This window comes from Bidens hawaiensis, unplaced genomic scaffold (genome assembly GCF_021521415.1).
Source record: "Bidens hawaiensis isolate Kalapana, Puna unplaced genomic scaffold, B.hawaiensis_p1.1 tig00037575_1, whole genome shotgun sequence".
In the NCBI taxonomy this organism is placed as follows: Eukaryota; Viridiplantae; Streptophyta; class Magnoliopsida; order Asterales; family Asteraceae; genus Bidens; species Bidens hawaiensis.
Window position 1 is genome coordinate 73,685 of NW_027496554.1, and position 71,587 is coordinate 145,271.

At 39.7% G+C, this 71,587-nt stretch overlaps 7 protein-coding genes across 7 annotated transcripts; 6 read left to right on the forward strand and 1 right to left on the reverse strand.

Annotated features, from left to right (window-relative positions):
* The first annotated feature begins 1,767 nt into the window (after nt 1-1,767).
* On the forward strand, nt 1,768-4,307 carry LOC143589467 (receptor-like protein EIX1). The gene is made up of 2 exons (XM_077070221.1): nt 1,768-2,452; nt 2,545-4,307. The coding sequence occupies exons 1-2, from the start codon at nt 1,768-1,770 to the stop codon at nt 4,305-4,307; spliced, it is 2,448 nt and encodes an 815-aa protein (XP_076926336.1).
* Nucleotides 4,308-25,533: 21,226 nt separating this feature from the next.
* Nucleotides 25,534-26,574, forward strand: LOC143589470 (receptor-like protein EIX2). The gene has a single exon (XM_077070222.1). The coding sequence runs from the start codon at nt 25,534-25,536 to the stop codon at nt 26,572-26,574; it is 1,041 nt and encodes a 346-aa protein (XP_076926337.1).
* Nucleotides 26,575-27,841: 1,267 nt separating this feature from the next.
* Nucleotides 27,842-30,598, forward strand: LOC143589475 (cold-responsive protein kinase 1-like). The gene is made up of 3 exons (XM_077070227.1): nt 27,842-28,130; nt 28,699-29,496; nt 30,042-30,598. The coding sequence occupies exons 1-3, from the start codon at nt 27,857-27,859 to the stop codon at nt 30,515-30,517; spliced, it is 1,548 nt and encodes a 515-aa protein (XP_076926342.1). The 5' UTR covers nt 27,842-27,856; the 3' UTR covers nt 30,518-30,598.
* Nucleotides 30,599-36,226: 5,628 nt separating this feature from the next.
* LOC143589471 (receptor-like protein EIX2) lies at nt 36,227-40,802 on the forward strand. The gene is made up of 2 exons (XM_077070223.1): nt 36,227-39,131; nt 40,459-40,802. The coding sequence occupies exons 1-2, from the start codon at nt 36,227-36,229 to the stop codon at nt 40,800-40,802; spliced, it is 3,249 nt and encodes a 1,082-aa protein (XP_076926338.1).
* Nucleotides 40,803-51,127: 10,325 nt separating this feature from the next.
* Nucleotides 51,128-52,759, forward strand: LOC143589476 (cold-responsive protein kinase 1-like). The gene is made up of 2 exons (XM_077070228.1): nt 51,128-51,669; nt 52,203-52,759. Exons 1-2 carry the CDS (start codon nt 51,282-51,284, stop codon nt 52,676-52,678), a joined length of 864 nt encoding a protein of 287 aa, XP_076926343.1. The 5' UTR covers nt 51,128-51,281; the 3' UTR covers nt 52,679-52,759.
* A 1,745-nt stretch (nt 52,760-54,504) lies between these two features.
* On the forward strand, nt 54,505-57,349 carry LOC143589477 (pyridoxal reductase, chloroplastic-like). Its single transcript, XM_077070229.1, has 4 exons — nt 54,505-54,596; nt 54,705-55,018; nt 56,634-56,859; nt 56,917-57,349. The coding sequence occupies exons 1-4, from the start codon at nt 54,507-54,509 to the stop codon at nt 57,346-57,348; spliced, it is 1,062 nt and encodes a 353-aa protein (XP_076926344.1). The 5' UTR covers nt 54,505-54,506; the 3' UTR covers nt 57,349.
* A 1,357-nt stretch (nt 57,350-58,706) lies between these two features.
* LOC143589472 (uncharacterized) lies at nt 58,707-59,393 on the reverse strand. Its single transcript, XM_077070224.1, has one exon. It carries the CDS (start codon nt 59,391-59,393, stop codon nt 58,707-58,709), a length of 687 nt encoding a protein of 228 aa, XP_076926339.1.
* Nucleotides 59,394-71,587: the final 12,194 nt, after the last annotated feature.

Genomic DNA, 71,587 nt, shown 5'->3' on the forward strand with positions numbered 1-71,587 from the left:
GCATGATGCCCACCCATTTTTTTCACGGAATGATCCAATTTGTATCAACACATTGATTTTCTAACGTGTCGTGAAAGTGGAGTTGGCGAGTTTGTTTTATCTGTTTACTTGAGTTTTCATAGTTTAAATATAATCGTTACGGACAAATAAAAGCTGCTGTTGAAAGAGAAAGAGAAAAATTTGGGTTTGAACTTAAACATGTGGTCATCTCGTAAGCCTACAATCCATAGAATATAGAATAAATAGATTAAATAATATTTTAACTTTAATATTGATGACAAATATAAATCATTAATAATACATTAATAAACCTATATAATTTAACATATACTGACATAGAGTTTAAATATTGGGTTTTGACAGGGTACAATTTTGACCATTTGTGGTTAGTGCTGGGCAAGTTTTCTCTTGTAATGATTAGACCATGTTTAATCAGAACCCTTCCTTTGGGGCGCTCTGCGACACGTGTCGGGGGGGTTGACAAAAAATGGTGTAATGGTATATCCATTCATTGCAACCATTACCCAATAATTAAGTCTTACAATTTAAATTATATATAAACAGCATAAACATTTTGTTGGTTGCCCTCCAAATAACACCCCGGGGTAGTGTTTGCACACGGCCAGTTCAATGTTTTTGAAAACTTAAAGCTAACTAAAATAAAATATTTAGGCCTTTTTAACAAATTATTTGTTAAAGCATCACGTTTTAGTTTTTATTTTGTCTTTTTGAATGATCATATTCCTACTTTTGAATTCGAATTGATATTGTATGAATGATTATTTCTAAATCAATTATCAATCAACAAATCAAGAACATAATACAAGTAATCACTTTATTACCTAAAGCCTAAAATATAACTCAGTTCACAAATGGACTAACTTAAGCGATAAAAGATTGAAGCAAAGTACCAACCTATGTTGTTTTAACCGAGCTCACACTAGCTTCAGAATTTGAATTTGGCTTGGGCGTTCCCCGGGAAACCATATAGCCGGTTGTCATAAGAGCCGAACTCTCTGGCGTAACACACATTGGGACAAAAACCCGGGTGGGCTCGGGATCCGAAATGACAACCTTGCCTGGTATGCCTCCCAACTTCAGAATACTTCTTTTAAATTAAAACTATTTTGTTATTGTGAATCTACAAGTAGTGCTTATATATGTAACAAATACATATCAGATGAAACACCACAAGTTGACTAATTTCATGTTATAGAACTTTTAATGACCAAAAGGATAATAACAAAGAGCTTTTATATTAATTAACAAGCATAAATTATTTTACTTATTAGGCTAGTTATCTACAGTTACTTTACAGGGATGTATTGTGAAGTTGTGTTGCATGGGAACATGGTGTCTTTTATATAGACAAGTTCTATTAAATAAAAGATTAATCGTTTGGTTGATTTATACCTCTTTAATATATACAAGTTTCTGCATCAGAAGAAAAGCAAACTGCATATTTTCTGAATTACAACAGTTTTAACTTTTAAAACGAATGTAACCACATAAAATTTGGGCCAGTGATATTGACTTGTTCATTGACTGTTTCAACGATAGAGTCTATATATTGCTAACTCTTTACTTGCTTTTTCAGAACTTGAGTTCAGTGATCAATTAAGAATACAAGTTACCATTATTGTTCTCATCAATATGAGTGCTGGTTTTTTATTTTCCATTTTCTCTTCTTCCTACTTTTGTCTACTTCTTTTTATGGCCTTGTTTCATTTCTGTTTGTCTAATACAAATTCAAATGCTATGCTATGCATGGATGATGAAAGACAAGCACTTCTCCAGTTCAAGCATGGACTCATAGATGATGCTGGTCGACTTGCATCTTGGGTCATAGAGGAGAATAGTGATTGCTGCAAATGGGCTGGAATTGCTTGTGATAACGTAACAGGTCATGTTCACAAGATTCATCTTCCAGGTAAAGATTGTTATTTTGCTGATTATTCCACTTTTGATAAAGCATATGAAGAATGCTTGAAGCAAAGAAGACTAAGAGGAGATTTAAGCCCATCTCTGCTAAATCTGAAGCAACTAAAGCATTTAGACTTGAGCCTCAATGATTTTGGTGAAAAGCAAATTCCCAGGTTTGTGGGTTCTCTTAGAAACCTGAGATATCTTAACCTCTCACTTTCTGGATTTGGTGGAACAGTCCCTCCTCAGCTGGGGAATCTGTCGGAATTGCGCACCCTCGGTCTTGGAAGCTTTTATGAAAATGATGAATCAACTAGCATAATGAATATGCAATGGCTGTCGGGTCTTCGTTTCTTGCATCATCTGGATATGAGTGGTCTAGATCTTAGCAAAGCAATTGATTGGTTTCAGGTTATCAACACCCTTCCTTCTTTGGTTGAACTTCATTTGTCTGATTGTCAACTCATGCATATACACCCACATGTTGCTAGTCTTAATCTTACATCCCTTTCCGTGCTTGACCTTTCTCGTAACTATTTTTTAGTGCCACAATGGATTTTCAGTTTGACTAGTCTAGTTTCATTAGATTTAAGTTGGAGTCAATATTCATTGATTACTCAGGAGTTTCTGGTCAAATTCCATTATCCGTTGGAGGATTATCTTCGTTGGAGGAATTAAGTGTTTCGAATAACCGGCTGAATGGCACCCTTCCAGATAGTCTCGGTCTACTTTCAAATTTGGTACATTTAGATATTTCCAATAATTTGTTGATGGGTGTTGTGACAGATGCTCCCTTCTCCAATCTAAACAATTTGAAAGTCCTAGACGGAAGAGGCAATAACTTGATCCTTAGACAGCGCCTAGCAAATTGGAATCCCCATTTCCGACTGGAAATATTGTATTTAAATTCTTGGGTTATAGGGCCTCAATTTCCATTGTGGCTATTACAACAGAGAGATTTAAGAGGGTTAGAGATAAGTAACACCAGTATATCATCAACCATGCCTCTTTCATTTTGGGGATCATTCCCCAATCTAGAATATCTAGATATGTCACAAAATCATATTCAAGGAAGGTTGCTTGGCATCCCTAGTACACTGTCTATACTCGACTTGAGTCATAACAAGTTTATTGGACAGTTACCAGAACTCTCAAATAGTTCTTTGATACATATCTTGGATTTATCATATAATTCATTTGAGGGAATGTTACATAAATTGATATGCTCTGATGGTGGAAAGCAGCTCGGACTCAGAGCTCTTAATCTTGCAAATAATCATCTATCAGGTGGCATTCCTAATCAGTGCTGGGAGAGGTACGAGTGGTTGAAATTCTTAAGCTTGGAGAACAACAATCTATCAGGTGGGATTCCAAGAACTATGGGATCTTTATATTCATTATTTTCATTGAACATGTGTAACAACAAGCTTTCTGGAAGATTGCCATCTTCATTGAAGAACTTGATAAACCTACATTTCCTTCAACTTGCTGGAAACAAATTTGTTGGCAGAATTCCAACATGGCTGGGAACAAAAATCACGTTTTTGAGCATTCTCAATCTCAGATCAAACAATTTTCGCAGATTTATACCTCGTGAGCTTTGTTATCTTACAAGTATTCATATATTGGACCTTGCTCATAATAACCTATCTGGAAATATACCAAGATGCTTCAAAAATTTCACTATCCTTGCTGGAAAAGGATATATTTCAAATGATATATTTTTCTTAGTAACTAGTGGTTATGAATATGTATCTGGTAGTGCTTCATTAGTAATGAAAGGAAGAGAAGACACATATAGCACTATCCTCGGGTTTGTGCTAATTGTGGACCTTTCAAGTAACAACTTAACTGGGCACATCCCAAGTGAGCTAATGGCACTTCATTCATTACTGTCTTTGAACTTATCAAGAAATCAACTGACTGGGAGCATCCCGAAGAACATTGGAGATATGAAATCACTTGAATCATTTGATGTGTCTCTTAATCAGCTTTCTGGTGAACTTCCCGTAAGTTTATCAAGCTTGAATTTTTTGAGCAGCTTCAATGTGTCCTACAACAATTTTACTGGAAGAGTTCCAACAAGCACACAACTGCAGAGTTTCAACGAGTCCAGCTTCTGTGGCAACAAACTGTGTGGAGATCCGCTGCCTGAAAGTTGTGCAGTTGCAGTACCAGATGCCCACCATGAAGATGAAGATGAAGAGGAAAAAGGCGGAGCACACGTAGCAGATTTGGGACTAATTACCAGCACAGTTTTTGGGCTCATTGCTGGTTTTTGGGTGGTTGTAGTTCCTTTGATTGTTAGCACCAGGTGGAGAATTAAATATTTTGGTTTCTTGAGAGAATTGAAGTATATGATATGTGATGCCATTCATAAGTAGTTAAGTACTAGTGTAACATGTTTCATAAGTGATTTATAATAAAGTTACAGACTTAAATCTTTCATAAGTGAATTTTATGTTCAGTTTTTGTTTGTTTCATATTTTTTCCCCTTAGTTTATATTGATGTGCAGCGATTTTTTATAGTAAGCAGTTCTAAATTGCCAGTCTTCAAATATTTCACAATAGAATTACTTACATTTTTCATTTACAGTAATGATATTTTAAATTACTGTTATACAAAAACTAAACCTATTTTAAATTGTTTGATATTATGTTCTGGAATTGTTAACTTGATGTTCTCCAAAATGTGTGCTGACGTTATACAAATTAGAGAAAAAAAAAAGGTGTTTTTCTTTTATAAAATGAATATTTTGCTATAAAAAAGATGTCGAAAATGTAACCGATTGATTACTAAAAATAGATTAACCGATGACTTCGATTTCAGTATCGGTTTACGGTAATAACCAAAACGAACCAAAATTAACTGAAAACCCGATTATCCTTTTTTGTACCCACGATTAACCGAAATTAACCGAACCAAACCATCCATGTTTGCATACATTTCTAGTTTTTAGATCTCCATTTCATGTATTTTTAAGCAAAAACTTAACCCAATAGACAGAACCACGCAACCGAAAACTGATTGATTAATAAAATAGATTAACCGATGACTTCGATTTCAGCTTCGGTTTACCCTAACAACCGAAACCTGCACACCCCTAACCGCAACAGCAAATAAACTATCAAATCAACAACTAAATGCATTCAATTTTGAAAAAACTCCCAATTCATATTACATAAAACAACAATTAATTAACCTGCCACATTTATTAAGTAAACAAACTTCCCACCAAACTTGCATATTTATTATCTATTAATATGTAAACAAATGAAACATTCACGAACGAACAAAACATGTGTTCATGTCCGTTCCGTATAACTAACCGAACACAAATGTTCTGTTCGTTTCATCTGTTAAATAAACAAACTTCCCACTAAAGAGATAACAAACAGTTTACTAAACACTGGGTCCATTTAAATGCCTAAAATGACTTCATAAGAATAATATTAGTAATCACAACAATTCAAAATTAGATCAAAACTCAAAACGCATAATTAAACTTAAAGAGTGTATATTTAAAAAAAAATTAATCTAAAGAACTAAGCAAAACCCTTCCTCCCGTAAACCCTACCTCCCGGCCCCTGCCTCACCTCCGCCTCACCTCCGCCCGCCTCACCTCAGCCAGCCGCACCTCCGTAACCCTCCATGCGAAGAAAGTGACTCACACAATAACCCTACCTCCCGTAACCCTACCTCCCGGTCGCCCGCCTCACCTCCCGTAACCCCGCCTCTCTTCCGCCCGCCTCAGCCAGTCTCACTCCCGTAACCCTACCTCCCGGCCAGTTTCTCTCCCGTAACCCTTCCTCCCGACCGCCTCCCCTATTCCCTCTCACCGGAAATCCTCCCCTCCACCTCACCTCCCGGCCCACCACCCTCCACAGTCGCCGCCCCGACCCAGCCTCACCTCAGTCACCACCACTATTCCCTCTCTCCGCCTCACCTCAGTCACCCCAGTCCCCCACCCTGCTGCTTTGACCACGACCCTTGGCGGCATGGATTCAGAAGAATGGGAACGTCCACGTAATCGGAAAGGGAAACGGAATGGTCATCAGGCTCAAGGTAATAACAAGGTTTTATCGAAGTTTTTTGTCTCAAATCTTCCCCCAAAGTGTTCTTCGCAAGACTTAAAAGATGTTATGGGTAGCTTTGGTCGTTACGAAGGTTCCTATATTGCTAGGAAGCTGGATAAATGGGGCAAGAGGTTTGCTTTCGTATCGTTTTTCGAGGTGAAAGATGTCAAACGGTTGGAAGATGAGTTATCAGACGTATGGATCGGTTCGTATAAGTTGTTTATTGTGATTGCTCGGTTTGTGGATGGTGGGAATCTACATAGACCCGATTCTGGTAATAGGAGGAAGACGGCCTCGGTCCCTGTTTATAGGCATGCAAATCCTAGTGGTCAAACAAACCCTAGTTCCGAAGGTTCCGATAGGAATGGGGTTCCCTATGCATCAGTTGGTAATGGGCGTTCCTTTGTTGATTCCTTGTTAAATCGGAACAAAGTAGATGAGATTAAGGTGGATGATTCGGTGGAACGGTTTTCTCATTGGAAGGGATGTGCTCTTACGGGGAGGGTGGTGAATCTTCACACGTTAACGTCTCTGAAAAAGTTGGTTCGGAAGCATGGTTGGAGATCATTAGAGATTAAGTATCTGGGAGGGCTTTCAGTGGTGTTGGTATTCTACGTTAGTGGGGATAGGGATGCCTTTCTGAATAACAAAGACAAATGGTCAGATTGGTTTGAGTTTTTAGAACCTTGGTCTGATAGAAATGGAGTGGAGGAGGGTCGGATCGCCTGGCTCCAAGTTCATGGGGTTCCGGCTCAGTTGGTGTTAGACGAGGTTTTCGATTTGATTGGAAGCAGATTTGGTAAGGTGGTTCAACCGGCTTCCTTATCAGGTGAAGAGAACAACTTATCGTATACTCTCATCGGTGTGTTGAGTAAACAGTGCAAACGGATTGTGGACCGGGTGGACATTAATTGGAGGGGAAAAATTTTTAAAGTGTGGGTGGATGAAGATGTAGGGGAATGGATACCGGAATGTGTAGTAGAGTTTGAAGAGGATGATGGTCCTGTTTTACCGGAGGAGGATAAGTGTGATGATAATATCGTGCAGGATGAGCCCCATAATGTGCATCGTGAAGAGGGCGAAGGTTCTCAAGCTAACGAGTTTTCTGTCAGGGAGCATGCTGTTAATGGGTTGGATGGTTGTGTGAACGATAATTCTAACGTGATGGTCGGAGAATTTTCGAACTCCTATGATCTTTCTAATGAGGAGGCGGTTGAGAATGGTAACGTTGATAGCACTAACGTTTCTGTGTTGAAAGGCAAGGGACATAAGAAGTTTAGACGGAAGTCTTTATTTTCTAATCGAAGTGGGGGTAGTGGTTCTAGGGAGCGTCCTAAGAAGAGACCAAGGGAGGATAAAGATATGTTTGATCTTGATAGGTTTATCGGTATTATGCACGTGCCTTCGGATGTTGCTAGGGGTATCGAGACAGGTGTTGAAGGAGAGTTCTTAACACCGGATCTTAACAAAGGGATGTCTACTAATACGGAGGTGGTTCGAGACATCGAGGGAGAGTCTGAGGAGGCCTCGATGATTGGTGGAGGTATAGATCCGGTGCAACATCAAGGTCCGATTGAGGTGGAGTTGGAGAAGACCATTGAGCTGAGTAAGGCGTTAGGCGTTGAGAATTTGCAAGATTTTGTTTCTAATGTTAGAGAGGTTCTTGTTTCCGAAGGCTATCAAGATGGTGTTCAATGAATGTTTTATCTCTGAACATCCGTGGGTTAGGGAGTTCTAGCAAAGCCGATTGGATTCGAGGTCTTCGAGTCCATCACGAGATTAGTTTTATTGTCTTACAAGAGACGCAATTTGTTTCCTTGGATTCTGTGGATGTGGGTCGGTTTTGGGGTTATGGTGAGTATTCTTTTGATTGGGTTCCTTCATCTGGAAGGTCGGGTGGGTTATTATCGATCTGGGATTCTCAAGTCTTTCGTATGGAAAGGGTGGTCAAGAATAATAATTGGCTTCTTGTTTCGGGCACTGTGAAAGGAAAGAGTAGCTCATATCATATTCTCAATGTTTATTCTCCTCAAAATCTAGTTACTAAAAGAGCTCTTTGGGGGGAAATTCGTGATTTGATCGAGGAGGGTAATGGGAGGTGGATTGTGGCAGGAGATTTTAACTCGGTTCGGTGTGCTGAGGATAGGCGGAATTCTTTGTTTAATGTGGGTGAGGCCAATGAGTTTAACGACTTCATTGATGATTCGAATCTTCACGAGTACTCCTTGAAAGGGAGGCGTTTTACTTTTGTCGCAGGAAATAAATTAAGCCGTATTGACAGAATCTTCGTTAATTGGGATTTTTTTATGGAATGGCCGTGTGCGGAGTATATTGCTCTCGAGAGGAATAAGCCGGATCATAGTCCGTTGGTTTTGAAAATTGGTTCTTCCAAGAACTATGGTCCCAAACCGTTTAGGTTTTTCAATTCATGGCTTGGTAGAGAGGATTTTGGGACGTTGGTTAAGAAGACGCTTGTTGATGGCTCGTTTCATGGTTCTCCGGACGCGAGATTGCTGTATAAATTTAAAGCTTTGCGTGCTGCTATTACTAGATGGGCGATCGATTGTAAAGCAAAAGAAAAGGAGGAAAGGGTTTTATTGGAGCAAGAGTTGCGGGACTTGGACCAAACCTTGGAGGTCCGGGATTTGTTGGAAGAAGAGACATGGTCCTTAAGCGAAATTAAAAGACGGCTAGGCGAGTTGGATAATCATTATTACCGGGATTTGAAGCAAAAGGCTCGTTGTAATTGGGCGATTCATGGAGACGAAAATTCTCGATTTTTTCACGGTTTTATTAATAAACGTAAAGTTTCAAATTATTTTCCGGGTTTGGAAGTGAATGGGGCGTGGGAAACAAACCCGGTTCTCATTAAAAAGGAAGTTTTGCGATTCTTTGCTGGTAAGTTTAAAGAATCTATTACTCTCCGGCCTCGGTTGATTGGATATGGGTTTTCGGTCTTGTCTTCGGTGGAGGCGGATTTTTTGATCAGTGATTTTTCCGTGCATGAGATCAAGAAGGCGGTTTTTGATTGCGGTGGTGATAAAGCTCCTGGGCCGGATGGTTTTAATTTTAGGTTCATTCGGTTTTTTTGGGAGTTGTTCGAGAAGGATTTTGTGGATATTCTTGATCATTTTCATAAGGTTAAAAGTTTTTGCTCGGGGGTTGGTTCGTCTTTTATCACCTTAATTCCTAAGGTAAACAATCCGTCTTCTTTGGGTGATTTTAGACCGATAAGTCTCATTGGTTGTATCTTAAAGACTGTGTCGAAGGTGTTAGTGAATCGACTCAAAACGGTTATGAATAAGATTGTCTCAGAGCATCAGTCGGCTTTCTTATCCGGGAGATATATTCTTGATGGCCCTTTGGTGGCTAGTGAGGTTATTGCTTGGGCTAAAAAGAGGGAAAGAAGAATTTTTATGTTCAAGATTGACTTCGATAAAGCCTTTGATAATGTGAATTGGGAGTTCTTGTTGTCGGTTCTTTCTCAGATGGGTTTTCCTTCGGTCTGGTGCGATTGGATTAGTGGTATCTTATTGGCGAGCAGATCGTCTGTTCTTGTTAATGGATCTCCTACTTTCGAATTTGGATGTCATAAAGGCATTCGTCAAGGTGACCCGCTATCGCCTTTTCTTTTTATTATTATGATGGAGGCTTTTTCAGGTATGTTGAAACAAGCCTGTGATATAGGTGAGTTTCACGGTATTACTCTTCCTAACGAAGGTCCTACTTTATCCCATCTTTTTTATGCGGATGATGCTATGATTATGGGAGAGTGGTCTTCTTTTAATTTTGATAACTTGAAACGTATTCTTCGCATATTTTACTTGTGTTCGGGGCTAAAGATTAATCTGCATAAATCAGTGTTATTTGGAGTAGGTGTAGAAGATGGTGAGATAGATATCCAAGCCGGTTTCATGGGTTGTAAGCCGGGAAGAATCCCGTTTACTTATCTTGGGATTATGGTTGGAGCTAACATGAATAGGGTGGTTAATTGGGAACCGGTTGTGTCCAAGTTCAAGAAGAGGCTTTCTAAATGGAAAGTTAATTCGTTATCTATTGCTGGTCGGTTAACCCTTATTAAATCGGTGCTGGATAGTCTTCCCACTTATTATTTTTCGCTTTTTAAGGCACCCAAGAAGGTTACCAATGATTTAGAAGCTTTGATGAGAAGGTTCTTATGGGGAGGTTCGGATGAAGTGAGGAAGATGTCTTGGGTGGCTTGGGAGGTAGTCACCAAACCTATAAAAGAAGGGGGTTTAGGTATCGCTCGTTTAGAGGTTAATAATCAAGCGCTGATTACTAAATGGCTTGGGAGATTTCTAAATGATCAGCACGCGATGTGGAGAAGAGTAGTGTTGTCTATTCACGGGACCTCGCGCTGTTGGGGGCTTGCTCCGGTTAATAATGGGGTTCCCGGGGTTTGGAAGAATTGTGTTATGTTCTGGAACAAATTTAAGGTTGATGGTGTGGGTTTTAATAGAGTGATCCGGGCCACAGTCGGGAATGGTCGCCAAGTTAGGTTTTGGACGGATTTGTGGTTGGGCTCTGCGCCGGTTATGGACAAGTATCCGTCCTTATATGCGGTAGAAAAACATAAAAATGTCTTGTTAGCTGATCGGTTGGTGGTCACTGGATCTTCTCGTCGCTTTGTGTGGGATTGGTTTAGAGCTCCTTGCTCCCATCAGGAGGTGAGCGAGAAGCAGGAGTTGGAAGATCTCCTTCAAGGGGTGGTGATGGTTGACCGTGAAGATTCATGGTCTTGGGCGGTTGGTAGCTGCAAAGAGTTTGAGGTTTCGGCGATTAAAAGATGGATGGTGCGGTCCGTTGTGGACGCTGAGAGTTCCAGTTTCCAATGGAGCGATTGGGTCCCGAAAAAATGTAATATTTTTATGTGGAGGGCCGTTCTGGATAGCCTTCCAACCAAGCAGGCTTTAGCTAGACGTCATTTGTATTGTGATGATCATAGTTGCGCTTTATGTGAGAGTAGTGAGGAATCGCTCGAGCACTTGTTAACCGGGTGTTCCATTTCTATGGCCGTTTGGAATGCGATTGGTTCATGGTGCAACATCCCTAGACTATTTGTTTTTCATGTCAATGATTTGGTGGAAGTGCATAAGGTTTGTGGTGCGACGGGGAATAAAAGGTTGATTATTCATGGAATTGTCATCATTACTTGTTGGAGGATTTGGCGGGCTAGGAATGAAAAGATTTTTTCGGGCAAGAGCACTAACGTGGCAGAAATGGTTGCGGATATAAAATCTTTGGGTTTTCTTTGGTACAAAAATAGATCTAAGATAGGGGTGGTGGATTGGAAAAGTTGGTGTTTATTTGATGTAACGTGATTGTTGGTTTTGGTTTTTGGATTTCAGCGTCTTTCTCCGTCTTGGTGATAGTCGTTGGTTGTGTCTTTTTTTTAATGAAAGTCAATTTTCAAAAAAAAAAAATTTAAAAAAAAATTAACAAGAGATTTTTTTTAAACTCCTTGAAACGTACCATTTTATGTTGCTTGATTGGTGGATAAATGACCTCATTTCCCGCCTCTAATGATATCTCTTTTATTAAATATTATATCAATACGTCCTTTATATAAAAAAATTGTATTTTGACATATTTATTCCTCTCCTCAGTTTCTTTTTTTTTATTTGCCAGTCGTTTTGATGTCGGAATGTCGTATTTAAAAGAATTTGTTTAGCAAATTATAACATTGACCATAAGATTATCATGAAAAAAAATTTTGCACGGCAAGTCGATGGCATTGACTTGACTTGGCATTAAATTTGTTTAATTTGTTGAAATGTTTATGAACCACATATTGTGTTAACATCAATTGTTTTTCAACTTGTCATGCAAGTTAAGATATACGGACTCTTATGAGTTTATTTGACTTAAGTGGTTCTCAATTGTACTATACAGCACTCTTTTTATACAACATTATTAGACAAGGAATTTTTTTGATCAATCAATTATTGAGCATTTGAGTTTGACAATAATTACATAAAGCCCAGTCAATTTTTCACGGAATATATGATCCTATTTTGTATCCACATAAATTGATTTTCTAGCGTTTCGTGAAAGTTGATTTGAAGAGTTTGTTTTATCCGTTTACTAGCTAATTGATTTTTCAGAGTTTAAATATGGTCGTTAAAGAAAATGAAAGCTAATATTGAAAGATAAACAATTGAGTTTGAATTTAAACACCCGATCAACTTGTAAGCCTATAATCAATAATTGAGTTTGAATTTTATAAATAAAAGATTAATAGACGTACAATAAATTAAACAATTGAGTTTGAATTTTATAACCTTAATACATATAATAAACATAAATTAGAAAAAAAACCGTTAATAGACGTACAATAAATTAACATATAACAAACATAAATTGGAAAAAAAAACATTAATAGACGTATAATAAGTTATCATATACCAACATAGAGTTTAAATATAGGGTTTTGGGCACATGTGATGATTTGTGATTAGTGCTATGTAAGTTTTCTTTTATAATTATTAGGATTTTTAATGGGTTCTACTAGGCACATCTCCTATGCGTCCCGTATATAGGCCCACACATAGTCCTCTGTATAGTCATATGCGGGACGTATAGGAATCTGTATAGGATTATACGTGGCATATAGGGGGGAATGTCCTTAGAAAAGCCCTTTTCAATTAAAAAAAAGGTAACTTAACAAAATTTTCGTATGACATGATCACCGACATCACATTGTTTACATTTATCCATAAAGGAGTTTGAAGGGTATCCATGATCTAACGAAGGCTTTAGTTACGCTGGTGTAGCAATGTAACAAGTAGATGGACATTCGGATAACAAAGAGCGCAATGTGTCAGTTCATTGGCTAATCGTGAGCTACTTTGACATCTTGTAGGTTAAATTAATAAACGTAAGAAAGCAATTAATTAAATATTATTCAAAAGTTATCTTTTAAAATACCATGTTATTACTATATTCAACATAGTAAAAGTGATTTATTTTATCAAAGTATTAAAGATAGATTATATATAACACTACAAAATTGGTTTTTACGTATAACATATATAGTTAAATACATAACATAATACCAATCGAATTCTCCAAATTAAGAATAACATATATAGTTAAATACATAACATAATACCAATCGAATTCTCCAAATTAAGACCATCTGTACTCTGCAAATATTTGTTGGCATTTTGGAACACCCCCCTCCCCTTTGTTTCAGGTTGGTAGTTTGGAACCGGTTCTTTGTACAAAACGTTGGTATGGTTCGAGTTTGAGATATTGGGCTATTGGCAACGGTCAAATTAAAAAAAAACATTTTTTTATAAATATAAATACCAACTTCACAATATTCATCATCTTTCAATTTCTCTTCCACCTTCATTTTTTACCCACAAATATGAATCTGCTAAACAATTATGTACTTGGTTTCAGTCAATTCTCCTGACAACCCGACCCAAATAATCCACAACCGAACACCACCAAACCGACCCCTCGATATCCGTGCCTCCTCGGTCTTAATTACAACTCGAGCATGATGGCATGCATGCAACTGCTAGGTTTCGGTTTTCCAGCACCGAACACGATGGCCAGTTTCCAAAATCCGAGCATGATGGCCGGTTTCCAAGAGCACGATAGCCGGTTTCGAACAAGATGAAGAAGAGATGGTGTCGGAGATACAAGATCCTAAGACCTGTGCCAGGTCTAGCCAACGCAAAAAGACGGTGTGTAAGGCCCCGAACCCCGGGAACCCCACAATTGATATTCATACAAAACACTTATAAAAATATTTAAACTTGAAAATAATTCATTTCATTAAAATAACCAATTCAGAGTATAATTCAGCGGAAAACATAAATAATAAAATAAGTTCCCAAAAACCCGGGTATTATGCCCAAAACAAATTTAAATATGATTTATAAAACTTTTTAAAATAAAATGTTCAATAATTATATCTTCCATCCACGTATGCCCTTCACTGTCCAAGTAGCTTCGTGCACGTCCAAGCGATAAGGCATCCTCCTCCTAACCTGAAACTCACACTAACATGCACACAAAGTCAGCTTGAGCTGAGTGAGTTCAAGTTTTATTAAATAACATCAATAAATAATACTCATAATAGTCATTCCAAGAGTTTAAAAGTAAAAGGAGTACATTAGTTAAGCCATCATCTTCAATACATAATCATCCTTATATCTACATGTATATACATACATATAAATAAACATCATTATAAGTGCATCCCTATATAAATATATATATATATATATAACATCCAAATAATAACATCAGGGTCGAGCAAACGTACAACCCAAACACGTAACATCTCATCAACGTATGCAAACACAAAGTAGGCATACGTAACATCCGTAGTCGATAACGACTACAACATCACCAAATATTGGCCATACAATAATATATATATATATACACATACTATAACATCCCAAGGCCAACTATATACTTGCAAGCCTATATAAAATAGTTTAAACGTTTCATCAAGAAAAATCGTTTAGGTGTGCATGCTAGCCCAAAACTTAAAAGAGTTAAAAGGGGCATCATGAAATCACTTGACACGAGACACGGATTCACCACGAGCTAGAGAATCCCTAAGTAATCCCAAGATTCAAACACCTGCCGGTTTACATTCAATCAATACTAACGACATCAAGATGACTCGTTTATCCTACGAGACGTTCTAACGGGGTTCGGGTCACCTAATGCCTCGACCTCATCAAACTAAATCACAACAGCCCCCAAGGCCTCACATTCACCTAAATGACCCTTAGACACTCCCGGGAATAAAGAATTCCCAAATTACCATCGGAAGCACTAGGTGATACCAATACGCGCGTTTAAGAGTCGTTTAGGCTATTAACATCCAACTCAGCCCCGTGTGGACTGTAACACCCCAACCAAAGGCGGATTATACATCGGGGCGCCACATATTGTTTCATTACCCGTGACACTATTTGGTGTCAATATTTATTAATACACATTTATCGCGCGCGCGCAGCGCAACACAAGATAACATAATTCAACATAAATCAATATATTATAAATTATAACATTCGAACAACGATAGCTTGTCTTGATACATTTTAATCTAGGTCCAAAATAAAAGAAAACTTCCTACGTTTCCTCAAGCTCCAAAACAGCTACTGCAAACCTGAACATGTGTTAAAATAAACGTCAAACACTTGCGTGTTGGTGAGAAATCAAGTTTAATGCAATACAGTAAATCTGCGCGCAACACGTGTATGTCTAGAGTTTAACAAGGGTGTAATCAGATTGTGATCAAGCCTAAGATAGATCATAGCTCATAGTTCAATCCGTGCTCCCAATTGAGCACAAAAACGAGAAAACATCTGTGCAAGTGTAAACAAAGAAAAACCGTAAACGATAGGTCTCCCGTGTTCATCCAATGGATCCATGAAAACTTCGGAATAGGCCGAACAAAGCGGTTAATGATACACACATACAAATAAACAGCCAAGTAAACGTCCTCAACACATGGGATACTGCGCGACTAAAGTTCGTAAACAGTTTAAGATTCTAAGTTTGTATGAACACATGAACATCCCAAAACATAAAAATAAAAAGGGATTAGGTACGAGATAACTCACATGATAAACGGTGCGATGAAGATAAATGTAAGAACAACCTTTTAAACAAGCAAAGTTAACCTATAAATAAAGATTATCGGTTTAACGATTGGTTTTAAGTCTTGATTATAAGTAACCATAGATAATAAGTATCGATTTACTTAAACAAATTATTATTAACTAACCGAGATCTGGGCAGATCAAAAGAGAAACGAAGGCAAGGAGATGAGGATGACGGCTGAGGAACAAGGCAAAGCGAGGTGACGGCGACGGCGCCGCGAGGGTCTTCAGCAGGGAGAAAAGAAAGAGATTAAGTGTAGGGTGTGAAATGTTAAAGAAAATGGCTGCATATATATAGGCAAACCCTAGGGGACACAATCCCGGAAAAAGGGGAAAATATCTCACCAAATCTAAGCAAAAGATACGGCAGCAGGAAAAGGGGAAAAGCTGTCAGGTTACTGTTCACAGCACATGGGAGATGTCAGGCGAAACACTGTTCAAGATAAGGAAAAGAAGATCTCAAAAGATATTGTCAGTCACCTTTTTCTGTCAACCAATAGGATTGACGCGCGTGCTGCGCCGAAAGTAACTTTTCAGACACAAAGCAGGTTAGGTCAACAGCTCAAAAGATAAGACATCACAAAAGATAAACGGCTGGATAAAACAAGAGAAAAGACACAAGACTAGCGCGAGAAAGCTGAGTGCGCGAGCGCGAAGGCACACACAGAAGGCTGAGTGCGCAAAGGCACACAGACAAACCTTAGCGCGCCGCGGGAAGAACATAAATCCTTAGCGCGTCGCGGGAAGAACTGAAATCCTTAGCGCGTCGCGGGAAGAATTACAATTCTTAGCGCGCTGCGGGAAGAATTACAATTCTTAGCGCGCTGCGAGAAGAACTACAAATTTACAGCGCGTCGCGGGAGGACCTACAATTCTTAGCGCGTCGCGCGAAGAAGTATCATTCTTAGCGCGCCGCGGGAAGAACTATAGTTCCTAGCGCGTAGGGCAGGAACAGTCAATCTTCACGCAGGCTTCCTTGTAAGGAGTCTGGCGCGTGGAGCTGCGCAGACATCCTTAGGCGGGAAGAGCCAAAGGACAAGCAAAGAGTTAAGAGAAAAAGGGGTTCAAGGCTCAAGGGTTAAACAAAAGGGGGGGGGGGGGGGGCGGGATGGCGACAAGAGAAAAAAAGGCGGGACGGCGGAAAGAAAAGAGAAGAAGAGGAAGGAGAGGCGGAAGAAACATATTATTAAAAATATATATATATAAGATTTGTTAAATGTTAAACTTATAAAGATTATTATTTAAATTTTAAATCATAAAAAGAATCGGATCAGAAAACGGGTATCTGGGTCGGGTCAGATTCGGGCAGATGTTACAGTCTCCCCAACTTTAAGAAATTTCGTCCCGAAATTTATCTCGAAGTAGGATGCGCAAAGAAAAGGTACGGGGATGAGGTCGATCAGAAAATCGTTTTCATTAAGGTTAAGCGTGCAATCCTTAATCACAGAGTTTATTAAAATAGTTTCGCCGTTAGCCAATTCAACAGAAATTTTCGCTTAAGTTAATGCGCGGTCGCGCGAGCTTCTGCTCAAACGCGCGAGAAATAAAACTTCTATCGGCGCCAGTAACAAAAAGTATAGATGCATAATGCTCGTTAAGTAAAAATGTACCATTAACTACGTCATTATTCGCTTGCGCTTGGTGCGCGGTTATGTTAAAAGCTTGTCCGCGCGTTACTTGGTTTGCAATTTGGTTCACCGGATTCGCTTGCGTAATCTGAACTTGTAGCCTCGGGCACGCGTTCCGGAAATGACTGGGATCACCGCAGTTAAAGCACGATCTTGGTTGTGGATTCTGGTACGTTGGTTGTGGGTTCTGCGGGTAGGTTGGTGGTGTTTGCACAATTGGGTTGGAGGGATGGACTCTATAGTACTCAGCAGAGTGACCAGCGCGGCCACATCGGTTACATTGCCTACACGGGGCTTGAGTTGGGTGGTGAAATTTACAGGTTGGGCAGAAGGGCTGGTTTCCTGTGTAGGGTTTCTTAGTTGATGGGGCAGGGAGTGCAGGATTGGTTAAGGCATAGTTGTGGACTACAGGAGGTGTTGGGTAGGTAGACAGTGGGTTAGGCGCGTATACTGGAGGTTGGTAAATGGGTTGCTGGACAACGAGTGGGTTGGTAAGCGCGTAAGCTTGATGATTGGTTTTGCGTCTACGTTTATGGTTTGAGGGTTCTGGCTTGGTTTCTGTTGATTCTGGGACAGTCTTGGTGGGTTTGGTCTTTTCAGATCCGCGCAGGAACAGGGTTCCTGCTCTGACATGGTTGTCGCTGAGCACAGCGGCCAACTCGATGGCGTCAGAGAGGGTTACTGGGTTCCTCGCCCATACTGAATCTTGAATTTCCATGGGAAGACCCCCAAGAAATTTCTCGATGGCTCGGCGGGAAGGGGTGACAAGGTGAGGGACACGCAAACTTAGTTCGTGGAAGTGCGTCGCGTACTCGCGCGCTTCGCCACTGTACTGCTTCAAGTTCCAGAATTCCTCCTCAAGGCGCTTGACTTCGTTGGGAGGGCAGAATTCTCGCGTCAGAAGTTCCTTGAATTCCTCCCAGAGCATGCTAGAAGCAGCTTCTGCGCCACGCGCATGAGCTACTCCATTCCACCATGTAAGCGCCCTTGATTCCAGGACACTTGAGGCATATAAGGTTCGTTGGTTTGGAGGGCAATGGGTATGGAGAAAAGTGTTTTCAATTTTCTCGAGCCACTGGAGCATTACGGTGGCTCCTTCGAGTCCTTTGAATTTCGGAGGGTTACCCGCATTAAAAGATTTAATATTGTAACCAGAGTGGTTGGTATTGTTTTGGTTTAAGGCTTGGGCTATCGCGGCGGCCATTTCCTGGGAACGTTGCTGCCTACGTCTGCGCGCGGCTTCTCTCCTCTGATAACGAGCTGATAGCGGAGGCATTCTATAAAAGTTCTAGTTTTAGTTAATATCATATTATGAGAAACCGTTTTAGCGCAAAGTATAACCCTGTTAAAGCTTGTTTTCGCGAAGTCAAATGCTAACAAAAGTTAAGGTAAAGTAAATGACTTAATATGCAGACTTAATAAAGGTAACAAATTCGAATTGGGAATCGACAATTCATGTATCACCATGACTTTCCGAATTCTCAATTTAAAATATACGAGCAAATGAGTATTGGAGATTGACGATTTATGTATCACCATGACCTTTCAATCCTCAATATAAAATACACAAGTAAATAAGCATTGGAGATTGACAATTCATGTATCACCATGACTTTTCAATCTTCAACTTAAAAATATAAAGTAAATGGGAATTGAAAGTCAACTATTCATGTATCACCATGACTTCTCGGATTTTCAATTCCAACAAACGAACATAAACAAAAATCGAAAGATCGCGAAATAAAACATAAAATCATATACTGCGCAGGCGCGAGCATATTTATAAATAACGAGTAATTAACAATAAGCGCGCAAACATGAGATTTCTCTCATGCGCGAGAGGGGACTTAAGTTTTCTAGGTCGTTACGTCTAACCACCTATCCTAAAGCCAACGAGCTCTGATACCAATCTGTAACACCCCGACCAAAGGCGGATTATACATCGGGGCGCCATATTTTGTTTCATTACCCGTGACACTATTTGGTGTCAATATTTATTAATACACATTTATCGCGCGCGCGCAGCGCAACACAAGATAACATAATTCAACATAAATCAATATATTATAAATTATAACATTCGAACAACGATAGCTTGTCTTGATACATTTTAATCTAGGTCCAAAATAAAAGAAAACTTCCTACGTTTCCTCAAGCTCCAAAACAGCTACTGCAAACCTGAACATGTGTTAAAATAAACGTCAAACACTTGCGTGTTGGTGAGAAATCAAGTTTAATGCAATACAGTAAATCTGCGCGCAACACGTGTATGTCTAGAGTTTAACAAGGGTGTAATCAGATTGTGATCAAGCCTAAGATAGATCATAGCTCATAGTTCAATCCGTGCTCCCAATTGAGCACAAAAACGAGAAAACATCTGTGCAAGTGTAAACAAAGAAAAACCGTAAACGATAGGTCTCCCGTGTTCATCCAATGGATCCATGAAAACTTCGGAATAGGCCGAACAAAGCGGTTAATGATACACACATACAAATAAACAGCCAAGTAAACGTCCTCAACACATGGGATACTGCGCGACTAAAGTTCGTAAACAGTTTAAGATTCTAAGTTTGTATGAACACATGAACATCCCAAAACATAAAAATAAAAAGGGATTAGGTACGAGATAACTCACATGATAAACGGTGCGATGAAGATAAATGTAAGAACAACCTTTTAAACAAGCAAAGTTAACCTATAAATAAAGATTATCGGTTTAACGATTGGTTTTAAGTCTTGATTATAAGTAACCATAGATAATAAGTATCGATTTACTTAAACAAATTATTATTAACTAACCGAGATCTGGGCAGATCAAAAGAGAAACGAAGGCAAGGAGATGAGGATGACGGCTGAGGAACAAGGCAAAGCGAGGTGACGGCGACGGCGCCGCGAGGGTCTTCAGCAGGGAGAAAAGAAAGAGATTAAGTGTAGGGTGTGAAATGTTAAAGAAAATGGCTGCATATATATAGGCAAACCCTAGGGGACACAATCCCGGAAAAAGGGGAAAATATCTCACCAAATCTAAGCAAAAGATACGGCAGCAGGAAAAGGGGAAAAGCTGTCAGGTTACTGTTCACAGCACATGGGAGATGTCAGGCGAAACACTGTTCAAGATAAGGAAAAGAAGATCTCAAAAGATATTGTCAGTCACCTTTTTCTGTCAACCAATAGGATTGACGCGCGTGCTGCGCCGAAAGTAACTTTTCAGACACAAAGCAGGTTAGGTCAACAGCTCAAAAGATAAGACATCACAAAAGATAAACGGCTGGATAAAACAAGAGAAAAGACACAAGACTAGCGCGAGAAAGCTGAGTGCGCGAGCGCGAAGGCACACACAGAAGGCTGAGTGCGCGAAGGCACACAGACAAACCTTAGCGCGCCGCGGGAAGAACATAAATCCTTAGCGCGTCGCGGGAAGAACTGAAATCCTTAGCGCGTCGCGGGAAGAATTACAATTCTTAGCGCGCTGCGGGAAGAATTACAATTCTTAGCGCGCTGCGAGAAGAACTACAAATTTACAGCGCGTCGCGGGAGGACCTACAATTCTTAGCGCGTCGCGCGAAGAAGTATCATTCTTAGCGCGCCGCGGGAAGAACTATAGTTCCTAGCGCGTAGGGCAGGAACAGTCAATCTTCACGCAGGCTTCCTTGTAAGGAGTCTGGCGCGTGGAGCTGCGCAGACATCCTTAGGCGGGAAGAGCCAAAGGACAAGCAAAGAGTTAAGAGAAAAAGGGGTTCAAGGCTCAAGGGTTAAACAAAAGGGGGGGGGGGGGGGCGGGATGGCGACAAGAGAAAAGAAGGCGGGACGGCGGAAAGAAAAGAGAAGAAGAGGAAGGAGAGGCGGAAGAAACATATTATTAAAAATATATATATATATAAGATTTGTTAAATGTTAAACTTATAAAGATTATTATTTAAATTTTAAATCATAAAAAGAATCGGATCAGAAAACGGGTATCTGGGTCGGGTCGGATTCGGGCAGATGTTACATGGACCCAACATGATAAAATCACAGCCAACAAGTCCACACAACGCTACACGAGTCAAATGGGTCGGTAATTCGCAAGTACAACGCACCAACTACTTAATAAACGCAATTGCGCGTTGTACCGACCCGTTGGAGTAACCGACAACCAATTCAGCCCCATAACTTATAAAAATAATTTTTCAACAACCCGTACATCAAACCAAGTGTCCCCGAGCTGAATTGATCGTTAATCACTTCAACCCTCGCGTTAAACGCACCAAACTACAATTCTAGTCAACCGAACACAATCTTTCAAACGATAACTAGTTGACCAATCTAACGAACCCCAATGAATATGGTTTTTAAGTATGATATACTACACATACCTAGGAGGATTTTGGTGCAAAAACCTCAATCAAAACAGTCCTGGAAAAGCTCAATTGGACAGCCACCCGGTTAGCCTACAACAAGCCATTAATCGATCAATACACGTGTTATAACAACCAATTATGGTGTAAAAGACTTGGGGAATCGTAGTACTAACCTTTAATTGATGTTTTACGCTCACGACTTGGCCGAAAAAAGAAAAATCGCAGGGGGGGTGAGTTGCGCCGATCGGACAGCAAGAGTGGGGTTAGGGTTTTCTTTTTTTTTTAATGATATAAAATAATAAGTTTCGTTCTAGCCCCTCCAAATTGAAGTATATGGCATCTTGGAAGAAAAGTTAAACGATTAAACATACCAGGATGACGTAAAGGCTTCTGAGAAACGTCGGTTAATTCCCGAGAATTATACATACTCTACAAGCTTTAAATCTTTGAACCGGGAATTAACGGGTGTTACAAGGTGAGAGAAAACACACAAAGAAACCCCCAGTTTTAAACACAACGTAAGTGGGTTTAAAGATTAAATTAATTGGGTTGTAAGAGATTATATTAAGTCGGTTTTTGAGATTAAGAAGAAAAACTAAATGCCTTCCTATCCTTCTTAAAAAAATCAAACTTTTTATTTGATCTCAATCCTAGGTTTATTTGGATATCCTTTAGGGTCTGTTTGTTATAAGGTAATAGATTGAATGAATGAATGGAAAGGACGAATGAATGAAACGGATCACTACCATTACATTTTCATGTTTGGTTACCCGATGTAAAGGAAATAAACTATTATTTTGTATTGTTTGGTAAGAGGAAAAGACAAAGGAGTGGAATAATTCATTAAAAATGACAAAAATACCTAACCTAAAAAATTAATTAAATTTTACAATTTTCACAATATTACCCAATTAAAAATTATAAAGTTATATTTAAATAATAACATAATTTTTACTAATATAGAGTAAAAATCATTCAAACGCTTTAAAAATAAATAATAGATTCACATAATTAACTATACAAAAAAATTTTCAAACATAATACTGTTCGACAAAATAATAATCAAGTTTCAACAAAAATTCAGAATTGCATAGCATTTAGTTTAACTTGTTAAAGAGTAACAATTAAATTGAAAACAATATGTCTAGTTAATTGGAATTACGAGATTGGGAAAGATAATGAAGAAGGACAAGGATGGAAAAAACTATATCGTCTAGGAAAGAACGGAAAAAAAACATGGGTTAAGGGAGGAATGGATTTGAGGTTTTTAGAAGGAATGGGATTCCATAAGTAATTGATTATTCTTTTACATTTAGCAACCAAACATGTTTTAGTTCATTATCCTTGGATGACTCATTCGTTCTTCCATAATCTCTTACCAAACATTATCTTATTATCAGGCATACAAAGGTGACCTTTTGAACATCTGAGTTGAGTGGACCAGAGCCCAAGTTACATGGATCAACTGTATGGGCCTACACAACTTTATGAAAGTTGGGCTAAAACATACACAAATCCACCCAAAAAAATGAAATAAGGGCTTCTCGGTAATTTGATTTATAAAAAAGAAAGTTCTCTTTTTATGATACTTCAAGCATCTTTTGTTTTAAGAAAAAAGAAATCCAATGGGAGGTTGTTTTGAAAATTACAAAAGTTACATGTTCGTATCTCTAGCAATCAAACATACCCTTGGATGTTTGATTGATGAAAAATGATCACAAAAAGACGATTACCTTGACTTGACTTGGCTTTCAATTTGTTTAGTTTCTTCGTGAACCCAATATTTTTGTTACGTTAACTTCAATTGCTTTCCTAACTTGTCATGCAACTTAACATATATGGACTCTTTTGAGTTTAATTGACTTATGTGTGGTTCTCAATTGTAATATATAGCATTATTAGACAGTGAAATTTTTGGATCAAACAATAATTGAGCATTCGAGTTTGACAGTATTTGCATGATGCTCCACCTATTTTTTTCATGGAATAATTCAATTTGTATCCGCACTTATTGATTTTCTAACATGTCTTGAAAGTTGAGTTGGAGATTTTGAGATTTTGTTTTATCTGTATACTTGAGTTTTCAAAGTTTAATAAGGACAAATAAAAGCTATTGTTGAAAGAGAAAGAGAAACAATTGGGTTTGAACTTAAACAGGCGGTCATCTCGTAAGCCTACAATCAATAAAATTATAAAATGAATAGATTAACTAATATTTTAACTTTAATACTGATAACAAATATACAAATATAAATCTGAATAGTATATTAATAGAGCTATATAAGTTAACATATACTGACATAGAGTTTAAATATAGGGTTTTGACGGGTACAATTTTGACTATTTGTGGTTAGTGTTAGGCAAGTTTTCTCCTGTAATGATTAGACCATGTTTAATCATAACCCCTCCTTTGGGGTGCTATGCGACACATGTCCGCTACGTCAGCAAGGGGGTTTGACAAAAAATGGTGTAATATATGGTATAACCATTCATTGCAACCATTACCCAATAATTAGTTAAGTCTTATAATTTAAATTATATATAAATAACATACATATTTTGTTAGTTGCCCCAAATAACACCCTAGGATAGTATGACCGGTTCAATATTTTTGAAGACTTAAAGCTAACTTAAATATTGAGGCTTTTTTAACCAATTATTTATTAAAGCATCACGTTTTAGTTATTATTTTGTCTCTTTGAATGGCATTATTCGTACTTTCGAATTCGAATTGATATCATAAGAATGATTATATCTAAATCAATTATCAATCAACAAATCAAGAATATAATACAAGTAATCACTTTATTACCCAAAGCCTAAAATATAATTCAGTCCACAGATGGACTAACTTAAGCAATAAAAGATTGAAGCAAAGTACTAACCTAATATTAAGCAGAATGCTAGAATTGCAATGCCAACACTTGGCAATCAAAGACCAGCCACATGATTTGCCAATTGTAATGGTACGGATGTCAAGGAAAAAAAAGATTTTTTAGAACGATAATTTTCTTTTTTGTGTTTAGATCGACCACCATACTCTCCTGTTTGGAGAACCCATTGCCCCACTCTGGCCAGACTATATTGTCTTAACTGTGCTCACACTAACTTTAGAGTTTGGATTGGGCGTTCCCCGAGAAACCATGCGGTCGGTTGCCACAAAAGCCAAACTCTGGCGTAACAATAGCGTAACACACGGTTGGACAAATACCTAGGTGGGCTCAAGATCCGAACTGACAACTTCGCAAGACCTAGCTCAAACATTTCATTACCATCCACCCAAAGTTATACAAGTAGAGATCGAACTTGGTTCTTCACCTGAAAATCCAAGTCTTCCTACCACTAGAGTAAATAACATGCTATTATTATTATTTGGAAAATTGGAAATAAATAATCCCACCTTTTCTTTATTGGCCGATGATAATCTCACTTTTAAAAATCACTAGCAATGGTCCCACCTTTTAACTATTTTTGTCTCACTGGTCCTCCGTTAAAAAATACTTAACGTCATTTTAACTATTGAATAAACGTTCGAAATAAGTTTTACATCGATCGACTCGTATCGTTCTTCCGATCAAAAGCCCTAAAACATCGGTTTGAAACTAGGGAAAAACATAACGACGTTAAGTATTTTTTAACGGAGGACCAGTGAGACAAAAATAGTTAAAAGGTGGGACCATTGTTAGTGATTTTTAAAGGTGAGATTATTATTGGTCAATACACAAAAGGTGGGATTATTTATTTTCAATTTTCCTTATTATTATTATTATTATTATTATTTATTTACTTAATATAATTGTAAACAACCGTTAAAAAAACATAGTATTAATATATAAACTTTTTTTTAGAGGCCTAAGTATTAGGGTCTCAAGCTAGAGCTTGGGCTCCTATATCTGTCAAGCTGGCATGACACTGTGTAACAACAAGCTTTCTGGAAGATTGCCATCTTCATTGAACATGTGTAACAACAAGCTTTCTGGAAGATTGCCATCTTCATTGAAGAACTTGATATACCTACGTTTCCTTCAACTTGCTGGAAACAAATTTGTTGGCAGAATTCCAACATGGCTGGGAACAAAAATCACGTTTTTGAGCATTCTCAATCTCAGATCAAACAATTTTCGCAGATTTATACCTCGTGAGCTTTGTTATCTTACAAGTATTCATATATTGGACCTTGCTCATAATAACCTATCTGGAAATATACCAAGATGCTTCAAAAATTTCACTATCCTTGCTGGAAAAGGATATATTTCAAATGATATATTTTTCTTAATAACTAGTGGTTATGAATATGTATCTGGTAGTGCTTCATTAGTAATGAAAGGAAGAGAAGACACAGATAGCACTATCCTCGGGTTTGTGCTAATTGTGGACCTTTCAAGTAACAACTTAACTGGGCACATACCAAGTGAGCTAATGGCACTTCATTCATTACTGTCTTTGAACTTATCAAGAAATCAACTGACTGGGAGCATCCCGAAGAACATTGGAGATATGAAATCACTTGAATCATTTGATGTGTCTCTTAATCAGCTTTCTGGTGAACTTCCCGTAAGTTTATCAAGCTTGAATTTTTTGAGCAGCTTCAATGTGTCCTACAACAATTTTACTGGAAGAGTTCCAACAAGCACACAACTGCAGAGTTTCACCGAGTCCAGCTTCTGTGGCAACAAACTGTGTGGAGATCCGCTGCCTGAAAGTTGTGCAGTTGCAGTACCAGATGCCCACCATGAAGATGAAGATGAAGAGGAAAAAGGCGGAGCACACGTAGCAGATTTGGGACTAATTACCAGCACAGTTTTTGGGCTCATTGCTGGTTTTTGGGTGGTTGTAGTTCCTTTGATTGTCAGCACCAGGTGGAGAATTGAATATTTTGGTTTCTTGAAGTATATGATATGTGATGTCATTTGTAAGTACTGGTGTAACGTGTTTCATAAGTGTTGAAGAATGTTGTGATATGTTCAGTTTCACTTTGAAAAGATAGACATATTGTATTTGTAATAAAGTTACAACTTTAGTTTTTTCTTGTATGATCACCCATATTGAACTTTGGTTTTTGAATTTTTGAAATCGTTTGGTTTTGCTTTCAGTTTGGTTCGGGCTCGGTTATTTCGGTTTAGTTATTCGAGCTTAAAAATTTTGGGGCGAAAAATAAAAAAGAACTGAAATAATAAATTTGAGCATAAATTATTTTGTTAGTTTTGTTAATTAGTAACTAATTGATTTCTTTACATTTGGTTTAATTGATTTGAGTTACATATTAACGTAAAAAAAAGTCAAACTTTATAATTATTGGCCAGAACGGCCGTTTTAACAGTATTTGGTGGTTCAGTTTGGGTTAAAATTGAACAAAAAAAGTAAAGCTTTGGTTTTTGAATTTTTGAAACCGTTTGGTTTTGGTTTAGTTCGGGTTTGGTTATTTTGGTTTAGTTATTTGAGCTTGGAAAATTTTGGGGCAAAAAATAAAAAAGACCCGAAATAATAAATTTGAGCCTAAAGTATTTGTTAGTTTTGTTAATTTTAATAACTAATTGATTTGTATACATTTGGTTTAATTTATTTGAGTTACATATTAAGATACAAAAAAGTCAAACTTTAAAATTATTTACTGGTTTTTGGTTTGGTTTAGGTTCGGTTATTACGGTTTAGTTATTTGAGGTTAGAAAGTTTTGGGGCGAAAAACAAAAAAGACTCAAAATAATAAATTCGAGCCTAAATTATTTTGCTAGCTTTGTTAATCAATAAGTAATTGATTTGTATACATCTGGTTTAATTTATTTGAGTTACATATTTATCAAATTCTCATAAATTATTTATAACAAGATTTAAAAAGCGAAAATCTTTAAATTGGGTTTGGTTTGAATTTTTCTGTTTTAATTAAATGCAAAACCACGACCAAAACGATAATTCAGTTTCTAAAAAACATAAAACCAAACCGCCGGTTTTTGTTTTGGTTCGGTTTTTTTTGGTTTTGGAGAAGTTTTTTCGGTTTAAAGCACACCCCTTGTTTGGCCTGGTTTGAAAATTATTGGTCAGAACTCAGAAGCAACCACTTGGCCTATAGCCAGACGACCGTTTTGACCATAAACGATTAAACATTGTAATTTTTTTGTCAAAACGGCTATCCGACCTCTATCCAGACAACCATTTGAAACTATGATGGCTGCTTAAATCTTTATCTTGAATAATAATATTAATGGAATAATGGATATTATCTAATTTGTATATGTTTTATGTAGTGTTGCAGCTTTGCTACAACCAGTTAAGTGGAAGCATACCAACTCAACTCGGGTCCATGAAAAAGCTGAGTGTTCTTTCTTTGCAATCTAACCAGCTCAGTGGTGCATTGCCTGCAAGTTTGGGTGATTTAGGGATGCTAAAAAGGCTAGATTTGAGTTTTAATCGGCTTTTTGGTTCAATACCGACAAGACTGGCTGATGCACCTATGCTTCGAGTTTTAGATGTGCGAAATAATACTCTCTCCGGCAATGTGCCTATAGGTATTGTCATGGTTATTATTATTCTTGGCTATGTGCTTATGTGCTTCCTCGTTGCTTTTCGAACGCAAAGATCGAATCTTTGATGTTAAACACCATCGTTTATTCGTAATATAAAGTTAGTTTTATATTATATACACGACCGGTATTTATCGTCTTATAAAATTTAATACAAAATTATTCTTTTGGAAAAATAATCTTTTTGTTTGAAATTGCTAAACTGTCAAAACCGAACCATCAAACTGTGAAAACCGGTCAGTCCAACGACCGAACCTGGCCAGTTCGGTTTGTATTTTTTTTCTTTAAAAAATATAAACGGTTCAGCCCAAAATATTTGTTAAAACCGACCGAACCAGACTGTGAACACCCTTAATTCAGACTTCACTTTCAAAACAGATATCCAAACATCCCTAAAGTTTGTATATGCTAGAAATAAAACTTGTAATCACCACAAAAGACACTGGTGCTAAACTAACTATATTGATTTGTGTTTTTTGAAATACAAAAATACGAACTTTTTTAGTTTTCTTGTCACATCTAATTAATATGCATTTTTATTTTCAAATAAAAGGTTTGAAGAGATTAGCTGAAGGCTTTCAATATGGAAACAATTTGGGACTATGTGGCGTTGAATTTGCAACCCTGAGAGCTTGCAGTTCTTTAGATCAACTACCGACAAAGAACCTTCCGGAAACAGCCGACTTAAAGCTTAACTGCAGCGACACACATTGCTCAAAGTCATCAAAAACTCCACAAGCTTCCATTATTGTTGGAGTAGTTGTAGCAATAGTGGGACTATCAGTCATAGCTTTCTTAGCCGTTTCATATTTTCTAAACCGCGTTCGTAAGCCCGGAAACACGTTTGCCCCGTCTCACGAAGTATGCAGGAAAAACGGGTCGCCTCTAATCAACCTCGAGTATCCAAACGGGTGGGACCCGTTAGCCGAGGGTCGTCGGTTTGGTGGGGTGTCGCAAGAAATCATGAGGAGTTTTCGGTTTAATTTGGAGGAAATCGAGTCCGCGACACAATATTTTGCTCCCGGGAATTTGTTAGGAAAAAGTGTGTTTTCGGCTATTCATAAAGGAATGCTGAGAGACGGGACGGTTGTGGCTATAAAAAGTATTATTAAGAGTAGCTGCAAGTCTGAAGAAGCCGAGTTTTTGAAGGGTTTGAATGTTTTAACGTCTTTGAGGCACGAGAATTTAGTGAGATTAAGAGGCTTTTGTTGTTCAAAAGGGCGCGGCGAGTGTTTTCTTATTTATGATTTTGTGCCTAATGGGAATTTGTTACGGTATCTTGACATGAAGGATGGTGATCATGTTCTTGATTGGTCGACTCGGGCTTCCATCATTAACGGTATTGCTAAAGGTGAGATCTTTTTTCCTAATAACATTTATAAATTTTGGTTGATAATACGTTTGACTATGAATTTTCATGTATAAAGTGCATATTTGACCTCAAAAGTCAAACCGAACCTCCGTTTTCATCATTAGAGGTTGCAAAACGAGCGGTTCATGAGTGGTTAACACGGGTTTTGGCCGACTTGATGTCACCTTTTATTTTTATTTTATTTTTAATAATGATTACAAAAAATTTACTATTATAGTTAATTGTGATTTGTAAGCACTTTGGGTGACTTTTGTACTATTCGGCCTGCCGAGTTTTTAAACCCAGTTGACCCATTTCAAAACGGGCTGCTCAAAATGGTTAAACGGGCCTGGTTGGGTTGATGTGTTGAACTTTTTTCTTTTTTAAAATATTTTTAAATATGAATACAAAAGTTGTAATATTAAAATTATTAGGTAATCTTGTGAATAGTTTGGTTGACTTTTACCCATTTGACCCATTTCAAAACGGGTCAGACTAGTCGGGTTTGGTTAACTACGAGACTGACTAGTTGTTATCCTGTGCAGGTATAGAGTATTTACACGGGAGCAAAATAAACAAACCGGCTCTGGTTCATCAAAACATATCAGTCAAAAACGTGCAACTCGACCAACGATTCAAACCACTACTCTCTGACTCGGGCCTGCATCAGCTTCTTACAAAAGACACCGTCTTCTCATCACTTAAAGCCAGTGCTGCCATGGGCTACCTAGCTCCCGAGTACGCCACCACGGGCCGGTTCACCCAAAAAAGCGACATTTACGCATTTGGAGTTCTCGTTTTCCAGATAATTTCTGGTAAACGGAAATTTGCTAGCGCAGCCCGGTTTGCTGCCGAGTCGTGCACGTTCATTGACTTTATTGACCCGAATTTACACGAAAGGTTCTGTGAGCTAGAAGCTGCAAAGTTTGCGAAAGTCGCATTGATGTGCACCCATGAAAGCCCTGACCAGAGGCCATCTATTGAAGAAGTTGTACAAGAGCTATGTAGTCCATTGTGCTAACTGATTTTTCGTTTTTTTAACCGCTTTGTTGCTTGTTAGTTGAATGGATTTTAGAAGGTATTTGTAGGAAAGTAGATGTTGTGGTTTACTAACTTGTTACTTTTAATGTTGTAGTGGTTACTAATGTTGTTTTTAATTTAAGATGAGTTTTGAATTGCTGTTGTTGCTTCTATAATTAACATATGTTGTATGCAATGTTGAGAAAATTTTGTATGTTTAAACTTAAATCAACCCTTTTATTTTAAAGTTTAAATCACAGCTCAAAAAAATAAATATCAAACGCAAAAGATGGCATGTTTTGCCCCATAATCTAGCTAACATGTCTATGTTTGACTCGTTAAGTCGTTATCCAGTTAACCTATCGATTTTGACCCGTTATCCAACAAATGTGTCCATGTTTCGACTTGTTATCCCACCGTATTCTGGTTCTTCTTCATGTCTTGACCCGTTATCCAACTAACTTGTCTAGTACACAATAGATTCCAGGATAATGGAATCTACGGAATCTATCTAGTACACAATATCCAACTAACTTCTCTCGGTTACCAAAACAAAATTTGAAATTCAATGACAACATTAAAACATTGTTACCTGTTCCTAAACAATACTTGCATCTTTTGTGCTCCTGCTGTTTTACATTGTTTATTTCAACCACCATCAAGGCTGAGATCACGCCAACTGCTCCTCCAAAGAAGGATGCCACTACGGGATCAACATCACTAAATTTATGCATCAAAAGAAAACCATAATGAGCCCAAAAGAGAAGCTAATTGCCAACTAATTTGATGAACATCAAAGAAGCTTAGCATATTAGTATCATGTTATATATTTCTCATTTCCATCCTGATAAGTTATATGCATGACTACTGATCCAATGTTCACTTAATTAAAACAAACAAGAGAACAAGATACTGTGTTCTGATAAAATTAGCAAGCACTGTATATTGAAAGTAAAAGTAGGAGAAAGTCACACTTTGCTTATGTATACCTCAGCTGCATTGGAAGATGCATGCTCGAAATAAAATCCGCATATGATGTCCCTCCTATTCCCAATTTCAGCTCCAACTGGGATCAGATTTCACAATACAAATAAGATTAAAAAGCTAAAACAAGCACAGATTTATTGCTTGAGATTTGTTTAAGACTGCAAAACAGAGGTTATATATATCGCAAAAAAAGATACAAATAATACTGCCACCAACATGAAGAGTCAATTAACTTGCTCACCTCCTCCATATGCAAAATATCTTATTCCGCCGACTCGGGATATTATCCTGAATTTCCTGTTTATCCATTTTATCAAAGTCCTGAACTGTTTCCGGTCCTTTGATTATACAAAACCTGTACCAACAAATTACTTCATATTAATAATCACAACTAGTGGTGCACAAAAAAACCGGTTTCACGAACTGTAACCAGTTCTGGTTATTACCCAATAAGACAAAAAGCAAGTTTCAAACCGATACAACCTGACCGTTAAAAATTGGTTTCGAGTTCTGGAGCATCCAACTGGTTTTTTAGAGTGGTTAAAAATTGGTTAACCGGTTATATCCATCTGAAAAAAAAAACAATATAACCGTTCTAAAATGGTTTTAATTTACCATTTTACCCCTCTACTAGTATAAATAGGCATTTGTTGGGTTAAATTCTTTTGACCTTTTTTTATTAAAAAAAACGTTATTTTAACCGATTAAGCAGTTAACCTGTTTCGGTTTCATAGGTCAGGGTTATTGACTTACAAAAACCCGTTATTAACCTTACCGGTTATTGATCAAACCAGCTTGACCACATTGACCTATAGCTGCTTTGGTTACTAACCGATACAACAAAAAACCGGTTAACCAACTTGTGCAGCAGTAATCACAACAATTGAGCAAAAAAAATGTTCCATAATTACATCTCTGAAGTGATGAATTAACAAGTGGGGTGTGAGCAATAACCAAAATTAACTGAAAAATCGATAATCATTTTTTTGTACCCACAGTTAACCAAAATTAACCGAACCAAACCAACCACGGTTGCGTACATTTCTAGTTTATATACCTCCATTTCATGTATTTTTTAAGCAAAAACTTAACCCAAGTTTGGTTTTGGTTATTAACCGAACCAAAAACCTACAAACTAACCGAATAAAACGAGCCAATTAACGAAAACCGATCAGTTAATTGAAATAGATTAACCGACAACTTTGATGTCAGTTTCGGTTTACCCTAATAACTTAAAAATCGATTATCATTTTTTTTGGTACCCACGGCTAACCGAAATGAACCAAACCAAACCAAACCAAACCAACCATGTTTGCATATATTTCTAGTTTTTAAACCTCCATTTCATGTATTTTTAAGCAAAAACTTAACCCAATAAACAGAACCAAGCAACTGAAAACCAATTGATTATCAAAAATGGATTAACCGATGACTTCGATTAACCGAAACGAACCAAAATTAACTGAAAAATGGATGAACAAGCCAACAACAACAGCAGCAAATATATAAACTCAGCAATTAATTACCCAGTGGCGTTCTTCGCCGCTGAGTCAGCATCAATTGAAGCATACATAGACGCATCCGGATCCGATGGCATCATCGACCCGAACTTATCATCTTTAATTACGGTGTGTAGCGTTAACGGATACGAAGCATCAAAAATAGTTTAGTAAATAAATAAGTAATTAATTAAAAATAATTCTTTCTTTTAAAAAAAAAACGTTACGTTATTTGAGGAAAAGTTAATGAATACCCGTCCGCCTACATGACCATACTACTTCACCAGTATCCGAGTGCGGGTTTACGGGAACCCACTGAGTTTCAGATTTATATACAATACCTATATAAAATATGATAATGAACCCACATATAAATTATGAATGAATCCATACACAAACTAAAATCATGGTTTGATGGTGAACACTCTCCCTTGTTACCCTAAAAATCAGGGTTTGATTCCCTCTTTAATTATATTGTTGTTAACTTTTTTTAACCGGTCATTAGAAGGGTGACCATCTATTTTATATTACAATGTAAATCGGTTTAGTTATTATGGATGAATTAAATTGGTTGAATTTGATACCTGGAGACTGGTCCTGACCCGAACCATCTAGCCGGCCCAAGGGTTTTTTTTTTATTTCAGCCTTATTAAACTAGAGCGCTTAAAAATAGTTTAGCAATGGGCCTGAAGATATAAAAACCTTTTAACTAGTGGTCTTATTATTTCGATGTAAAACAAATTGGCAAATTGCAACATGACTACGTGAGTATAAGTTTGACCAACACATCGTTCACATGACACTATCAAATCAACTTATCATGCCTACATAAGTTGGGCCTTTTCTTCAAATAGGGCCCACCAATCCAATATTTCTGAACCAAAACCCATGTTATATACTTGTATGGATCAAATCTATGGGCATGTCCAATTAATACAAGCTTTTTTAGGGAATATATAAGTTAGAGCATGGGCCTACACAACTTTATAAAAGTTAGGCTAAAACACACACACTGGCACACAAATCCAACCAAAAAAAATGAAACAAGAGCTTCTCGGTAATTTGATTTATATAAAAAAAAAAAGGTTCTCTTTTTATGCTACTTCAAGCATCTTTTGTTTTAAGAAAAAAGAAATCCAATGAGAGGTTGTTTTGAAAATTACAAAAGTTATATGTTCGTATAACTCTAGTAATCAAGCATACCCTTAGATGTTTGATTGATGAATAATGATCACAAAATCGATTTACCTTGACTTGACTTGCTTTAAATTTGTTTAGTTTCTTCGTGAACCCGATATTTTTGTCATGTTAACTTCAATTGCTTTCCAACTTGTCATGCAACTTAAGATGTATGGACTTTTTTGAGTTTACTTGACTTATGTGTGGTTCTCAATTTTAATATATAGCATTATTATAGACAGTGAAATTTTTGGATCAAACAATAATTGAGCATTCGAGTTTGACAGTATTTGCATGATGCCCACCCATTTTTTTCACGGAATGATCCAATTTGTATCAACACATTGATTTTCTAACGTGTCGTGAAAGTGGAGTTGGCGAGTTTGTTTTATCTGTTTACTTGAGTTTTCATAGTTTAAATATAATCGTTACGGACAAATAAAAGTTGCTGTTGAAAGAGAAAGAGAAAAATTTGGGTTTGAACTTAAACATGTGGTCATCTCGTAAGCCTACAATCCATAGAATATAGAATAAATAGATTAAATAATATTTTAACTTTAATATTGATGACAAATATAAATCATTAATAATACATTAATAGACCTATATAATTTAACATATGCTGACATAGAGTTTAAATATTGGGTTTTGACAGGGTACAATTTTGACTATTTGTGGTTAGTGCTAGGCAAGTTTTCTCTTGTAATGATTAGACAATGTTTAATCAGAACCCTTCCTTTGGGGCGCTCTGCGACACGTGTCGGCGTCAGCAAGGGGGTTTGACAAAAAATGGTGTAATGGTATATCCATTCATTGCAACCATTACCCAATAATTAAGTCTTACAATTTAAATTATATATAAACAACATAAACATTTTGTTGGTTGCCCTCCAAATAACACCCCGGGGTAGTGTTTGCACACGGCCAGTTCAATGTTTTTGAAAACTTAAAGCTAACTGAAATAAAATATTTAGGCCTTTTTAACAAATTATTTGTTAAAGCATCACGTTTTAGTTTTTATTTTGTCTTTTTGAATGATCATATTCCTACTTTTGAATTCGAATTGATATTGTATGAATGATTATTTCTAAATCAATTATCAATCAACAAATCAAGAACATAATACAAGTAATCACTTTATTACCTAAAGCCTAAAATATAACTCAGTTCACAAATGGACTAACTTAAGCGATAAAAGATTGAAGCAAAGTACCAACCTATGTTGTTTTAACCGGGCTCACACTAGCTTCAGAATTTGAATTTGGCTTGGGCGTTCCCCGGGAAACCATATAGCCGGTTGTCATAAGAGCCGAACTCTCTGGCGTAACACACATTGGGACAAAAACCCGGGTGGGCTCGGGATCCGAAATGACAACCTTGCCTGGTATGCCTCCCAACTTCACAATACTTCTTTTAAATTAAAACTATTTTGTTATTGTGAATCTACAAGTAGTGCTTATATATGTAACAAATACATATCAGATGAAACACCACAAGTTGACTAATTTCATGTTATAGAACTTTTAATGACCAAAAGGATAATAACAAAGAGCTTTTATATTAATTAACAAGCATAAATTATTTTACTTATTAGGCTAGTTATCTACAGTTACTTTACAGGGATGTATTGTAAAGTTGTGTTGCATGGGAACATGGTGTCTTTTATATAGACAAGTTCTATTAAATAAAAGATTAATCGTTTGGTTGATTTATTCCTCTTTAATATATACAAGTTTCTGCATCAGAAGAAAAGCAAACTGCATATTTTCTGAATTACAACAGTTTTAACTTTTAAAACGAACGTAACCACATAAAATTTGGGCCAGTGATATTGACTTGTTCATTGACTGTTTCAACGATAGAGTCTATATATTGCTAGCTCTTTACTTGCTTTTTCAGAACTTGAGTTCAGTGATCAATTAAGAATACAAGTTACCATTATTGTTCTCATCAATATGAGTGCTGGTTTTTTATTTTCCATTCTTCTTTTTATGGCCTTGTTTCATTTCTGTTTGTCTAATAGAAATTCAAATGCTATGCTATGCATGGATGATGAAAGACAAGCACTTCTCCAGTTCAAGCATGGACTCATAGATGATGCTGGTCGACTTGCATCTTGGGTCACAGAGGAGAATAGTGATTGCTGCAAATGGGCTGGAATTGCTTGTGATAACGTAACAGGTCATGTTCACAAGATTCATCTTCCAGGTAAATATTGTTATTTTGCTGATTACACTTCAGAGAAAGCATATGAAGAATGCAGGAAGCAAAGAAGACTAGGTGGAGATTTAAGCCCATCTCTGCTAAATCTGAAGCAACTAAAGCATTTAGACTTGAGCCTCAATGATTTTGGTGAAAAGCAAATTCCCAGGTTTGTGGGTTCTCTTAGAAACCTGAGATATCTTAACCTCTCACTTTCTGGATTTGGTGGAACAGTCCCTCCTCAGCTGGGGAATCTGTCGGAATTGCGCACCCTCGGTCTTGGAAGCTTTTATGAAAGCTTTTATGAAAGTGGTGAATCAACTAGCATAATGAATATGCAATGGCTGTCGGGTCTTCGTTTCTTGCATCACCTGGATATGAGTGGTCTAGATCTTAGCAAAGCAATTGATTGGTTTCAGGTTATCAACACCCTTCCTTCTTTGGTTGAACTTCATTTGTCTTATTGTCAACTCATGCATATACACCCACATGTTGCTAGTCTTAATCTTACATCCCTTTCCGTGCTTGACCTTTCTATTAACTATTTCAGTAACAGTTTAGTGCCAAGGTGGATTTTCAGTTTGACTAGTCTAGTTTCATTAGATTTAACTGGGTGCTATTTTCATGGGCCTATTCCTAGTAGTAGTGAGGGCTTCCATAACATGACTTCTCTCAGGTTGCTTCATGTGCGTGGGAGCAGTTTCATGAATTCTTTGTTTGTATTAAAAGGGCTGTCTGGTAGTAATCTCGTATCATTAGATATTAGTGACTGTGGTGTCTCCAGTTTGGCTCTTGATTCCCTTCACAACCTCACATCTCTTCAAAGCCTTGACCTGTCAAATAATCAACTTACAAGGGCAATACCTAAATCATTGGGTAACCTTTGTAATTTGAGAGAGATTGATTTGTCAGGTAACAATTTTGGTAATATTAGTTTAACATTCCTTCTAGAAAGTTTTTTCGAGTGCAAATCACCTATCGTGGAGTCAATATTCATTGATGACTCAGGAGTTTCTGGTCAAATTCCATTATCAGTTGGAGGATTATCTTCGTTGGAGGAATTAAGTGTTTCGAATAACCGGCTGAATGGCACCCTTCCAGATAGTCTCGGTCTACTTTCAAATTTGGTACATTTAGATATTTCCAATAATTTGTTGATGGGTGTTGTGACAGATGCTCCCTTCTCCAATCTAAACAATTTGAAAGTCCTAAACGGAAGAGGCAATAACTTGATCCTCAGACCGCACCTAGAAAATTGGAATCCCCATTTCCGACTGGAAATATTGTATTTAAATTCTTGGGATATAGGGCCTCAATTTCCATTGTGGCTATTACAACAGAGCGATTTAATAGACTTAGAGATAAGTAACACCAGTATATCATCAACCATGCCTCTTTCATTTTGGGGATCATTCCCCAATCTAGAATATCTAGATATGTCACAAAATCATATTCAAGGAAGGTTGCTTGGCATCCCTAGTACACTGTCTATACTCGACTTGAGTCATAACAAGTTTATTGGACAGTTACCAGAACTCTCAAATAGTTCATTGATATATATCTTGGATTTATCATATAATTCATTTGAGGGAATGTTACATAAATTGATATGCTCTGATGGTGAAAAGCAGCTCGGAGCTCTTAATCTTGCAAATAATCATCTATCAGGTGGCATTCCTAATCAGTGCTGGGAGAGGTACGAGTGGTTGGAATTCTTAAGCTTGGAGAACAACAATCTATCAGGTGGGATTCCAAGAACTATGGGATCTTTATATTCATTATCTTCATTGAACATGTGTAACAACAAGCTTTCTGGAAGATTGCCATCTTCATTGAAGAACTTGATAAAGCTAGATTCCCTTCAACTTGCTGGAAACAAATTTGTTGGCAGAATTCCAACATGGCTGGGAACAAAAATCACGTTTTTGAGCATTCTCAATCTCAGATCAAACAATTTTCGCAGATTTATACCTCGTGAGCTTTGTTATCTTACACGTATTCAAATATTGGACCTTGCTCATAATAACCTATCTGGAAATATACCAAGATGCTTCAAAAATTTCACTATCCTTGCTGGAAAAGGATATATTTCAGATGATAGATATTTCTTCATCTCAATTGGTCGTGAATATGTATATGGTAGTGCTTCATTAGTAATGAAAGGAAGAGAAGACACATATAGCACTATCCTCAGCCTTGTGCTAACTGTGGACCTTTCAAGTAACAACTTAACTGGGCACATCCCAAGTGAGCTAATGGCACTTCATTCATTACTGTCTTTGAACTTATCAAGAAATCAACTGACTGGGAGCATCCCGAAGAACATTGGAGATATGAAATCACTTGAATCATTTGATGTGTCTCTTAATCAGCTTTCTGGTGAACTTCCCGTAAGTTTATCAAGCTTGAATTTTTTGAGCAGCTTCAATGTGTCCTACAACAATTTTACTGGAAGAGTTCCAACAAGCACACAACTGCAGAGTTTCAACGAGTCCAGCTTCTGTGGCAACAAACTGTGTGGAGATCCGCTGCCTGAAAGTTGTGCAGTTGCAGTACCAGATGCCCACCATGAAGATGAAGATGAAGAGGAAAAAGGCGGAGCACACGTAGCAGATTTGGGACTAATTACCAGCAGTGTTTTTGGGCTCATTGCTGGTTTTTGGGTGGTTATAGTTCCTTTGATTGTTAGCACCAGGTGGAGAATTAAATATTTTGGTTTCTTGAAGTATATGATATGTGATGTCATTTGTAAGTACTGGTGTAACGTGTTTCATAAGTGTTGAAGAATGTTGTGATGTTCAGTTTCACTTTGAAAAGATAGACATATTGTATTTGTAATAAAGTTACAACTTTAGTTTTTTCTTGTATGATCACCCATATTGAACTTTGGTTTTTGAATTTTTGAAATCGTTTGGTTTTGCTTTCAGTTTGGTTCGGGCTCGGTTATTTCGGTTTAGTTATTCGAGCTTAAAAATTTTGGGGCAAAAAATAAAAAAGAACTGAAATAATAAATTTGAGCATAAATTATTTTGTTAGTTTTGTTAATTAGTAACTAATTGATTTCTTTACATTTGGTTTAATTGATTTGAGTTACATATTAACGTAAAAAAAAGTCAAACTTTAAAATTATTGGCCAGAACGGCCGTTTTAACAGTATTTGGTGGTTCAGTTTGGGTTAAAATTGAACAAAAAAAGTAAAGCTTTGGTTTTTGAATTTTTGAAACCGTTTGGTTTTGGTTTAGTTCGGGTTTGGTTATTTTGGTTTAGTTATTTGAGCTTGGAAAATTTTGGGGCAAAAAATAAAAAAGACCCGAAATAATAAATTTGAGCCTAAAGTATTTGTTAGTTTTGTTAATTTTAATAACTAATTGATTTGTATACATTTGGTTTAATTTATTTGAGTTACATATTAAGATACAAAAAAGTCAAACTTTAAAATTATTTACTGGTTTTTGGTTTGGTTTAGGTTCGGTTATTACGGTTTAGTTATTTGAGCTTAGAAAGTTTTGGGGCGAAAAACAAAAAAGACTCAAAATAATAAATTCGAGCCTAAATTATTTTGCTAGCTTTGTTAATCAATAAGTAATTGATTTGTATACATCTGGTTTAATTTATTTGAGTTACATATTTATCAAATTCTCATAATTTATTTATAACAAGATTTAAAAAGCGAAAATCTTTAAATTGGGTTTGGTTTGAATTTTTCTGTTTTAATTAAATGCAAAACCACGACCAAAACGATAATTCAGTTTCTAAAAAACATAAAACCAAACCGCCGGTTTTTGTTTTGGTTCGGTTTTTTTGGTTTTGGAGAAGTTTTTTCGGTTTAAAGCACACCCCTTGTTTGGCCTGGTTTGAAAATTATTGGTCAGAACTCAGAAGCAGCCACTTGGCCTATAGCCAGACGACCGTTTTGACCATAAACGATTAAACATTGTAATTTTTTTGTCAAAACGGCTGTCCGACCTCTATCCAGACAACCATTTGAAACTATGATGGCTGCTTAAATCTTTATCTTGAATAATAATATTAATGGAATAATGGATATTATCTAATTTGTATATGTTTTATGTAGTGTTGCAGCTTTGCTACAACCAGTTAAGTGGAAGCATACCAACTCAACTCGGGTCCATGAAAAAGCTGGGTGTTCTTTCTTTGCAATCTAACCAGCTCAGTGGTGCATTGCCTGCAAGTTTGGGTGATTTAGGGATGCTAAAAAGGCTAGATTTGAGTTTTAATCGGCTTTTTGGTTCAATACCGACAAGACTGGCTGATGCACCTATGCTTCGAGTTTTAGATGTGCGAAATAATACTCTCTCCGGCAATGTGCCTATAGGTATTGTCATGGTTATTATTATTCTTGGCTATGTGCTTATGTGCTTCCTCGTTGCTTTTCGAACGCAAAGATCGTATCTTTGATGTTAAACACCATCGTTTATTCGTAATATAAAGTTAGTTTTATATTATATACACGACCGGTATTTATCGTCTTATAAAATTTAATACAAAATTATTCTTTTGGAAAAATAATCTTTTTGTTTGAAATTGCTAAACTGTTGAAGAGGTAGGTCCCAGCAGAGCCTAGTTGGACCCGCAAGACTCACCGTGAAGAGGGACGTCTGCGCAGAAACCAACTGGATCCGCAGGACCAACCATGCTCAGAGACGTGACGTCCTTACGCGCAGTACGCAAGCTGGTCCCGCAGGAAATGCCTCCCGATGGTGAAGGACTCCGCCTGTCCCCGCAGCCTCGGATACAAGCCATCAGGGAAGGCCACCCGCGCAGCAGGGCTACACGCACAAGGCACTTAGCTCTCAATCACTCAGTGTCACCTGAAGGAATGAGCGAAGCCGGGAACTATCCCGCACAAGGGCGGGAGGGGGAATACTCCCGCCCAAATAAGCCAGTCCGTACGATACAGGAAGATCTTCTGTACTGTACCTGACGAGGTATGGGAAAAGGATCTGACTAAAGATACGACAGCTTATTGACAACAGTATGGCGAGCAGCATGCTCCTGCACTGTATGTCACTGTTAGCCGCTGCCTACTCACAAACTACTGCCATACCACGTGCGTAGCCGTCAGTTGGTGGAACAGGAATAGTATACAGCACGCCTGGTCGCTATCAGCCGCTACCTACCCACCAACTACCAGCAGGGCACGTGCGTAGGCTACTGTTGGTGGAACAGGAACACTGTTGCAGCCGGCCATACCTCTTTGGAAACCTACCTTCGGCTATAAATACCACAAATGGTATGACCTTCTCATCTTATCATATCTTACTACATTATCATCATATTATACCTGATATCTGCTCTAGCAATCTCTTAATATACTTTTATATTTAAAGAGCAATCTAGTCTGATTCTCACGCCGGAGGGTGGTCACAAGGAGGAACCCCCCCCTTCTCAGTGACGAGCTCACGGTGTCTGTTTTGCAGGTTATCAGAAGAACCATCTTCCAAGGGTCTAACCCCTCGTGGGAAACATCTCTCCAACCCCCAGGTTACCAGTAATCTGTCCGGGGTCCGGTTAGTGTTTCTTCATTGGCGCCATCCGTGCATAAAGCTAGAACTTTATCTCCAGTTTTTTCAAACTTTCTACAAAAGATGGTTAGAGAAATTCCGGTAACCACAACCCCAGCTACTGGGATGAACACCGGTAACACAGTTTTTACAAACACTACCCCGGTTACCCAAGCCGGGGCAAGTGAAGTAAATTTTACGAACACTACCCCAGTTACTCAGGCTGGGGCAAGTGCAGTAAATGATCGCCTACTAGGATCCACTGATACCCAGGTTGAGAAACGAAGACTCCCCCGCCAAACTCTCGATGAAGTCAAGGCATGGGCGGAGGCACGACAAAAGGAATTCCAGGCTGAGTTGGACGAACGCCTGCGTTCCGTCCAACAGGCTGACGAATTCGAAGATTACTTGGATGACTCGGAGGAATCCGACTCTGACGCGAACCCTCGCCATAGGGCAAAAGGGAAGCGTAAGGAAATGGAATCCCAACCGAAAAGGCATTTTGGACAAGCCTTCAAACCAAAAAGCACAGGTGGAAGTCCACGAGACTTCTCCAAAACGTTCAGACCAAACATTGCAAATGCAGGAACGTCCAAGTTTGCAAGGGACATTGCGGAAGCAATCGCCCCAAAGAGTGCCAAACAAATGCCTAACATAGGCACATATGACGGTATATCTGATCCAGACGATCATTTGAACAGGTTCATAGCAGGGGCAACAGTCAGCAATTGGACGGAACCCACCTGGTGCTACATGTTCCAAATGACGCTTGTTGGGGCTGCTAGAGCTTGGTTTGATCGTCTACCGGTCAACCACATCTACGACTGGGCAGACTTCCAGCAGAAGTTTAGCCAACACTTCAGCCAGCAACGGAAGTATACCGAGGAGCAATGGACAATCCTCAAATGCATACGAGAAGAAGATGAATCTCTGCCAAACTTCATCACTCGCTTCAACTCAAAGAAGCTAAGTTTGGGCAATATCAGCGAAGATCTTGTTCGCGCTGCCTTCATCCAGGGCGCGCACGACCCAGAGCTCATCCGCACCCTAACGGGTAAAGATGGCATGCCATCCACATGGGATGCCATCATGACAGCAGCAAAACGCTATGCGGAAACGGAGAAGCAACTGGGTAGAGATCTGCCACAGAGCACAAACCTCTACACTCAGAAGACGAGAGAAGACAACGTCCTCACCGCCCGACTAAATAAAAAGCGGAAGCAAGGCATTTGGCAGTCAAGGGTAAACTTTGACACCTCATCCGGCTTGCAACATCGATTGGGCGGAAGGGATAATGCACACCCGCACCGGAACTCCAGATGGACGCCGCTCAGCAAAAGCGTCACTGAGATATTCGCCACCGAAGAGCTCCCGTGGCCAAAGCCTCCAATAATCCGACATCGTCACGATGCTGATCGGAGCAAATACTGTGACTTTCACAAGACAAAAGGCCACAACACTGAAGAATGCACAGACGTAAAAGACATGGTCGAAGCATTTGTCAGAGATGGGACGCTCGCGCACCTCGTGGCGCAATAAAAGCTGAGCAGGCGGGTGCGTGTAGAACCCCAGCTGGGGAAAACACGAATCAAAATTCCAGCTTCAATATCGAGACTACATGCTGCGTAAAGAACGAGATCCCGAACCAGGTGCGTATCGGCTCGATGGCACTCCCATCCCAACATGATGGAAGGGAGCTCATTTACACAGTTTGCATGTAAATCAATTCCAATTTGTAAAGAAAAGGCCAAGAGCCACTTCTAATGGAAATGATTCTCTTTAAGAACATCGAAGCTGATGATTTTACATTTATACTTTTCTGAACACTAATATGCCGGTTTTCACCGCATAATTACGTGAAGTCATTGCGTGGGAAGGCGGTCCTACCCGCACGAACCCAATAACGTGACAAACCTTCACGCAGGTCAGTTGAAGAGGAAAAAGTTCAGCACCCAAAAATGAAAGTGCCGGTCTATCCGCACCAATCATAACGAGGAAACTGAATAATAACCTATCAACAACCGCGCGTCGAACGGTTAAACTATGCAACACTGGTGACGGCATTCACATTACGTGAAGTCGTTGCGTGGGAAGGCGGTCCTACCCGCACGAACCCAATAACGTGACAAACCTTCACGCAGGTCAGTTGAAGGGGAAGAGTTCAATTATCCCATTAAATGAAAGTGCCGGTCTATCCGCATGAATCATTAAAGGAAACTGAACACTAACCTATTGACAACCGTGCATCGAACGGTTCAAAACAAAATTCTTAAAAGGATGAGGAAAACCTACACGCAGGTCAGATAAGGGTAAAGTTTTGCCATCCTACTAAGTGCAAGTGACGGTTCTACCCGCACAATCACGAAAGAGGAAGCAAAACTTCACACCTATTATCAACCACGTTCAAAGGTTAACTTATCCTCAAAGGATGAGGAAAACCTACACGCAGGTCAGATAAGGGTAAAGTTTTGCCATCCTACTAAGTGCAAGTGACGGTTCTACCCGCACAATCACGAAAGAGGAAGCAAAACTTCACACCTATTATCAACCACGTTCAAAGGTTAACTTATCCTCAAAGGATGAGGAAAACCTACACGCAGGTCAGATAAGGGTAAAGTTTTGCCATCCTACTAAGTGCAAGTGACGGTTCTACCCGCACAATCACGAAAGAGGAAGCAAAAACTTCACACCTATTATCAACCACGTTCAAAGGTTAACTTATCCTCAAAGGATGAGGAAAACCTACACGCAGGTCAGGGCAAAGTTTTGCCATCCTACTAAGTGCAAGTGACGGTTCTACCCGCACAATCACGAAAGAGGAAGCAAAACTTCACACCTATTATCAACCACGTTCAAAGGTTAACTTATCCTCAAAAGATGAGGAAAACCTACACGCAGGTCAGATGAAGGTTAAAGTTTAGCCATCCTACTAAGTGCAAGTGACGGTTCTACCCGCACAATCACGAAAGAGGAAGCAAAACTTAAACCCATTATCAACCACGTTCAACAGGTTAACTTATTCTAAACACTTGGAAAATTGCTAATTTAAACTAAGTATGCAAGTCATAAGTTTATAAAGCAAGGAACCCAAAGAAGGAAATAACAATCTTATACGCAAAAAGATTTATATTTCACAAATGAATTATTACAAGAATGGCTGGGTAACTACCCGCCTATGAAAAGAAAAATAAATACATCCGTACAAGACTATCCTAGCAATGGGAAGGGATCTTCGGGATCAAGCCTCAGGGCCGCCTCCACTTGGACCCGCTCCATCAGAAGAACGGGCCGGTTCGAGGAAAGCTTTAAGGATAGCTAACCCATCATCAGCAGCAGCTACTTGGTTCACCTTCTCCACCACTGGATGCGGGAAGGCAGCATATTGGTTTACTGCTTGGTCATATATGGCTTCAGTGTCAACATTGTACAAAGGGAAGTTGGAAGGCGGGAAGCCTTTCTCAACGAACCCTAGACCAAGCAGGAAGCCAGCCCGTTCCCCATCCTCGTGAGAAGCGTTGAGGGCTGCGCTCATCGCATCGTCGTAGGATGTCTCTGAGAAGACACGATGCACAACCTACAAAGAAAATACAAGTGTCAAACACCTTTTCTATGAACAAAGGAAAGCGTGAAGACGTAAAGCTAAAATACCTGAGGCAACGCTTCTCGAAGAAGCCATTCCTTGGCAACCAGGGCTTGGGTGCAGGCGCGTTCGGCTTCGCTTTTATTGAGGTTGGCAAGTTGCACTTCCTTTGCAGCAGCCTCTTCAACGCCCTTAAGCTTCCGCTCTGTGTGATCAAGCACGCCCCTCTGGTCCAGGATCTCTTGGAGCTTCTTGGCATCTTCCATGGCCAAGGCATCATGAGCACGTTGGAGAGCCTCTAATTGGGCCTTGAGCTCCTCGTTCTCCATGCGTAAAGGCTCAGCAACGGCTTCAGCCTTGGTAGCCCTCTCAGTCGCGTTCCTCGCAGTCTCCTTAGCCAGCCGAAGCTGTTCGTTAACAGCTTGGGCAGCCTTGGAGCGGGCCTCAAGTCGCGCTTGAACTTCAACCTCGAGGGCCTTGAAGGCCTTCTCCTTCTCCGCAGCAGCTGCGGTCAATCGTTGGTTCTCCTCCCGAAGAGCACGCGCCTGAGATACGTCCTTGGCGCGAGCTGCTTTCAACTTGTCGTTTTCACGACAAAGCAGCTCGACGCGCGGCTGCATCCGGGCCTGGAGAACCCGAAGCTCATTGGTTAGCCTACCCTCCTGGTAGCTAGCCATGGCTTCCCCCAACGCACCATGAGGAGCAGCGTGGCGAGCCCAGTCCACGCACTCCACAGGGGTACGAAGGGTTGTTCCTCGGCGTATGTTCCATCGCGGAACATACACTTCATTGGAATCCGACACTGCAAAAAACAAAAAAGCAGTTAGGAAAAAGATGATAAAAAAAAAAAAAAAATTAAAAGTGAAAAAGGGCCAAAGGAACCCTACGCACCTGTAGGGTCTATAACAGGCCGATAACCGCCGAACCCATCACCTGAACCCAAAGGAAACCCATCCAAAAGGTCAGGCAGATGGGAAGGTGGCAAGGAATGGCGAGTACTCCCATGCGTACCTGATGGGCCGGCCATCGGTGCCGGTGGCAGGGGCATGGTGGCAGCCGCCGCAGTCGCTGCCGCAGAATCCGCAGCAATCGTAACCGCCGGCTCGGTGAAGGACGCCGTAAAAATCGCACTCACGGCCGGCGATGGCGTAAACTCGGCTGGAACAGTCGGCTCAGAGTGAGCAACTGAACCAGCGGGACCAGGCGTAGGCGCCTGGGTCGACGCCTCAGGTAGGCTGACCAAGCCTACCGTCATCGGCGGAGAGGTACTACTCGGTACTTCACCCTGGAATGCGTCAACATCCACGCCTGCACAAGAAGATAAGTGTTAATAAATTTATGAAGTGATAAATCTACAAAAAGAATGTTTGTACTTACGGGTTTTCTTGAGCCTGAACGTACGGAGGGGCGGGGACAAGCCCGATGGGGCCGGTCTCTTGACGCCGGTCACCGTCGTCGTCATTGGTTCTCCGGAGGTAACAGTCGTAGCCTCCGGAGCAGTGGTCTTCTCACCACCGGGGTTCCCCGCCACCTCTTCACTATCTGACTCGGTGTCAGATAGAAGCACCGGATCAGCCGTGGAGGCCACCTTCTCCTTTCCCTTCCCTCCGGCAGCCTTCTTCTTCCGCACAAGGGGAGGACCATCTGCGGATTCCTCAGAAGAAGACAGGATGTAAGGATTTCCAGCAGCGGGTACAGCATTGAGGGGTTCAGGATAGAATATCGCCTTACCTGGCCGCCGGTGGCTCAGGATCTCTTGGCCCGGCGGATAGACCTCCACAAACCGATCCGCCGTTTGCTCCAGGATGGGCAACTCATTGTCGTCCAGAGCACGAGTGCCCACCCGCACGGGACCGTCAGCTTCCCGCGGGAACAGGAGCGACTCCAAATTATTCCCCTATGAAAGAAAAGAAACAGTTAGAAAATAAACTAATATCAGCAAGAAAGACAAGACATACCATAAGGAATAGAGTTCAAACCGTATTCGAGAAGGATAGGAAACCGAGACGCCTCCTTCCATACCCGGCTCATCCCCAGCAGCACCATCCCGGACTCCGCAAACCGGTAAACCGGAGATTGGACCCGGGATATCTTCGCGAACCATTCCGCCTCCTGGTAGCTGGAAGCGTGAAGGCTCGGAAGCGCTTGACCCTTCTTGAACTTCATGGCAATGGGGATGGCGCGGGCAGAGATGTAGAAGAACTCCCGCTTCCACGATCGGAGACTGCGCTCGGTCACGCAGATCTTCAAACCCTTAATACGGGTTGTCAGGGTGTACCACCCCTGGACGCACCTCCAAGTATAGAAGGTCATCAGGCGGTCCACGTAGGGCTCAATACCCGGAATCCGGCACACCCACTCGAAGTGCCGGATCTTGGCAATCGCCATCGGATGCACCTCGGTCAGGTGCACACCGTGCCTCTCCAGGACACGGTACATAAACTTTGTCAAAGGAAACCTAAGGTTCCCATAGACAAAGAATGCAGCATATACCCCGATCTTGCCACTGGGGGCATCGTACACAGTCTGGTGGGATTCAGGAAACTCAGGCTCAAGAGACTCAAGCATGAACTTCCTGACGATGTACTGGTACTGATCGACAGGTAGAGCACACTGGCACTCGCCAGCAGTACTCCTATCATCGGCTACAGCTTCAGCATCATGGGAAGACATTTTGCAGAAAGAAGAAAGTGATTTCGGGAAAATGCTTGCCTGAAAAGGGGAGTATTTGCCGGAAATCACTAAGAAGAAGAAGAAAGGTGAAAGTGTGGATTACAAAGAGGCCTCTCCCCCTTTATATACTAATCGCAATTAATGCGGTGAATTTAATGCGGAGGAGAGAGAAATCGAAGGTGCAATGAAACTATGACACGTGGCAAAAAGCAGGCTGGCAACAGCTGTTGACAGGACGTGTGCCAGTAATTTCGCGGCCACGCGCCCGAAAAATCGCGCCCACGCGCCGTAAAAAGCGTCTGGAATGACCATATAATGTCACGTCACCATAACTTCCTGCACGTCCTGACACAGTCAGAAGAAACTGTCGCACGACGTTTCAGAGGTTTGGACTGTTCCTATCTTTCCACCAACCCTTCGAATTTCAAAATTCAAAATTTAAAAATATTAAAAAGTAAGCGGGAAAATACCCCTTACCTTGGCAAACAAGTAACCGTAAGACGGATGCGGGTACAGTGTTAAGGCAAAACCCTTCACATACCTAGCACCCGCAGGGAATTGAAGCCAAGAAAACCTTGGCGAACAAGTAACCGTAAGACGGATGCGGGTACAGTGTTAAGGCAAAACCCTTCACATACCTAGCACCCGCAGGGAATTGAAGCCAAGAAAACCTTGGCGAACAAGTAACCGTAAGACGGATGCGGGTACAGTGTTAAGGCAAAACCCTTCACATACCTAGCACCCGCAGGGAATTGAAGCCAAGAAAACCTTGGCTATCAAATAACCGTAAGACGGATGCGGGTACAGTGTTAAGGCAAAACCCTTCACATACCTAGCACCCGCAGGGAATTGACGCCAGGAATACCTTGGAAGTAAAGTAACTATAAGACGAGCGCAGGTACAGTGTAAAGGCAAAACCCTTCACATACCTAGCGCTCCGCTGGGAATTGAAACCAAGAAGGATCTTCTGGGCAATGCTTGCGGAAACGGAAATAACATCCCCGCATAGCGGGAACGTCGAGAACTACGTTGTTTGAAGCTCCAGGATGGAATTGGTGGTTTTAACATAATTGATCACTATGTTCAAAACTACCAAAACCTCATGGAGAATCCACACAAGTGGGACTCAACGCTCCTGACTTGCGAGGAGGTTACAGCCTACCCGCATCATACCCAAAGACCAAGCAGGAAACTCGGGAATTTCTGCAAGTGACAAGGACTTCCGCGGGAAGAATCCCCATGGAAAACCTTAAAAAACCCTTTTCAAAACCCTCTGCTTAAGTCCAAAAGTTCACCTCACTTTATTAAACACTCATGAGAAGAACATTGGACTGGGGGGACTTGAAGAGGTAGGTCCCAGCAGAGCCTAGTTGGACCCGCAAGACTCACCGTGAAGAGGGACGTCTGCGCAGAAACCAACTGGATCCGCAGGACCAACCATGCTCAGAGACGTGACGTCCTTACGCGCAGTACGCAAGCTGGTCCCGCAGGAAATGCCTCCCGATGGTGAAGGACTCCGCCTGTCCCCGCAGCCTCGGATACAAGCCATCAGGGAAGGCCACCCGCGCAGCAGGGCTACACGCACAAGGCACTTAGCTCTCAATCACTCAGTGTCACCTGAAGGAATGAGCGAAGCCGGGAACTATCCCGCACAAGGGCGGGAGGGGGAATACTCCCGCCCAAATAAGCCAGTCCGTACGATACAGGAAGATCTTCTGTACTGTACCTGACGAGGTATGGGAAAAGGATCTGACTAAAGATACGACAGCTTATTGACAACAGTATGGCGAGCAGCATGCTCCTGCACTGTATGTCACTGTTAGCCGCTGCCTACTCACCAACTACTGCCATACCACGTGCGTAGCCGTCAGTTGGTGGAACAGGAATAGTATACAGCAGGCCTGGTCGCTATCAGCCGCTACCTACCCACCAACTACCAGCAGGGCACGTGCGTAGGCTACTGTTGGTGGAACAGGAACACTGTTGCAGCCGGCCATACCTCTTTGGAAACCTACCTTCGGCTATAAATACCACAAATGGTATGACCTTCTCATCTTATCATATCTTACTACATTATCATCATATTATACCTGATATCTGCTCTAGCAATCTCTTAATATACTTTTATATTTAAAGAGCAATCTAGTCTGATTCTCACGCCGGAGGGTGGTCACAAGGAGGAACCCCCCCCTTCTCAGTGACGAGCTCACGGTGTCTGTTTTGCAGGTTATCAGAAGAACCATCTTCCAAGGGTCTAACCCCTCGTGGGAAACATCTCTCCAACCCCCAGGTTACCAGTAATCTGTCCGGGGTCCGGTTAGTGTTTCTTCAACTGTCAAAACCGAACCATCAAACTGTGAAAACCGGTCAGTCCAACGACCGAACCTGGCCAGTTCGGTTTGTATTTTTTTTCTTTAAAAAATATAAACGGTTCAGCCCAAAATATTTGTTAAAACCGACCGAACCAGACTGTGAACACCCTTAATTCAGACTTCACTTTCAAAACAGATATCCAAACATCCCTAAAGTTTGTATATGCTAGAAATAAAACTTGTAATCACCACAAAAGACTCTGGTGCTAAACTAACTATATTGATTTGTGTTTTTTGAAATACAAAAATACGAACTTTTTTAGTTTTCTTGTCACATCTAATTAATATGCATTTTTATTTTCAAATAAAAGGTTTGAAGAGATTAGCTGAAGGCTTTCAATATGGAAACAATTTGGGACTATGTGGCGTTGAATTTGCAACCCTGAGAGCTTGCAGTTCTTTAGATCAACTACCGACAAAGAACCTTCCGGAAACAGCCGACTTAAAGCTTAACTGCAGCGACACACATTGCTCAAAGTCATCAAAAACTCCACAAGCTTCCATTATTGTTGGAGTAGTTGTAGCAATAGTGGGACTATCAGTCATAGCTTTCTTAGCCGTTTCATATTTTCTAAACCGCGTTCGTAAGCCCGGAAACACGTTTGCCCCGTCTCACGATTCCATTGACCGGTTAAAGTCAAAGGAAGTATGCAGGAAAAACGGGTCGCCTCTAATCAACCTCGAGTATCCAAACGGGTGGGACCCGTTAGCCGAGGGTCGTCGGTTTGGTGGGGTGTCGCAAGAAATCATGAGGAGTTTTCGGTTTAATTTGGAGGAAATCGAGTCCGCGACACAATACTTTGCTCCCGGGAATTTGTTAGGAAAAAGTGTGTTTTCGGCTATTCATAAAGGAATGCTGAGAGACGGGACGGTTGTGGCTATAAAAAGTATTATTAAGAGTAGCTGCAAGTCTGAAGAAGCCGAGTTTTTGAAGGGTTTGAATGTTTTAACGTCTTTGAGGCACGAGAATTTAGTGAGATTAAGAGGCTTTTGTTGTTCAAAAGGGCGCGGCGAGTGTTTTCTTATTTATGATTTTGTGCCTAATGGGAATTTGTTACGGTATCTTGACATGAAGGATGGTGATCATGTTCTTGATTGGTCGACTCGGGCTTCCATCATTAACGGTATTGCTAAAGGTGAGATCTTTTTTCCTAATAACATTTATAAATTTTGGTTGATAATGAATTTTCATGTATAAAGTGCATATTTGACCTCAAAAGTCAAACCGAACCTCCGTTTTCATCATTAGAGGTTGCAAAACGAGCGGTTCACGAGTGGTTAACACGGGTTTTGGCCGACTTGATGTCACCTTTTATTTTTATTTTATTTTTAATAATGATTACAAAAAATTTACTATTATAGTTAATTGTGATTTGTAAGCACTTTGGGTGACTTTTGTACTATTCGGCCTGCCGAGTTTTTAAACCCAGTTGACCCATTTCAAAACGGGCTGCTCAAAATGGTTAAACGGGCCTGGTTGGGTTGATGTGTTGAACTTTTTTCTTTTTTAAAATATTTTTAAATATGAATACAAAAGTTGTAATATTAAAATTATTAGGTAATCTTGTGAATAGTTTGGTTGACTTTTACCCATTTGACCCATTTCAAAACGGGTCAGACTAGTCGGGTTTGGTTAACTACGAGACTGACTAGTTGTTATCCTGTGCAGGTATAGAGTATTTACACGGGAGCAAAATAAACAAACCGGCTCTGGTTCATCAAAACATATCAGTCAAAAACGTGCAACTCGACCAACGATTCAAACCACTACTCTCTGACTCGGGCCTGCATCAGCTTCTTACAAAAGACACCGTCTTCTCATCACTTAAAGCCAGTGCTGCCATGGGCTACCTAGCTCCCGAGTACGCCACCACGGGCCGGTTCACCCAAAAAAGCGACATTTACGCATTTGGAGTTCTCGTTTTCCAGATAATTTCTGGTAAACGGAAATTTGCTAGCGCAGCCCGGTTTGCTGCCGAGTCGTGCACGTTCATTGACTTTATTGACCCGAATTTACACGAAAGGTTCTGTGAGCTAGAAGCTGCAAAGTTTGCGAAAGTCGCATTGATGTGCACCCATGAAAGCCCTGACCAGAGGCCATCTATTGAAGAAGTTGTACAAGAGCTATGTAGTCCATTGTGCTAACTGATTTTTCGTTTTTTTAACCGCTTTGTTGCTTGTTAGTTGAATGGATTTTAGAAGGTATTTGTAGGAAAGTAGATGTTGTGGTTTACTAACTTGTTACTTTTAATGTTGTAGTGGTTACTAATGTTGTTGTTTTTAATTTAAGATGAGTTTTGAATTGCTGTTGTTGCTTCTATAATTAACATATGTTGTCTGCAATGTTGAGAAAATTTTGTATGTTTAAACTTAAATCAACCCTTTTATTTTAAAGTTTAAATCACAGCTCAAAATAATAAATATCAAACGCAAAAGATGGCATGTTTTGCCCCATAATCTAGCTAACATGTCTATGTTTGACTCGTTAAGTCGTTATCCAGTTAACCTATCGATTTTGGCCCGTTATCCAACAAATGTGTCCATGTTTCGACTTGTTATCCCACCGTATTCTGGTTCTTCTTCATGTCTTGACCCGTTATCCAACTAACTTGTCTAGTACACAATAGATTCCAGGATAATGGAATCTATGGAATCTATCTGGTCGTAGAGCATACGCTAGACAAAAGAATTAACCTTTAGCAAATCCCAATTCACTTTGAAGTTAAAACAAAACGAGCCAATCGTTTTTCCTTTATAACTTTTAAAATAGAGTAAACTAACATTTAGCAAATCAGAATTTATGTTTATTCAAATTGTTCGAATTTGTTAAGGATCAACTAGTATTCATTTTAGAGCATCCCTAGAGGTTTCACAAAAATGTGAAAAATGCTCTACCACGTAGGTGAAAAACGTCCCAATAACAAAAAATGTGTAATGGTTTCACTCATCCCATATAAATAAAATAATATTTATATTATACAAAATATTTAAAATAAATAAATAAAATGGATGATGGTGATTGGTTAAAAAGGGGTTGGGTCAAACCCACTACACGAGCACCAAGCCGAAGAGCCAATCACCCATCCGCCAAAGCTTTAACCAGCGCGAGAGGACTAGGGCCAACACATTTTTCAACCAATCACCCATTTTCTTTTATTTATTTATTTAGATAAAATGTTAACTTTTAGTTAAAATCATTACACTCTTATAAAATTGAAATTATGGTTTATTTAAGTCTCTTGTCTTTGTGACAATAACCTGACACTTTAACATGTCCTCGACTCCTATTTTAAGTTAAACCCCTTCTAGATAGTTGTTTTTTATTTGAAAGACACTATTATATTCACATAACTAGCAAAAGACTAGTCGCAAAAACAACAAAGGAAACCAAATTTTACACATTTGGAACACCAATTTGTACCAATTAGCCCAATTTCTTTTGATCCTTGATCTTGTAACCATCCATTGGAAGCTTAAGATCTTTATGTCTTCCAAGATTTTGCTCGGGTTTGTGTTGCTACCCTCTAGCAGTGTTGCAAAAATCCCGACTAAGCGCCAATTAATCCCCGATTAATCGCTAGTCCTCACATCACTGATTAATGGTCAAGCCCGGCCAAAATCGATGGTTTCCAGCAAGAATCCGACAAAAATCAGCCATTTCCGACGAGATTCCGACCAAAATTAGCTGTTTCCTGCTAAATTCCATAAAAAAAACCAGTGATTTCTGGCAAGATTTAAGCCAATTTCTGGCCAAGATGTGCTTATGTATGCATAAAATTGAAAATTGCATATAAAAATGTGTGTCTGTGTATATAATATTGAAAATTATACATTAAAGTCCGATCCGATTTATCTCGATTAATCTTTGATTAATCGCTAGTCGTTACATCACTGCGCGACTAGCACTTTTTACAACACTTCCGCACTAGTATTTATTGTGCCTATCAATTGTTTAGTTGAGTTAACATCCACCATGAAACCACCAACTGCCGTAACAACCACAACCGCACTCTTTACCCCTCCCACCATCAAACTCCCACGCTTTTTCCGTCCATGGCGAAAGGTACTCCTAATTTTATAATCATTATTATTATTATCATTCCCCCCCCCCCCCCCCATAAACAACAATTGAACTATTATTATTATTATTATTATTATTATTATCTAATAGGTGCATCTTGGACCATTAACTGTATCTCCAATGGGCTTTGGAACCTGGGCATGGGGCAACCAACTGTTATGGGGGTACCAACAGTCAATGGACACTGAGCTGCAACAAGTTTTTAATCTAGCTCTTGATAATGATATTAACTTATTCGACACCGCGGACTCCTACGGCACTGGGAAACTAAACGGCCAGAGCGAAAAGCTGCTCGGGAAGTTTATTAATGAGTTTCAAGGAAACACCAATGATGTTGTTATTGCCACTAAGTTTGCGGCCTACCCATGGCGCGTTACGCCTAACCAGTTTGTTAATGCTTGCAAGTAAGCATAGTATAGATAATAAACTCGTTTGACTACTTTATATGTTATAACTATAATAGCTATGAGACAGTTTTAATTTTCATGTAAATGTAAAATGATAGAGTCTAGCACACTAGTTTCAATTATTTAAGTAAATAAAAAAAATCACATACCACGCTTTTTTGATTAACAGGTATTATCGTGTCTTAAACAGGTACCCAACTGCCAGCTCTAACAGTGTATAGTATGGTATAGTACAGTTTATTAGTGTCATTGATCTCTTATATGAATTTTAGGTGTTGGATAAGGGGTAAGGATTGAATAGATTTAACTCCTAATATTATTATCGAGGAATATAACTAAATGAACAAACATGAACCAAGAATGTCTTTCGGTTAGTTATACGAACGAAAACAAACTGAGGCCCTGTTCATTCATTTGTGTTCATGAACGTTCGATAATGTGTTCAATAAACTAAAGCTTCTTGGGAAGTTTATTAGTGAGTTTCAAGGAAGCACCAATAATGTTGTGATTGCCACCAAGTTTGCTGCATACCTGTGGCGCGTTACGCCTAACCAGTTTGTTAATGCTTGCAAGTAAGTATAGACAATACTGTAGAACTCGCTAGGTGCTACTCAGGCGGTGGAGTAGGGACTAGCGTTTAACCAGGATTAATAGCACAGGATTATTCGGATTGGAATTTATATGTAACTTTTTAAATATAAATATATACCAAGTTTTGTATATAAATTTTCAATTTTGACTGATTTTGACCAAATAGCGATTAATAGGTGACTAATTGGAGGGGCACCGACTAACGATAGGTGTTGGATTGTAGGTTTATTATTATGAGCCCACGGGCCATTAGGTATCTAGGCTTGTATTATGTTCTCTATATATTGTAATTCGGAGTGCAAACGAGCTGAACTTAGCTGAGCCCGAGCTTGGCTTGTTTTGACTTACAAGAGATTGAGCTCGAGCTTGGCTCATTAGTCTATTTGTTAAGATTGGATTGGGCATGGATTGCTTATTATTTATTAGTTAATTAGTATACATCATTTGTTATTTTTATATCTTTTGAGAAAACCTTAAAAGAGCCAAAGCCTCGGTTGTGAAGTGTGAAATTAACACATGGAGGCCAAAAGGAGTTATAACTCAGAAACTACACCAGGCTCGTTAAGGCTTGATGAACCTTAACGATCTTCCCATACAAGGTTGGAGCTGGGGCTCGATAACTAAGCGAGCTTTATTTGAGGCTCGAGCTCCAACCTTGAATGGGAAGCTCATTTCACCCCTTGACCTTAACGAGCCTTGTGGATTTTTAAGTCGTACTTGTTTTGGACTTCAATGTATTAATTTAACACTGCATAGCCGAGCTCCACCCGAGCTTTGGCTCGTTTAAGGTACTACACGAGCTAAAGTTGAGCTTAGGCTCGTTTAAGTTTTTTCTCAAAATATATAAAAATAATTAAAATGTATATAAACTAATTAATAAATAACAAACACGCTGAGCTGGAGCTTGAAAAAACAACTCACAAGCCAAGCTCGGGTCGGCTCGTTTTGGTTGCAATGGGGGTGTTTTTGCAGTAATACACAATTCATTATTGCACCATCTTACATAGGGGTGTTTTTGCAGGTCTTCTTTAGATCGGTTGCAGATTGAGCGGATTGGAATAGCACAACTACATTGGTCAACCGCAAACTATGCACCTCTTCAAGAGCGAGCTCTCTGGGATGGGTTAGTCGCAATGTACGAAAAAGGTTTAGTTGAAGCAGTTGGTGTTAGCAACTACGGACCAAAACAGCTACTCAAGATACATGACTACCTCAAGGAACGGGGAGTCCCGTTATCTTCAGCTCAGGTACAGCACGCTTAAAACATATTAATCATTGTATAATAAACGATGCGTTAAATGTAGGTACAATTTTCATTGTTGAGCATGAGTGAAGAACAAATGGAGATGAAGAGCGTGTGCGATTCGTTGGGAATCCGTGTGATCGCTTACAGCCCGTTGGGACTTGGCATGCTTACGGGCAAGTACACGCCTGCTAAACTTCCACGTGGACCGAGGGGTTTGCTGTTCAGACAAATAATCCCGGGGGTGGAACCATTGTTAATATCGTTGAAGGAAATAGCGGAAAAGAGGGGCAAAAGCATACCACAGGTGGCGATAAACTGGTGTATATGTAAAGGGACGATTCCGATACCAGGAGTTAAGTCTGTTAAACAGGCTCGGGCGAATCTGGGAGCTTTAGGTTGGAAGCTCGGGCCGAGTGAGTTGACTCAGTTGGAATATGCTGCGCGTGACTCATCGGCCAAAATGATCCAAAATGTTTTTCAAACCAGGTAATAAGGGATTAAACCACACTGTTGTTGTTGTAAATTTAATATTATTGACTGTATAATAATTATTATATTAATGAACATATGATATATCATATATGTAATGCAATGGAAGGAATCCAAAATTTGTATCAAACTTTGAAGTATGAATCAAAGCCCAAAATCTGTATGCATTAAACTCAAAATATATTAATATATAATGTTAAAGGTTACTATCGATAACCACAAGATCAGCGTTTATGTAGTTATTTAGCAACAAAGTCTGCGTGACCTCGACAATAAACCATTACTCTCTAATTCGGGCCTTTATCAGCTTCTTACAAAGATACTGCCACCACGGGCCGGTTCGCCAAAAAAAAGTGATATTTATGCATTTGGCGTTCTCGCTTTCTAGATTATTTTGGTTTATTCGGTTTTTGTTTGGTTATTTATCTAGCCATTGGTTTGGTTTGGCAGTTAGCTGTTGTATGCACATTCAACAATTAAGTAGTCCCTAAAACATTTAACTTTTCAGAACTCAAAAAAGTTACAGTTGAAACCCATATTTCAATTTGATTTTTATAAATTGTGAGTTCTTTAGTTTGTAAATTATGCATTATCTGTACCTTAAAAGTATTAATTATGTTTTTATATGTATAAAATGCAAAATTATAATATTTTTTAACAAAAGTAAACGAGCTGACTCTAGCTTTTGATGAGCCGATGGCGAGCTCATTTCAGCTCAAGTTTAGTTTCTTTAGTTTGGCTGCGCTCAGCTCGTTTACAGCCTTAGTCAGTTTACCAATTTTATGTTGTTGGAGCAAAATCGCAGCTAGGGGTGTGCACGGTGTGCTTTTTGAACCCTGATCAAAACCGAAACCGTTAATTGGTTTTCCTAACTGTTTGGCTTTCGCTAATGGTCAGTTTCGGTTGGATATGGTCAGCGGGTCAGGTGACCACAAGTCCACAACAGCACAACTTCTGTTTGGGCTCAGTTTTCTAGGCTTGATATATTTTGGGCCTTAGAGTTTGGGCCTGAAAATAATACTTATCCAAATATTTTATTCATTCTGACCAAAACTCATCCTGACCCAACATCCCGTTATCTCGTAACATGTCCATGTTACCACCACCAAAATTTATAAGCATCAAACCGAAAACATGACACTTATCAACCCGTTACAAAACAGTTTTCTTCTAACCAATTCTAAGTACAAAAGTCACATACAAACCAATAATCCACTTTGTTACCAAATTAAACCCTAGAAAAACAGTGACATAATTAGCTTTTGTATATACATTCAACAATTAACTAGTCCTAAAAAACCATCTAACCTTCCAAAACTCATAAAAGTCAAAGTAACAATACAATCAACAGTTCAGTTCTTAAGTTCTCACAACTCGCCTGCCTGGTGACTTGACTTTAAAAACATGTTCTTCACCCGTGCAGTTATCTACTTTAACAACCCAATGACTCTTTTTACCGCCACCGTAACTACCACCGCGCACATGCTTCGCACCACTACCACCCCCGGGCCCACCACTTTCGGTTTTCCCAGCAATTCTCATCAACAACAGCCCTTCTCCAATAGGCAACAAATGACTATTTGACCGACTCCACTGCCACGAATCCTTCCAATGCGCATTAAACCCCAACACTATCGTACTCTTTTCACGCCCGTTCCCTTGTATGGCTTCTAATATCATCTCATGATGCTCAAGGTTACAATCAATAACAACAAGATCAGCATTTCTATAATTGTTTAGCAACAAAGTTTGAGCGTCGCCAACAATAAACTCAACTCGGTTCGCATGTGAACCAAGGGCCTGTTTGGATGAATGCAACTCTTCTGTTTCTTTAAATATGCTAACCACACGTCCGCCCGTCTGGTCAGCTGCGGTCACTAGGCCGAGGGTGGTGGACCGAGCAGTGGCTGCACCGACAACTATTATAAGCTGAGCATTGTTTCCAGCCGCAATAGCCGAAATGAACTCGGCTACATCGGGTTCATTGCCCATTTTCATGGATTTGAGGTAGGCTTCAGTGGCATCTTCAGTTAACCAATAAGTCATTTTTTTAAAGAACTTTTGGAACTGAAAATAAAATGTTACAAGTTTTTATAAGTTATATGATTTGAGGTTTGAACATGGGTGTTGAGTGTATATATAGGCCATACAAGGATTAAATGAGATAGTTTAGTTAAGGTCCATGTGCATGTGGCATTTCACTTGTGGGAAGATTGATTAGGTACAATTTTGTTTGGTCCTTTATGGGGTCATTAGATGGTTCAATTATTTATTTTATTTATGACTAATAAATGAGTTAAAATGACTAGTTTACATCAAATGAAATCTGAATAATCCGTCCTCATCGCTATGAAGAAGGGAGCTTTCGGTTCTGTCGGTTGCTTGAAATTTCTTGTTTCTTTTATCTCTGGAGTCGGGAGTAATTGCTAACTCAATTATTGATTAGTAGTTTACACTTCAGTTTTCTGTTAAAGTCTATCCTGAGCGTGAAATCGGATTAGTGGTTAGATTATAGGTTTCATCATAAACCTAATTAATGGTGCATTTTTTATTTTGACACCTCTACGATATTAATTATAACAAAATTATTTTTAGCGCACATTTACACACAAACATTTTTCTAACAAGTTAACAAATATCAAGTACTGATGTAAGTAATATTTGGTGTGGTGGCAAAGATGGTTTAATAACAGATTGAAGGTTAGATGTTCAAGCCTCTTAAATAAGATACACATGTAAATAATATTTGGTTGTTCAAAAAAAAAAAACAAAAAAAAAACGGATTGGAGGTTAGATGTTCAAGCCTCTTAAATAAGGTACCCATGTAAATAATATTTGGTTGTTAAAAAAAACAAATATCAAGTACTGTTGTACATAAACTATTAATGATACCGTACGCACGTATTCACTTGAATTTGTCAAACAAGATGTGACTTACCTTGAAAGTTAGGTTTTATTTGCCAACTTACAAAAAAAAAATTACAAGAATGTAGTGGGGTTTATGAACACTTGCTTGAAGATTAAAATTAAAAGTTAAAACAATAACTCTTAACAGTTTCCTTGGTGTTTCATGCCCAATGGCATTCCTAGATGCTTGGGTTTATTAGCTGTAATGTTCTTTTGTTGATGGACAATTGAAAGCTTCCATGAATTACTAGATTTATTTTATTATTATTTTAGAATTTGCATGAATATGTTATTGGCAAAACCCATGTTAGAGCTGACACTAATCCAGCAAAAACATGTCTTTAATTGTCACTAACGTTTCCAAGTTGGTGTTTTTTAAAGATTCTAAAACTATGGGCCAAATCTTAAACCACTACTTAGTATATATTGTGCTTAGTTGAATCTAAATCTTAAACTCACCAACAATGATTGTGGTTAATTAGATCCACGTCTTGATTAGAATTAAGCATGAAAAAATGCAGGGCCGTCCCAAAGAATAAAAAAAATCATAGACTGGAGATTAGTAAAAAATTTGGCACCTACAATATTGAGTTATTGCTTTATTTTAGAGCTTTGATTTAACTGTGAGAATCACTAATGACAGGGCGTAAAATAAAACATATTAGTTATGACTAATGACCTTATTTTAAAAAGGTGGGCCCAAAATAAAACCCGGTGGATACAACTGGGTTTAACTAGAGATGAGTTTAAATCTTTGATGGGTTGAATTAAGATGGATTATGGGTATAGTTGGGTTTTTTTAAATGTAGTTATATATAAAAGTTATTAAAAGAACTTATATATATATATATATATAATTTAAATTTCGGGACCCCTATGAGACTGGGCCCTAAGCGATCACAATCTTGCCTCTCCCTAGGGTCAGACTGGGTAACATGTTCAAACAGTTAGACTAAAATGGATTTGAAGGTGTTTTAGAGTAAAAAGTTATTATGTGCATCTTTGAACATGAATCTTAAACCCACCATCAATGATTGTGTTTGATTAGATCTAAATCTTTGATTAGAAGTGATTTAGAACTAAACAAAACTTCTTTATATAAGAACCTTTCATTATAATATTTTACTTATGGAAATCACTTATGTGACTTGACCTTGTGAATAATTAGCTACAACCCTTTTAGGGTCACTTTTTTGCAAGTTGAGAGAATTAAATTAAAAGCAAGGTGAGTTGTGTTTCTGAAGAAGCAGGGTGGGTTGCAGTTTTTGCCTCCTAAACTCTCAACTGAGATCTAGATTTGTTCTACTTGTTTCCTTGCCAGACACCAAAACACCACTCAAATTACAAGCTAATATTTGATGATCAAAGTATTCAGAAAGACAAAAATCTTCCTCCCACAACTTGTGTTTATTTATCGTCTATTAATGTGCGTTGCACCCGATGCATTTTTTATAAAGGAAATTTTCAGTCAATAGTAACCAAGTTTTCAAAGTATTATAGTAGTTGGTCACTGACTTTTTTTGTCCTTCCAAAATCATCGTACTTTCATTTGGTGTTTTAATTCTACTTAATTTTGTTTATATATATATATTTTTAAATAATTAATACAAATAAAATATATATGAATCTTGAATACTAAGGCCTTTCAAACAATTTCATATAAGAGTTAATAATTGTTAAACAATTACCAAGTTTCATAATTGTTAAGTTTAAGTCAAATGAAAAATAAATCATCAAATTTTAACCAATATTCATATATGTTTCATTAATCTCACTTAGTTTTACTATTTTTTTTATTTTAATACTTATAAAAACAATTACATAAGATTAGAACATGAGCCCTCAATTTCAAAGAAAAAAAATAAAAACTTACCGATTTTAGTAAGACATTTGGAAAATTTGTTACTAGTGAGTGAATTTACCCTTACTAAAAAATGAGTTAGAAGTGTATTTCGAATGCCATCACAAGCCTGCGTGGTCACGGGGATTTGTATAAGGTTTCCTCTTGGAGAGGTCCCTAGTTCGGTTATCACAACCCACAAGTGTATGCACTTACTGGAGAGAACACCACTATAAGAGGATTTGAACTCGAGTGAAGAGCGGCTGATGTAGGAGCTTTGCTTCAAGGACATGTCAGTCGGACTAACATTATTAAAAAAAAAGTCTCTCAAATGTATGAAACAAGTATGGTGCCTAATACTAATAATATATTATCTTGATAACAAAATGGGCAGTCATACTCATACACCAATTAAACTAAACATTAGAAAACATAACAAGTTCCCCCATGGTTATGTCTGCTACTAAAACTCAACTAATTTAGCTTCCTCTTTATTGTTTATCACATACTTACAAGTGACAAGTGTCTAAATGTTATCATGTTCAAAACTATTAAATATTATTTCTTGGCTAAGATTCAATGGGTTTGTTCAAGGGGGTGTAACAAGTTGTGGGCTAAACATATTTTTAGACTTGTGGTCATAACACAAGGTGACAAGAGGACACATTTATATCTACTAGATCTAGATTCATCGGTCAAAATCGAAACAATAATGACAAAGATCCGTGTAGATGAGCGTCGACAAAATTCAAGAGATCTCCGTACATAATTGAGCACTCGAGTGAGTGAACATGGTATGTATCGATTTCTTTCGATGGTTAAAGTGTCTGTATGCATGCAACTTACAAGTGAATTAATGGTATTTGGATAAAATGATTGGTGATGTGTGATGGTGATGAAGAGTGAGGTCCATGACTTTGATCAAAGTGAATATTAACCAAGAATACATAGTTGTGGAGATGAATGAGTGCCATAAGTTTGAGACAGAGACTACTCATGAATATGAATATATTGTATATATCTATTCCATAAAATATTTTTATCTTAAATAATTGTTTTCAAGTTATGGCATCTTACTCTTTTGCATAAAGTAAATTAAAATCTAAGATATTCACCGACTTATATAATGATTTTATTTATATTACTCTTGAGTTCCATCTTCGAGTTTGAACTTGAAACTATTCATGAAACGATTCCGATCTAAAAAAATAAACACCACTAACATATGGGTCATATGGTCATAAGGGTCACAGGACAAGCGAAAAACGATCATACCGGTAATATGAGATGGTGTTTTTCAAATTATATGGATTATATATGCGTTTAATTTTATCTGAAATAAATGATATGACCACCGACAAAGTCATATGGTCCATGTGGTCATATTTTATCCTATCATAATACAAATAAGATATCATATAGTTGCTGATTTACGGATTTGAGCGCGGTGTCGTTCTAAAAACACTTGAAAAGGTTAAAAAGACTAGCAAACATAAATTATTATTGAGCGTACGTATAGAAATTCGTCAAAAGCTCATAAGCAATGATAAGTCAAACAAAGGGTTTAGATAATCAGCATAAGCTTTATACTGGCCTAGGGTGTAAACGAGTCAAGCCGAGTTTGAGCTCGAGTAGGCTCGAACTCGGCTCATTTCAACTTATGAGGGCTCGAGCTTAGCTTGTTTCAAACTCGTTTTTAAAGTTTAAACTCCAGTTGAGAGTTATGTTTTAAGTTCGGGCTTGGCTCATTTATTATTTATTAATTAATTTATATATATAATTTTATTATTGAAAATAAAAGTTATATATATATATATATATATATATATATAATATTATAAATTGTTTATTGGATTACATCGAAACAGAAGGCAAGCGGGCAACAAGCTGCGCCGCTACCCCTTTTATTATTTAAATATAGTTTTGAGAAAAACATTAAGCAAACCTAAGCTTGGTTCAAGCTCGGCTGCAAAGGATTAACTTAATGCATAGAAGTCTAGAAGAGGTATAACTTAAAAATACATAAGGCTCGATGAGCCTATACGAGCTTCCAATACAAGGCTTGAGCTAAGGCTCGATAACCGAACGAGATTTATTTGAGACTCGGGCTTAGCTCAAACTGGTACAACTCGTCTTGCTTCGAGCTTTTTATTGGTCCAATCTCGAGTAGCCCATGAACAATTCGGTCCGTTTGCACCTAAGTACTAGCCTAATTCTTAAGCACAAACTGAAATTGGTATGATTTGTCTCCATATATTAAGCTTTAAACGGGCCTAAGTGCTTAAGCCCAAATTACAAAAACTAGTTTGGTTTATTTTTTAATTTATGACGGACTAAAAAGCCCAAATAACCAGGCCCATCTTTTTGGCTTTACTTGATGCAAATTGGCTACGACTAGAGGTGTACATTTTTCTAGAACCGGTTTTAAACCCCCAACCGAACCGGTTTACAAACCGAACCGGTTTGGTCAACGGCTACTCAAACCGGTTTGATACAAACCGGTTCGGTTTTATAAACCAGTTTAGAAGCCAGCCTGGTCATGTCGGTTCGGTCCGGTTTAGAAACCGGTTTAACCAGTTTTTCTCAAACCGGTTCGGTTTTAAAACCGGTTTGATAGATCTTAAGGGAAACCAGTCCTGAAACTGACAGTTTGGATCGGTTTGGGTGAAACCGGTTTTTTACTTGTACCGGATTAGGCTAAAAAGTGGTACAACCGGTTGAACCGGGTTATACCGGGAGGTTCAACTGGTTGAATAGTTTACCTTATAATTTCCTATAAATACAGCTTTAACTCAAAAAATAACCCAAAATTAAATGATTTTATAACAAAAAATAATCCAAAAGTTAATCCATATTAAAATAATAATACAAAAGCACCCAATTTTAAAAAAACAATCCTAAAGTTTACACGTTTGAATATTAATTGTTGGGTTAAAAGTAATTTTGATAAAATATGGGTCGCAAATATCAAAAAAATTTTGGACATAAAATCGGTTTGCCGGTAAAAACCGGTATTTTATAAAAAACCGCCGGCACGATGTTCTAGTAAACCGGCCAAAAATAACGGGCTCAAAATACCAGCATGCTGTGCGAAATCCGGTTTAACCGGTTCAACCGGCCGGTTTAAACCGGTTTTTAAAACACTGGTTTTTTGTGCACCTCTAGCTACGACTTTGAGCTCTTGATAACATTTATGTTTTTGCAAGAAAACAAAATCGAAACATGATTTATTACTTGTTACCAATGATTATCGATCAAGTTGCATGTCACAACATATTTCTCTAATTTACAACGTCAATAATATATATTTAAATTCTTTTCGATGTAATCCAAAAGGGGTAGCGGCGCAGCTTGTTGTCCGCTTGCCTTCTGTTTCGATGTAATCCAATAAACAATCATATATTATAGAAGCAATAGTATTAATTATATATTCAATTCTTTTCCAAATAATAATAACATAAAAAAAAACCTTACATTATTTCCAATTCGCCACAAACATAAACAATGAGACTAGAAGTTAGTTTGGGTCAAGATTCACAACTGAAGAGGTAGGTCCCAGCAGAGTCCAGTTGGACTCGCAAGACTCACCTTGAACTGGGACGTCTGCGCGGTTGGACCCGCAAGACTCACCTTAAACAGGGACGTCTGCGCGGTTGGACCCGCAAGACTCACCTTAAAAAGGGACGTCTACGCAAAGACCAACTGGATCTACAGGACCCACCACGCTCAGAGAGATGACGTCCTTACGCGCAGTACGCAAGCTGCTCCCGCAGGAAAAGCCTCCCAATGGTCGACGTACTCCGCCTGTTCCCGCAGCTGCGGATACTAGCCATCAGGGAAGGCTACCCGCACAGCAAGGCTACACGCACAAGGCACTAACTCTCAAATAATTCAGTAATGTCACCTGAAGAAGGAATGAGCAAGCCGGGAATACTCCCGCACAAAGCCGGGAGTACTCCCGCCCAAAGCCGGGAAAACTCCCGCCCAAATGAGCCAGTCCGTACGCTACTGGAGGATCTTTTGTACTGTACCTGACGAGGTATGGACAAAAGATCTGACCAAAGCAGCGACAGCTCACTGACAACAGTACGACGAGCAGCACGCTCTAATACTTAATGACACTATCAGCCGCTGCCTACTCACCAACCCCTGTCGTGGCACGTACATAGCCTGCAGTTGGTGGAAAAGGAATAGTACACAGCCGGCCATGTCACTATCAGCCGCTGCCTACCCACCAACCACTAGCAGGGCACGTGCGTAGCCCACAGTTGGTAGAACAGGAATACTATACAGCCGGCTGTACCTTCTTGGAAACCTACCTTCGGCTATAAATACTCCAATACCTTGGAACGGTATCATTATCTTATCACATCTTATATCTTATATCTTCATATATTATCTGATATCTGCTCTAGTCATTCTCTTAATATACACTTATATTCAAGAGCAATCTAGTCTGATTCTCACACCGGAGGGTGGTCACAAGGAGGTACCCCCCCCTTCTCAGTGACGAGCTCACGGTGTCTGTTTTGCAGGTCATCAGAAGAACAACCATCTTTGCCGGACCTAACCCTCGTGGGAAACATCTATTTAACCACAATCTAGTCTGATTCTCACTTAGTGTTTCTTCATTGGCGCCATCTGTGCATAAAAGCTAGAACTAATTCTTTTTCAGTTTTTTCAAAACTTCTGGAAAGATGGTTAAAGTTACTCCGGTCCCAAGGCCACCGAGTGACCAAGAAACCCCGGTAACCACAACCCCAGCTACTGGGGGGAACACCGGCGAGTATACAAATTTTACGAACACTACCCCGGTTACCCAAGCCGGGGCAAGTGCAGTAAATTTTACGAACACTACCCCGGTTACCCGAGCCGGGGCAAGTGCAGTAAACAATCATCCCCTGGGATTTATTGATACCCAAGTGGAAAGACAACAGACGAGGCTCCCCCGCCAAACACTTGAACAAGTTAAAGCGTGGGCGGAAGCACGTCAGAAGGAATTCCAAGCTGAGTTGGACGAACGCTTACGTTCCATCCAACAGGCTGACGAATTTGGAAGCACTCGACAACAGCTCAACATGAGCAGTGAGTGCGAGTACTTGGACGATGATCGGGAGGAATCCGACACCGACGCAAACCCTCGCCATAGGGCGAAAGGGAAGCGTAAAGAAACGGACTTCCAAACGAGAAGGAATTTCGAAGAAACCTTCAAACCAAGGAGCGCGGGGGGAAACCCACGTGACTTTTCAAAAACCTTTAGACCAACTGATGCAAATGCGGGAACGTCCAAGTTTGCAAGGGACATTGCGGAAGCAATCGCCACGAGAAGCGCCAAACAGATGTCCAACATCGGCACTTATGATGGTATATCCGACCCAGACGATCATTTGAACAGATTCATAGCGGGGGCAACCGTCAGCAACTGGACGGAACCCACGTGGTGTTATATGTTCCAGATGACGCTGGTTGGAGCAGCCAGAGCGTGGTTTGACCGTCTACCGGTCCACCACATCTACGATTGAGCAGACTTCCAGCAGAAGTTCAGCCAGCACTTCAGTCAACAAAGAAAGTATACCGAAGAGCAATGGACGATCCTCAACTGCATCCGAGAGGAAGATGAGTCTTTACTAGACTTCATCACGCGCTTCAATTCAAAGAAGCTAAGTCTGGGCACTATTAGCGAAGATCTTGTTCGCGCTGCTTTCATCCAGGGCGCGAAGGACCCAGAGCTCATCCGCACCTTAACGGGTAAAGACGGCATGCCATCCACGTGGGATGCCATCATGACAGCAGCTAAACGCTTCGCGGAAACGGAAAAACAACTGGGTAGAGATCTTCCCCAGAGCACAAACCTCTACACCCAGAAAACAAGAAGAAAACAACGTCCTTACCGCCCGACTAAACAAAAAGAGGAAGCTAGGCATTTGGCAGTCAAGGGTAAACTTTGACACCTCATCCAGCTCTCGCCCTCGGTTAGGCGAAAAGGATAACATGCAGTCGTCGAACCGGAACTCCAGATGGACGCCACTCACCAAAAGCGTCACCGAGATATTCGACACCGAGAGGCTCCCATGGCCAGAGGCTCCAATTATCCGACAGCGTCCAAACGCTGATCAAAGCAAATTCTGTGACTTCCACAGGACAAGAGGCCACACCACCGAGGAATGCTTAGACTTGAAGGACATCGTCGAAGCATTTGTCAGAGATTGGAAACTCACGCACCTCGTGGCGTAATGAACGCTGAGCAGGCTAATGCGTGTAGAACCCCAGTTGGCAAATGAAACCGCAGCTTCAATGTTTGAGACTACATACTGCGTAAACAACAAGATTCCGAACCAGGTGAATATCGGCTCGAAAGGCTCGATGACACCCCCATCCCAAGAACATGGAAGGGAGTTCAATTACACAGGTTGCATGTAGATCAATTCCAAACTTGTAAAGAAAAGGCCCAGAGCCACTTCTAATGGAAATGATTCTCCTTATCACATTGACGCTGATGGTCTTACATTTATACTTATGAACTTTCCACACTGATATGCCGGTATTCACCGCATAAATAAGTGTGAAAAAAATTCGTTGCATGTGGACGGCGGCAAAACCCGCATAAACACAAAAAACGACAAACCTTCACGCAGGTCAGTTGTAGGTAAAGTTTGGTCATCCCACTAAATGAAAGTGACGGTCCTACCCGCACAATCATGATAGAGGAAACTGAACATTAACCTATTGACAACCGCGCGTCGAACGGTTTAACTTATTCAAAACACTGATATGCCGGTATTCACCGCATAAATAAGTGGGGAAGTCGTTGCGTGTGGACGGCGGCAAAACCCGCATAAACACAAAAAACGGCAAACCTTCACGCAGGTCAGTTATAGGTGAAGATTGGTCATCCCACTAAATGAAAGTGGCGGTCCTATCCGCACAATCATGATAGAGGAAACTGAACACTAACCTATTGACAACCGCGCGTCGAACGGTTAACTTATTCAAAACACTTGGAAAATTGCTAAGTTAAACTAAAGTATGCACGAGCGAATCATATATTGTTTATGCGGCAAAACAAGTGCCAAATTAAGCTATAATATGCATGAGCAAGTCATATAACGTTTATAAAGCAAGTCATCCAGTGAAAGTGGCGGTTCTACCCGCACAAACATTTATATTTCATAAAAAATTCATATATTACAAGAATTGCTGGGTATATACCCGCATAAAAGAATATAAATCTATCCTAACGGTGGGAAGGGATCTCAAGGTTTAAACTTCAGGACCACTCCCCCCAAACCCACTTGAACCCGCACCATCAGTTGGCTGTGGCGGTTCAAGGAAAGCCTTGAGGATAGCTAGCCCATCATCAGCGGCAGCAACTTCGTTCACCTTCTCCACCACCAGATGCGGGAAGGCAGCATACTGGTTCACTGCTTGATCATAAGCAGCTTCAGTATCCACGTCATATAGAGGGAAGTTGGAAGGCGGGATGCCCTTCTCAACAAACCCTAGACCAAGCAGGAAGCCAGCCTTTTCCCCATCCTCATGAGAAGCGTTGAGGGCTGTGCTCATGGCATCGTCATAAGATGTGTTCATGAAGACCCGATGCACAACCTACAAAAAAAAAATAAAAAAAAATAAGTATCAAAACCTTTTCTAAGTACAAAGAAAAGCGTGAAGATATTATGAAGCTACGCATACCTGCGACAACGCTTCTCGTAGAAGCCATTCCTTGGTAATCAGAGCTTCTTGGAGGGCAGCTTGAGCTTGGTCACGGGCGCGTTCGGCTTCATTCTTGTTAAGGTTGGCAAGCAACACTTCCTTAGCAGCAGCCTCTTCAATGCCCTTCAGCTTACGCTCAGTATGGTCAAGCATACCCCTCTGATCCAAGTCTCTTGAAGCTTCTTGGCATCTTCCATAGCCAAAGCATCATGAGCCTGCTGAAGCCTCTCCAGTTTGGCTTTAAGCTCCTCATTCTCGGCGCGCAGAGGCTCAGCAATGGCTTCAGCTTTGGTGGCCCTCTCGGTCGAGTTCCGCGCAGTTTCCTTAGCTAACCGAAACTGTTCGTTAACAGCTTGGGCAGCCTTGGAACGGGCCTCGAGACGGGTCTGAACTTCAACCTCGAGGGCCTTGAAGGCCTTCTCCTTTTCCGCAGCAACGGCGGAAAGCCTCTTATTCTCCTCCCGGATAGCCCGCGCCTGAGCCACTTCCAGGCTACGCGCCGTCTTTAACTTGTCGTTTTCACGACAAAGCAACTCGACGCGCGGCTGCATCCAGGCAAGGAGAATCCGCAGTTCATTCGTCAGCCTACCCTCCTGGTAGCTGGACATGGCTTCCCCCAGCGCACCAGCGGGGGCGGCGTGGCGTGCCCACTCAACCCAATCCTCAGCAGTCCGGAGGGTCGTTCCCCGGCGGATACTCCACCGATGAGCGTACACCTCGTTGGAGTCACGAACTGCAATAAAACAAAAAACTGTTTAGCAAAAAACAGTCCGAACTGCAATGATAAAAGGGATATAAGGCCAAGGTAACCCCCCGCACCTGTAGGGTCGACAACAGGCCGATAGCTACCAAACCCATCACCTGAACCTAAGGGATATCCATCCAAAAGGTCTACGAGATGGGAAGGAAGCAAAGATGGGCTAGATGCCCCAACCCCGAACATACCTGAAGGACCGGCCGTAGTCGACGGCGCTGGAGGAGGCATGGTGGAAGCCGCCGCGGTAGAGACCACCGGTGGTGAACTCACTGGAGGTGAAATCACAACCGTGGTCGCCGCTGCGGAAGAACCCGCAGAAACAATCACCACCGGCTCAGTGAAAGATTCCGTGAATATGGCACTGACAGCCGGCGGAGATGACGTTACAGTTGGAACAGTTGCCTCAACAGGATGAGCAACTGAACCAATGCTGCAAACAGGCGCAGCCGCCTGGGTCATCGCCTCGGGTAGGTTGACCAAACCTACCGTCATGGGTCCAGAACTGCTCCTCCCCGCATCACTTTGGAAGGCAGCTGCATCCACGCCTGCATGAAGACGAGATATTAAAAACAATGGCGGAAAGCATTGCGGGTAAGATAAATAAAAAGTACTTACGGGTTTTCTTAATTTTGAAGGTTCTGACGGGCGGAGACGAACCCGACGGAACTGGCCTCTTCACGCCAGTCACCGTCGTAGAGCTTGGTCGCGCGGAGGTGGCAGCTGTCTCAACCTCCGAGACAGTTGTCTCACCACCACCAGGGTTCCCCGCCATCTCCTCGCTTTCGGTCTCCGACTCAGACCGGTTCCCCTGATCGGCGGTGGAGGCAACCTTCGCCTTGCCCTTCGCGCCAGCAGCCTTTTTCTTCCGCGCGAAGAAAGGACCATCTGCGGATTCCTCATCAGAAGATGACAAAATTAGAGGAATTCCGGCAGAGGTTTGAGCATTGAGAGGGCGAGGGTTAAAGAGTTCTTTACCTGGCCGCCTGGCGCTCAGAATCTCGTGGCCTGACGGGTAGACCTCCA

Bases quoted from the DNA above. Each gene is read 5' to 3' on its own strand.
- LOC143589470 (XM_077070222.1), top strand. From the start codon at position 25,534: ATGACACTGTGTAACAACAAGCTTTCTGGAAGATTGCCATCTTCATTG.
- LOC143589467 (XM_077070221.1), top strand. From the start codon at position 1,768: ATGGATGATGAAAGACAAGCACTTCTCCAGTTCAAGCATGGACTCATA. The intron at 2,453-2,544 runs GTAACTATTTTT...TTGATTACTCAG, and splicing joins TTCCGTGCTTGACCTTTCTC to GAGTTTCTGGTCAAATTCCA.
- LOC143589471 (XM_077070223.1), top strand. From the start codon at position 36,227: ATGGATGATGAAAGACAAGCACTTCTCCAGTTCAAGCATGGACTCATA. The intron at 39,132-40,458 runs GTAAGTACTGGT...TGTTTTATGTAG, and splicing joins TATGATATGTGATGTCATTT to TGTTGCAGCTTTGCTACAAC.
- LOC143589475 (XM_077070227.1), top strand. From the start codon at position 27,857: ATGTTTTATGTAGTGTTGCAGCTTTGCTACAACCAGTTAAGTGGAAGC. The intron at 28,131-28,698 runs GTATTGTCATGG...TTCAAATAAAAG, and splicing joins CTCCGGCAATGTGCCTATAG to GTTTGAAGAGATTAGCTGAA. The intron at 29,497-30,041 runs GTGAGATCTTTT...TATCCTGTGCAG, and splicing joins CATTAACGGTATTGCTAAAG to GTATAGAGTATTTACACGGG.
- LOC143589472 (XM_077070224.1), bottom strand. From the start codon at position 59,393: ATGACTTATTGGTTAACTGAAGATGCCACTGAAGCCTACCTCAAATCC.
- LOC143589477 (XM_077070229.1), top strand. From the start codon at position 54,507: ATGAAACCACCAACTGCCGTAACAACCACAACCGCACTCTTTACCCCT. The intron at 54,597-54,704 runs GTACTCCTAATT...ATTATCTAATAG, and splicing joins TTTTCCGTCCATGGCGAAAG to GTGCATCTTGGACCATTAAC. The intron at 56,860-56,916 runs GTACAGCACGCT...CGTTAAATGTAG, and splicing joins TCCCGTTATCTTCAGCTCAG to GTACAATTTTCATTGTTGAG.
- LOC143589476 (XM_077070228.1), top strand. From the start codon at position 51,282: ATGAGGAGTTTTCGGTTTAATTTGGAGGAAATCGAGTCCGCGACACAA. The intron at 51,670-52,202 runs GTGAGATCTTTT...TATCCTGTGCAG, and splicing joins CATTAACGGTATTGCTAAAG to GTATAGAGTATTTACACGGG.